This window comes from Lactuca virosa, chromosome 8 (assembly GCF_052849685.1).
Source record: "Lactuca virosa cultivar CGN04683 chromosome 8, Lactuca_virosa_CGN04683_v6, whole genome shotgun sequence".
NCBI lineage: Eukaryota > Viridiplantae > Streptophyta > Magnoliopsida > Asterales > Asteraceae > Lactuca > Lactuca virosa.
Genome location: NC_136433.1, coordinates 49,946,024 through 50,018,112, shown reverse-complemented (window position 1 = coordinate 50,018,112; position 72,089 = coordinate 49,946,024). Strand labels below are relative to the sequence as shown.

At 35.9% G+C, this 72,089-nt stretch overlaps 4 protein-coding genes and 1 long non-coding RNA gene across 6 annotated transcripts; 4 read left to right on the top strand and 1 right to left on the bottom strand.

Moving 5' to 3' along the window:
* Positions 1 to 2,700: 2,700 nt before the first annotated feature.
* On the bottom strand, positions 2,701 to 4,282 carry LOC145133645 (uncharacterized). The gene is made up of 3 exons (XR_013718669.1): positions 3,975 to 4,282; positions 3,687 to 3,898; positions 2,701 to 3,554 (listed from the first exon to the last, which is right to left on the bottom strand). It is a non-coding gene; the product is annotated as an uncharacterized LOC145133645 (long non-coding RNA).
* Positions 4,283 to 6,764: 2,482 nt separating this feature from the next.
* HVA22F (HVA22-like protein F) lies at positions 6,765 to 7,992 on the top strand. The gene is made up of 5 exons (XM_079068249.1): positions 6,765 to 6,895; positions 6,982 to 7,008; positions 7,113 to 7,235; positions 7,319 to 7,565; positions 7,806 to 7,992. The coding sequence occupies exons 1-5, from the start codon at positions 6,849 to 6,851 to the stop codon at positions 7,830 to 7,832; spliced, it is 471 nt and encodes a 156-aa protein (XP_078924375.1). The 5' UTR covers positions 6,765 to 6,848; the 3' UTR covers positions 7,833 to 7,992.
* Positions 7,993 to 30,882: 22,890 nt separating this feature from the next.
* LOC145129596 (cytochrome P450 CYP72A219-like) lies at positions 30,883 to 45,515 on the top strand. Of its 2 annotated transcripts, XM_079064363.1 has the most exons (6): positions 30,883 to 31,213; positions 43,672 to 43,892; positions 43,988 to 44,232; positions 44,430 to 44,602; positions 44,669 to 44,814; positions 44,957 to 45,515. In XM_079064363.1, exons 1-6 carry the CDS (start codon positions 30,940 to 30,942, stop codon positions 45,380 to 45,382), a joined length of 1,485 nt encoding a protein of 494 aa, XP_078920489.1. In that variant the 5' UTR covers positions 30,883 to 30,939; the 3' UTR covers positions 45,383 to 45,515. The 2 variants fall into 2 exon arrangements, with proteins under 2 accessions (XP_078920489.1, XP_078920488.1); XM_079064362.1 differs by having other exon boundaries at positions 44,430 to 44,814.
* Positions 45,516 to 48,789: 3,274 nt separating this feature from the next.
* Positions 48,790 to 56,122, top strand: LOC145132117 (cytochrome P450 CYP72A219-like). The gene is made up of 5 exons (XM_079066777.1): positions 48,790 to 49,114; positions 54,489 to 54,706; positions 54,792 to 55,036; positions 55,126 to 55,510; positions 55,594 to 56,122. Exons 1-5 carry the CDS (start codon positions 48,829 to 48,831, stop codon positions 56,017 to 56,019), a joined length of 1,560 nt encoding a protein of 519 aa, XP_078922903.1. The 5' UTR covers positions 48,790 to 48,828; the 3' UTR covers positions 56,020 to 56,122.
* A 1,215-nt stretch (positions 56,123 to 57,337) lies between these two features.
* On the top strand, positions 57,338 to 58,793 carry LOC145134820 (secretion-regulating guanine nucleotide exchange factor). Its single transcript, XM_079069644.1, has 2 exons — positions 57,338 to 57,574; positions 57,644 to 58,793. Exon 2 carries the CDS (start codon positions 57,646 to 57,648, stop codon positions 58,690 to 58,692), a length of 1,047 nt encoding a protein of 348 aa, XP_078925770.1. The 5' UTR covers positions 57,338 to 57,574; positions 57,644 to 57,645; the 3' UTR covers positions 58,693 to 58,793.
* Positions 58,794 to 72,089: the final 13,296 nt, after the last annotated feature.

Below are 72,089 nucleotides of genomic sequence, written 5' to 3'. Positions count from 1 at the left end.
TTTGTCTCCTTTCATATTTCACCTCAATACATATACCTCTTTGATTCCTCCGTAATAATCAACACTTGTTTGATCTTTCCAAAGCAAAATACTAACAATGGGCAAACCTATCATCCGACCCTCCCTCAAAATCTCCAAAAAAGAACCAAACCATCAATTCAACAGCCGTGTAAAAGTTCTAAAACCAAAGGTTTACATAACTCACTCATCAAACTTCAAGACCCTCGTTCAAAAGGTCACAGGCAACGGTTCTTCATCTTCATCCATCTCTTCTTTCTCTCCTCCTACCACTGTGGCTATGGTGTCAACACAACCACCTCATGTGATCCATATTGATGACTATGGTAGCCCTGATCATAGTCTAGATCTTAGCACCGATCAAAGTTTGGATAACACGTTGATGTCGTTTGATTACAGTTATTGTTCATCTGAAGATTTAGGGTTGTCATCAAACGTCTCTTCTTTCTCTCCTCCTTCCGCTATGCATGTGGTTTCATCAGAACCAACTCAAGTGATCCATATTGATGACTATGATAGCCTAGACCCCAATTCAAATAGCACATATATAGCGTCTGATTATAGTTATTGTTCGACTGAAGAGTTAGGAGTACAGTGGCCGCAAGATCATGGCCTGGATTATGTGGATGAGATTCAACTCAAGAACCTTGAGTCTTGGCTCCTAGACATTGATCAATCTTCATATATCCACGATGAACCATTTGTGCCCATGAACACGTACGAGTATGGCTACAACTTATCGTCCATCATCTGATTCACGATCGCGTATATATATGTGTATATATATCATGTTGTAAATCTTGTTAATATTACTCGCTTGTATATGACCGTGTATTCTCTCTCATGTTAATTATTCAATATTCATTGTATTTATTTAATTGAAAGGTACAAACTCGATACATTATAAATTCAAAAGCTCCTGCTACTATTTCCGATCAATAATCTTGTTTTAATTTTTTGGTAGATGCATGTAGTATTATTCAATTAGTTTGGCTATGCATGTAAATTGATATTCAAAATCTACATATGTATTAGAGTTCATGATTGATTTAGATTATAATTATCTTTCTTCATATACAAATACCTAATATTAAATAATGTTTGATTTAGATTATAAATTACTATTATCAGTACGTTATATCCTTATTTTTTTATTCAGTATAAGAAAATGTGCAGATTTGTGCATTATTCTTGAATATGGTTTCTAATGAAATAGACATTTTACATTCATATCTTATACAGGCAAATATGGACACAAAAACGTCGTAATCAATCTATATACAGTTAGGTCTCAACTTGTTTAAATAGTTAGAATTTAAGAGATTGACTTATGTCGTAAGCTCAACATTTTTTGCTTAACTTAAATATATTAACCACACACTAAATTGTTTTAATGTAGATCTTATATTATTATCCATCAGTAAGTAATTAAATTACTCAGTTTTATTACATTAATATATAAAAGTAACATTTGATTTTGAAGGGAAAATGTCACCTTGAAGGTCACATTCGTGACAATATCTAGCTTGATGTATATTTAAATATTATCTTTCAATTCTAATCACCTGAAGGCGATATCGCATTGTATTAAAAGTTAACGTCTCGCAATAAATTATACAATAACAATCTAATAGCCTTATTAAATTATATTCTAAACCAGTTGTTACAATTCTTTTAGGAGAGATAAATTAGTATTTTTCATATTATAGATGTGTATATTTTTTATAATAATTTAAAAAAAGTATATAAAATTAAAGTAATTCATAGTTAGTTTGCAATCCCTCTCCTAGTAAAATTATTTAGTGAGATAGGTTTTAACTCCATATTATAATCATAGACCCAAACAATTTCCTCTTTAAAACTGTATTTGTAAATTTAATATTTAATTATATATGTTACAAATTTATTATCAAGTAAAACACCTAAAGAACTTTTTAGCTATGGTTGCCCAAAAAGCAACACGGCAGTAGGATGGTTCATCCAATCGGTTAGGCTCCAAGCATGCCACACTCCCAATGTTTTGGCTCTTAGCTGTCCCTCAGTCTTCATCATGTAGAACGACGCCGTAACGTTTTACATTGCGGCTATAAAACCCCTTTCATACGAACTTAAAATACTCTAAAGATTCCCTAATTTGGCTCATAGCTGTATATTTAAATCTAAAGTTTTTGTCTACAATTATTTATGCAAAATACATATTCTAAAAACATTTTAATATGGCAACAAGAACGGATAAAGTCGAATTGCATGTTCATATTCATACAATAGTAATATATATGTTTAGGAGTTTTTCAAATTTGAGAAATTAAATTACCTCCTACCTTTTATGCCTACAATTATTCATACCCATTAATATTATGACAAATCACCATTCAATTTAATTGTATTTAATATATTCCTAATATAGTCTTAATGAGTTAGTTAAAAAAAATATAGAATGATGACACTTGTCATAATTTTATTGGGTATGAACATTTGTAGGCATAAAAAGTAGGAGACAATTTAGTTTCTCTATTTCCATTGTGTGCATTTTTTTTAACATGAAGCTTTTTATACTACTTATTTAACCTGGAAAAAATAAAATATTAATCAAGTTGAGTCAAAATTACGATATCTTTTATATTTGCTCACATTTACCGATTACCAATCACATATTTATATAGAATAATAACTTCAATAATATGTAGCTAAATTTACATTTATCCATAGAAAGTAATCAAAACGAATTGAATTTTACATTATTCAGATAAATAATGATGGAAAGAGAAAGACATCAGTATCTTTAATCTTGTACTCAGAAACCACAAAATCAGGTTTCTCATATGCACCAAGTTTCTCCAAAAAAAAAAATAATAATAATAAATAAATAAATAAAATAAAAAACACAAATATTGTGTCCCACAAGGATTAAATACCAATAACTTCCACCAATGTTCTAAGTTGTTCACTTTTAATTCGATGCACATGTTATTGGGTTAGTATAAAAAAATGGCATCAAGCAATGTTATATGGATAAAAGATGTTAAGAATGAGGGCAAATTTGTAAAACGAAAAGCAGTCTACAGAGAAGGTTTCTTTCTCTACTAACCAGTTTTTTCTATATTAAGTCAAAATTAAACACCCATAGCTTATAGCTTATTCATTACACATTAAGCCATGTAAACATGATTCCAGTTTTGCCTAGGCTTTGGTCTCTTTCAAAAAAAAAAAAAAACATGATTCCAAGATTTTCATATCAAGTATTGTTCGAAAGTGCCCATGACTTCCATTAAACTCGAATAAACACATCTATTTTGGACCACTGAATAAAGTATATTGGCTTTGGAAATCAAAACATGTAACCATTTTTGGAATTTGCAACATTAAATTTTAAATCAAGCCATGTTTTTTAGGCTAAGTTATGCAATATTGTAGAAATTGCTCAACAAAAACAACCGGACCATAAGAATTACTTACATTTTCTATTAAATTTCCACCACCACAGCCATTGCCGCCTCTCTTATGCTCTTCAACGTCAACTGTTAACTTTCCAGACCCTGAAATCGCCATTGTAAGTGCACCAAAAACACAATTTTTTCTCAAAAGGAAAGGAATAAAGAGCGAAAAGCTAAAACTGCTTATATTTGTGGATTTATGCATATAACTTGATAAAAAAAGGGGATCAGAACCTAGGCATATGACATGAGTTGGCTGAACGAACCGGTGGTGGGGGTAATCTATTCTTGCCGACTCCATGCGCTTCTTTGTAATTTTTTTTTTCTCTTCTTTTCTTTCCTTTCCCTCCCATCTTTCTGCTATTTTCTAGGGTTTAGGCCGCATGGGTTTTTGCAGGTTTGAGGGTTGGGTTTGATTTCGTGAGCCCTATGGTAAAAGATGATTCCTAATGTGACATCAGAAAAGAAGTCCAGATAAATGTACTGAAGAAAACAATTAATAAAAAGAATGGTCAATTAAACCTGTATTTATTAGGGATGTTCTTGATCATAACTGCGTTTCATGAATCTGAAATTCGGGGACGCTCGAACGACACCAATAAACGAACTCTCGGATGGCAGATGAGGAGTGGAAGACGGAAGGATCGAGAGACAGATGCGGTGGAATTGAAATCAGAGAGAAGGATTGAGAAAAGGACGAAAGAGAGGAAGAGTCGATGGCAGTGGACGAAGAAAAAAAGGAGTCGGTGAAGAAGTAGAAGAGAAGCGGGGAAGCAAAACCGAGACGGCTTGAAACCACCTGGTATTGAGCTCGGCGGCTTGAAACCTTTTACTGTTCATAATTTATTTGAAATTTATTGTATGAGTAATGCTCGAAGGTTAATGCGATGTATTCCACCAGTTGCGCCTAAAGACTTGATTATTGGTATATTGATTACTCTTGAAATAATGTAATAACTAGTAAAGAGCCCGCGACTACGCCGATTTTGGGGTAATATGGGAAAAATCGGCAAACTTTAAAAGATATGTGCTGAAATTGTTAATCACCACAAATAGGAGAGAAAGTCGACAGCCCGTAAAATTGGATGTCAAAAGTGTACAACCAAAAGAATGGACACTGTTGAAGAAAATTAAAAAATGTTGTGGCAATAATGTTAAAGTTGCCAAAATTGGGAAAATATGGTGACAAAATTCAAAAAGAGTTTTTTTTTCTTTTTTTATGTCAAAATGAAAAAAATTTAGTACAAGGACGAAAAGTGACAAATTCATTAAACATTTGTGGCAAAAACATCAAAAATGTAAAACTTTTGACTGGAAGGACTAAAAGTGTCAAACTCACTAAAGATTTGTGGCAAAAACCAATTTAGTCAAAACGCAAAAATGTAAAAGTTTTGAATTTAAGGGCGAAAAGTGTTAAATGCACCAAAGATTTGTGATAAAAACCTAAAGCCCAAAAAGTTACTATTGCTAAGGCCCTTGTGATTTAATGTATACTAGTAAAGAACTCGCGGCTATGCCACTTTTTGGGTAATATGGGAAAAATCGGCAAACTTTAAAAGATATGTGCTGAAATTGTAAATCACCACAAATAAGAAGAAAGTCAACAACCCTAAAATTAGATGTCAAAATTGTACAACAAAAAGAAGGGACACTAGTGGAGAAAATTGAAAATTGTTGTGGTAATAATGTTAAAGTTGCAAAAGTTTGAAAAATATGGTGGCAAAATTCAAAAGGCGGGTTTTTGTGTTTTTATATCAAAATGTAAAAGTTTTGAGTAGAAGGACGAAAAATGTCAAGTTCATTAAAGATTTGTGGAAAAAACTCCAAAATGTAAAAGTTTCTACTGCAAGGACTAAAAGTGTCAAAGTCACTAAAGATTTGTGGCAAAAACTTAAAGGCACAAAACTTTATCAAAACGCAAAAATGTAAAAGTTTTGACTTTAGGGACTAAAAGTGTCAAATTAACCAAATATTTGTGGCAAAAACCTTAAATCCAAAAAGATACTGTTGCTAAGGTCCTTGTGATATATATATATATATATATATATATATATATATATATATATATATATATATATATATATATATATATATATATATATATATATATGGGGATAGGGAATATATATTACAGCCCCACCTAAGCTTAGGTACTAAACCTTTAAAATATATTGTTTTAACTTAGTAGTTATACTCGATTTGGTTTTCACTTGGTAATATATCATCCCTAATAACATTTCTTCCCTCCATTATCGTTTACCATCATTGTTTTTTTTCCTTCATTATCGTTTTTACTTCACCCTAGTGAACAATATTGTTTTCCATCGTCACGAAGGAGGAAGATAATCAACGTTCTTGCTTCCTTATCAAAACTATTGTGTACATTATGAAACTGCAACTTCAAGTGGTAACCTAATCGTAATCTTTATATAGTAAAACAACGTATTTTTATACGGTTTAGTACTTAAGCTTAGGTAGGGCTGTAATGTATATTCACTTTTCCATATATATATATATATATATATATATATATATATATATATATATATATATATATATAATTACCCTTCTTTTTTTACTTAATTTTACTTTCTCTTAAAACTATATAGTGGTGATGGAAGGATGGTAGTAGTGGGTGATGGTAACGGTAGTGGGGTGGAGGTGAAGGTGGTGGGTGATGGCGGCAAATGTGGTGGTTGGTGGCGGCGGCGTCCTTAACATGGCGTGAAGATCAAGTGACATCTTCAATACTTAAAGTGTTTGATGGGCTCGTCCATAAACAAAAACTTAAGCCCAAAAATTCAACCAACCCATAATTATGGACAATCCGGTAGAAAGTAGTACATTATTTAAAATAAACTTGTGTCCAGGTGTCCTCTCCCTTGAAGAAAATGATATGATTATTTAATAAAAACTGTTCATAACTGTGATGAAATTTAAATAAGTATATAAATATATTATTGTTTTAATATAGTTTTCTCTTTAGAAAACCAAAAAAAAAAAAAAAAAAAAATTGGATTAAACCGGCCATTGCTTTTTACCCAAACCCATATTTCGATCCCTAGGATTGACACCTCTACTACGTATTTTGAATAACTAAATAGCAAGAAGTAATATTCCTCATTTTTGGTATCAACGAGCATACTCTCATGTTCATTCTTTTTAAACTTTCTTTTAGAATAATATGGAGGGATTCCAAGGCTACGATTCACCACCCACCTTCTTGCTTCTCACTAAAGAAAAGAAGATTATACCAAAAAGATATCCTTTGCTTTGCTTCATCTTAGACATTCGAACTACTTACTTATATAACCATCAAGATACACAATTCATCATGCATATGATTTATTCTTTCAATTCAAAAACCAGTTAACGTCATTGAAAACACGAAAAACAATGGGGCTTCTTGCAACAATCGCTAGACATCTGGACACGCTAGTCGGGTATGTATTTGGAGTTGTATTCCAACAATATGAAAAATCTAACCATCATTTAACTAACTTGTTTTGATTTTGATAATTTGATTCAGGCCTGGAGTAATGCTTCTTTACCCCTTGTAAGTTAGCATTTTACATATGTTACACGAAATCATCTGGTCTTTAAAAAAATGGTTATCTTGATGTGGAACTAATGATTATGATTGTACAAATTTATGAAAAGGTATGCATCCATGCTAGCGCTCGAAAGCTCTACACCAGAAGATGATCAACAATGGCTCACTTATTGGGTTTTATATTCGTTCATAACCCTCTTCGAGCTTTCATTTTGGAAAGTCCTCCAATGGTAATTTATTCAATTTCAATGCTTCTTGAAGTTACGTATGGCTTCATATTCACTTGAAATTTGATAACTTTGGAAATAAACAGGCTTCCATTTTGGCCCTACTTGAAGCTGTTGTTTTGTATGTGGTTGGTGCTACCTGGAATCAACGGGGCAGCATACATATATGCGAATATAGCTAGAAAATACGTCAAGGTTGGGAGCCATGTGAGCTCAAAATACCCCGAGGGACAGCGGAAAGTCCTGCAAATGATGAGTCTCGATGCAAGGAAGTCTGTCGAGCGTTATATTGAGAAGTATGGCCCTGAAGCATTTGATCGTGTAGTCAAAGCGGTAAAATCATAACCACACATTCCTTCTTGATCTTCATCTATCATTATAACATAATCATAGACATTCAACAAAAGTTTCATCATCAAAAATTAAAATCCGGATACGGATGGGAAAATGAAACGTTTGTTACTTGCCAATGCATAAGAGTCCGATTAGAATTTGCCATCTGTAAAATATCGTAGATAAGTTTTTGAATAAATTTACTTTTTTATTTATTATAACTTGTTGTTTGGTTTGCAGGCTGAAAAGGAAGCAAACAAAAAATAAGAAATATGGCCTACTATTTATATTTGAGCTTGAGCTTTCGAAAAGATGTCAATGTTCTAATTCTTTGGTGTTATTTATGTACGAGATTCAACTATTTTTTTTAATGTTTATTTGTTTGTTTTTGTTTTTTTTATTATAAATTAATTTAAGTGGTTTCACATTATGGTTTCGCATAAACAAAATGTTGGTACACAATGTTTATGTATGCAATGCTTATTTACATGGCGGATCTCTATTGATTTTAGGCTCACGGTGAGATAAAAAATAAAAATAAAATAATGTTCATTTGTTTGTATTGCACAATGCACCATACACATATATAACAAATTTATAAAAGAAAAGAGCAATAGATTTTTAATTAAATGAAATCCACAATAATAAAAATAAAACTTCTAAAATCAGCTAAAACGACGTCTTTTTGTATTCTTTGAAACATAAATATCAATTACTTTTTATAGTCAAGACAAGCTAGGAACAATTTTTCAACACTTCAAATTACAAACAAATTCAATTTTTCTTCACTCATGATTCGGAGATGTAATTTCAACAATATTAATTTCGAAAAACTTTTTTCCAGAGATGCTACTATACATAATCAATACATTCAACAATATCTTTTATGCAAGCAACATATTTAGAAACATATCTTCTTTACAATCTAAACTCCATATTTTGAATAGATTTTCAAGTAGTTTCTATTTCATATGTTTAATTTAACAACATTTCCTGCAAAATATATGACTCCATAAATAATTATCTAAACAATATTTTTTTATTCATCATCAAATAAAAAACTAACTTTGATCTATTAAATAAAAAAGAAATTAAATATCTTCCTATTTTTATTTTTATTTATCCTTCTGAAATAATGACAAATGTCTTAAAATGTTATTAATTTTATCAAAATGCGACACTTGTCACCAATTCACCATTCACCTGGGTAGAAGGATACATAGGAAGAAAATGTAAGAGAATATTTAATTTATCTAAATAAAAATCCAAAAAAATGATTCAAGATATTTTATTTGCTCAAATCTACTTTTTAATTTTTCATATCCCCAAGAACAATAAAAATTAGTCATAAATGTTTTTTTTAGAAGATCGATGTTTATTTTCAACAAATTTAGTCAAAGATGGATCACACAAAGAATCAGGAAGTTTATCAAATGCATAATTCTGATTTTGAAGTAAGGATTTTACAAAGTAATATACAGGGGAGAAGTGAAACGGCTTTGAAAGATTTTGGCAATCAAGGTAACAGAGGAAAACTAATTTTGCACTATTTCAGAAAGAGTGAAAAAATGACCCAAACTATGTGTGTATGAGAGAGAGAGAGATAGAGAAAGAGATTTACCTTATGAATCAGAAATCGAACCCTAATTGATAAAAGTGGAGACAATTCCTGCACATCTTCTGAATCACAAGCGAGTATTGTTGCCGACTGGGAGCATGATAATTTGCACAAACAAAATCAGAAGGATTGAAGACAGAGAAATAGATTGCATTTGATAAACCTTATGAATCAAAATATACAAAATTAACATATGAAGAAGACAATTTTTGGTGATATTTTTGAACAAATTCAGAAAGATTGGGAAAAGTCAATGGTCAGAAGATGAAAGAGAAAGAGATTGAATTGAAATACCTTATGAATCGGAAGACTTAGGTGCGAAACTGTAACTTCTTGGAGGAGAAATCACCAATATTTACATATGAAGAAACCTTTTTCTGTTGATGTTTTGAATAAATTCAGAAAGATTGGAGAAAGTCCATGATCATAATCGTGAACTTATTTCACAATTTCATAACTGTGTGCGTATGTGAGAGAGAAAAATATTGCAATTGACATACTTTTGAGTCGGAGGAGTTGCAGAGACTTGGAAACGAAGAAAGAGTTGCAGAGATTGGAAACAAAGAAGGAGAAGTTTAGAGAATTTTCACAATTTCCTAACTGTGTTCGAATGTGAAAGAGAAAGATATTGTAATTGACATACCTTTTGAGTCGGAAGACTTGTAGAGATTGGAAAAGAAGAAGGAGAAGTTCAAGGATTTGGAGAACATACAGAAAACGATTGCAATGGGAATACTGGATTTGGAAAGAAGGCAGTTGGAATTTTAGAAGGACGGAAGAGTCAATTTGTACGTATTAATGGGGTTAAAATCTGAAACGGTAGAAGTATACTGTTCATAGAGATGTTGGGTTTTAATATATATGTAAATAATATTTGCAATTTCATCAAATTGTTTTTTTTCTATGAGACGTTTTATAGGAAAGTTTGGTTCATCTCTAACATTCTCTACAATTTCGTTAGCTTCACTAACAACACAGCCAAACATGTTCCCTAAATTGTTCAGTTCTAATATTCTATGCAATCAATTAATTTTATTTTAGCTTCTCGTATTTCATAAAATTAAGGTTGATGCATCAAGACTTTCCTAATGAATATCATACAAATATTTAAGTGTTAGTTATTCATATAAAGTTTAAGTAAAACATCACATCTCTTTGTTGGAGCAAAAATGCATCATATATATGAGTCGTAATGTCGTATTAATTAAACATCTACATTTATGATTTTATATAGTTTGTATATCTATGTTTTATATTTAATAAGTTATACATAATGTCACACCCCGGAACCGAAGGCGGAAACGCTCTGGGGCGGAGGACGTCATGTGTAGTATCACAACAATCGTATCATAGTAATCAAAGTAAACACAACCATTACATTGATTTAAGAATATTTACATCTGTTTGGAAACATAATTTGTACATATCGTTATGTTTAGAAGAAACAAAAGATAAAGACTGAACTTCAAGAAGCTCCATCTCCTCCAGAAATGAGCGGAGGTACCTGTCTATCGATGTCCTGAGAATACAAGCGGTTTTGAAAACGGGTCAGCATAAAGCTGGTGAGTTCATAAGCATGTTATTGTATTGGAAACTAGTCACTGAATTTGTACACATTATTTCTTTGTACTATAAGTAAATATCGTTTGGTATCGAAAACATTCGTTATTGACTTTAGAAATAGATATGCATGCTTTCCAAGAAAATCCCATATTTTCTAACATGTTCGTTGAATAAGAGTAAGTTTCATTCGAAAAACGCTGGTTGCCACCAGTAGATAAGTAGTTTTATTATTCAAATAAAACCAAGGATTTAATCGCTGGACTCCCTTCCAGTAAGTAGATAGATAGTTTTAACAATTAATTAAAACTATTGAAGAAAATATCGTGTAAACAACGGTTAGTTATATATATTGTGAGTCGGATAACCATGCTAATTTGACCTGAGACCTTCTTGACGTTTCTTTGGACGTCGTACGATTACAAAATTTGTCACACCGGGCGTGCCCGCCCCACTGTAGCTAACAGTGCAGGTGTGGGATTGTCAGTCCCGAATAGATCTATTCACAAATTTCACGCTCTCCCTCCAGGAGACTCTGGTTATACTTCCGGAAAGGATTTATTGGTGCCCCGAAGGGCAAAAACGAAGATTAATCTCACAATCCTGTATTAACTAGTTTACGAGTAATTCAGTTGTTCTCGAGTTCGAAATCATTGATAAACGATGTGGAGTATAATAATTATACAAAATAATTATCTAGTAAGATACTCTCGTTATTCGTATGGAAAAACAAAATCGATCATAGTTTATATGTTTGACTTGCTTGGAGTTTTGATTCTGAAAACTGATAATGAAATCCCCAAACTATACCTATTATAGTTTGATTGATAAGTTACGTTTATGAACATTTCGGAAAAACTATGCAATTATGTTTAGGAAACGTCCTTTCTGCTCCACATACTACAAAAGGGATAAAGTAACTAAATGTTTAACGTAAAACCATCATAATTCCATTAGTTTTTATGTTGTGAAAAAAACTTTTATGTTTGGCTTGTATTCCCCCCCTGAAAACGTTGTAAAACTTATAAAAGCGTAGAGGTATGAACTCACAGTTTATCGTAGGATCCGAAAGCACAATTGGTTACGAGTGTTGAGTGTCAACCGATGTTTCGTATGTGAGTGGATCCTATTAACATATAAAAATGATTATACGTATTAGATTAAGGCATTTCATGATAAAACACGATGGGAAACCACCCTAGGGACTTGGAAATGCTTGGAACTAAGTGTCGGAGCCATAATTGATCGAATAAAGGAAGTGTACGACCATCAGTATGTGTGTGCGGCCAGGGTGTGCGGCCAGACTGTGTGTGCGGTTGCACACAGGAGTGTGCGGCCGTACAGAGGATGTGTGCGGCCGTACACTCCTCGTTTGTGTCCGAAATGTCGATTTTGAGGTGTTTTCGAGGTGTTCTTGTGCTAATACCAAGTCCTATTAGTAAATGAAGGCCAAAACTCTTCACTTTGGAGAGTTTAGTGTGTGTGCGGCCACCTTATGAAGGTGTGCGGCCGTACACCTTCAAAGGATGAAGAACACGAAGAACACTATGAGTTTTAGGCTTTGATTCAAGTGTCTTACCGATATAATGAGCTGATTGATGAGATAGTTCACCTTTTTGAGCCCTTTAGAATGTTCTTGAATGAAGTTTTTAGAGAGAGAAAGTAGTGAGAGAAAGTAGAGTGCAGCCAAAGGAAAGGAATGAGTGAAGGGGTCCCCTTATATATATATAAAGGTATGTGCGACTGGCGAGTGGGTGTGCGGCCGCACACCCGTGTGTGCGGCCGTACACACCTCTCATGAGGGTGTATGGCCCGATTTTGTTTCTAAACGACATGTGAACTCATTCCTAATCTCATTCCTAACTGTACTCAAGCTTAGAACACTTAAACGGACCCTTATATAGCGTAAAATGGTGATAAAAATTGAGTTTAATATTGCTATAAAGGTCGATTGCACAGGACAAAAGTTTCGGGTTGTCACATCATCCCCCCGTTAGAGGGAATTTCGTCCCGAAATTCGAATATAGAAATACGATCATGGATTAGAAAAGAGATGCATATACTTCTGTTTCATCTGATCTTCGCGCTCCCAAGTGTAATCAGGTCCCCGCTTGGCATTCCATCGAACCTTCACTATCGGGATTTTGTTTCGTTCGTTTGATCTCTCGATCCATGATTTCGATTGGTTCTTCCACAAAGTTTAGATTCTTGTTGATTTCAATCTCATCGAGAGGAATAGTAAGAGTCTCGTCGGATAAGCACTTTTTAAGGTTCGAGACGTGGAAGACGGGATGAATGTTACTTAGCTCTTGAGGTAATCGGAGTTTGTAGGCTACGGGGCCGATCCTAGGGAGGATCTCGAATGGTCCTATGTACCTCGGGTTTAGTTTTCCACGCTTTCCAAAGCGTATCGTGCCTTTCCAGGGTGAGACTTTCAACAAGACACGGTCTCCAACCTGAAACTCCAAGGGTTTTCGTCGTATGTCGGCGTAGCTCTTTTGTCTATCTCGTGAGGCTTTCAATCGTTCTCGGATTTGGACAATCTTTTCTGTGGTTTCGTGAATGATTTCAGGACTAGTGAGAGTGCTATCTGGGACTTGTCCCTTGGCTAACTGCGTGTCGCCCACCTTAGCCCAGCACAGAGGGGATCTGCACTTGCGGCCATAGAGGGCTTCGAAAGGCGCAACCCTGATGCTAGTATGGTAGCTGTTGTTGTAGGAGAACTCGACTAAGGGTAAATGGGTGTCCCACGACTTTCCGAAAATCGATAACACACGCTCTCAGCATGTCCTCTAGGGTCTGGATAGTTCTCTCACTCTGATCGTCTGTCTGGGGATGATAAGCTGTACTCATGTCCAGCTTAGTTCCAAGAGCCTTCTGTAGTGACTGCCAGAATCTCGATGTGAACCTGCTATCTCGATCGGAGATAATGGACACAAGCACGCCGTGCAGTCGGACTATCTCTTGGATGTAGATTCGTGTAAGTCTCTCCATCTTGAAGGTTTCTTTGATAGGCAGGAAGTGAGCGGATTTAGTCAGACGGTCGACTATCACCCAGATGGCATCGTGCCCACTCGGAGATTTGGGTAATTTGGTGATGAAATCCATAGTAATCTTCTCCCACTTCCATTCGGGAATTTCTAGCTGTTGAAGCAGACCTGAGGGTTTCTGATATTCGATCTTCACTTTGGCGCAAGTCAGACACTTGCCCACGAATGTAGCGATCTCCGCTTTCATGTTTGGCCACCAATATAACTTCTTGAGATCGAGGTACATCTTGTTCGAACCTGGGTGAACGGAGTATCTGGTCTTGTGAGCTTCATTCATGACGAGCTCTCTGTAACCCCCGAATTTCGGGTTCCAGATCCGGTCCATGAAATAATAGACTTCGTTTTCCTTGATTTCTAGGTTCTTTTCCATTCCTCTTAAGGCTTCATCCGTGACGTTCTCTGGTTTTAAGGCTTCTAGCTGAGCCTCCTTGATTTGCGTTGATAAATGGGAATTGATAGTCATAGTTAGTGCCTTCACTCTGTGACCTGAGTGCTCTTTTTGGCTAAGGGCATCTGCCACCACATTGGCCTTGCCGGGATGGTAGCGGATTTCGCACTCGTAATCGCTGAGTAGCTCAACCCATCGCCGTTGTCTCATGTTCAGCTCCTTTTGATCGAAGATATTTTGCAAACTTTTATGGTCGGTGAAGATAGTGCACTTGGTTCCGTAGAGATAATGTCTCCATATCTTCAGTGCGAAGACCACCGCTCCCAACTCCAGGTCATGCGTTGTGTAGTTGACTTCGTGTGCTTTCAGCTGTCTCGAGGCATAAGCGATAACTTTTCCTCGCTGCATGAGCACGCAACCTAGGCCCTGATTGGATGCATCGCAGTAAACAACGAAATCCTCCGTCCCTTCGGGCAGAGACAGGACAGGTGCGCTGCATAGGGCCTGTTTCAAAGTCTGGACACAGAGTCTTGCTTTTCATTCCAACAGAAAGGTACACCTTTCTGAGTCAGAGAGGTTAAGGGTTTGGCAATTCTGGAGAAGTTCTGAATAAATCTGCGATAATAGCTAGCGAGATCCAAGAATTGGCGTATTTCTGTGGGTGTTTTCGGTGCTGACCAGTTCTCTATCGCCTTGATTTTGGAAGGGTCCACGTGTATGCCTTCTTCGCTTACCACGTGACCTAGGAAGGTTACTTTTCGAATCCAGAATTCGCACTTGGAGAACTTCGCGTAAAGCTTCTCCACCCTTAGAGTTTCCAACACCAATCTCAAGTGCTGTTTGTGATCTTCCTCACTTCTGGAATAGACAAGTATATCGTCGATGAATACGATGACAAACTTGTCCAGGAAAGGACGACACACCTGGTTCATCAGGTCCATGAACACAGCCGGTGCGTTGGTTAGACCGAAGGGCATTACTACGAACTCGTAATGACCATATCAAGTCCGAAATGCTGTTTTATGAACATCACCTTCATGGACTCGCAGCTGATGGTACCCTGATCTTAAATCTATTTTCGAGAAGTAGCTGGCTCCGTGAAGTTGATCGAAGAGATCATCGATTCGAGGAAGAGGGTAACGGTTTTTGACTGTGAGCTTGTTCAACTCTCGATAGTCAATACACATTCGAAAGGATCCATCCTTCTTTTTCACGAATAAGATAGGGGCTCCCCAGGGTGAGGAACTCGGTCTGATGAATCCTTTGTTGAGCAGCTCATTAAGCTGGCTAGATAGCTCCTGCATTTCTGCGGGTGCTAGGCGATATGGAAATTTAGCTACGGGAGTAGCTCCGGGGACTAAGTCGATACGAAACTCAACTTGACGTTCGGGAGGGATTCCCGGAAGCTCCTCGGTAAAGACGTCCGGAAAGTTGCAGATTTCGGGAATGCTCTCAAGGTCTTTAACTTCCTGTTTTTCGTTAATGACGTGGGCTAGAAATACATAACACTCCTTTCGCAAGAGTTTCTGGCCTTGGATGCATGAAATGATTCGGAGGTTTGAACTAAGTTTATCGCCGTAGATTATGAGAGCTTCACCAGAGGGAAGGTTGAGATGGATGGCTTTTTCGAAACAAAGGATATCAGCACGATTGGGGCTCAACCAATCCATGCCGATGATTGTTGGGTTTTGAGCATTCTAACACTCCTATGGTGTACATGCAACCTTATGAACCTTGGATCTATGTTTTCTCTATTATACATGCAAATATTAACTATTCCAAGGTTTCATCCTAACTAGCATATTATAAAGCACCTATACTACAAAGTTCTAGTTAGATGACATACCTTTTGATGTAGCTTGATGTCTTCAAGCTTTAAGAGCTTAGCCCCAATAGTGTGGAAGCCTCAAATGGAATCACAAATCACCAAAACACCTTGGAAGAACTTGAGAGAATATGTATGCACACTAAAATCGGCCCACTCTTATTTTCACACACTTGTCCAATTTTGTGAGCCAAGGACCTCTTTATATATTATGGAGGATTAGGGTTACATCCATGTAAACCCTAATACCCATGACCTTTCATTTACATAGGATCCATGGGTTAAAAGCTCCATGGACCATCCATGAAAGCTTAGCCCAACCTAAATGAACTTGGCCCATTCCATATATATAAGAGTCCATATTTAATTAGTTCTTTTTGATCACTTAATTAATTCTAAATTAATTCTTGATCAATACTAATTAAATAATATGATTCCATATTAATATATTAGAACTTATAATATATTAATATAAATCATAAATATACTATTCTCAAAAGACTATCCATATAAATTGTGCCGGTGAAGTGCAACCCAAATGGACCATGCCGGGTCGGGTCAAGTACATACCAAATATTGTTATGGACTTAGACATTAATCCAACAGTCTCCCACTTGGATAAGTCTAAAACTATTATTGAGTATGACTTCAAAACCTAACTGGCAATCGTAGCTCTTAAAGCCGCTGTCAAACTCTGACCTTGTCAATGACTTGTCCATTAGATAAGGGATCATATATTCCTCCATTCTAGATATCATATGGACTGAGACATGGATTATAATCATTCTCTCTGTCCATTTGTTGTTTCCCGATTTTCGATTTATGATGACTGACTGATTGAACAAATCAAATCAGTCCTGGCTTGGCCAAGCACTCACATGTGTCATCGCTAAATCATCGAGGGGCCCACAGATATCGCTTTTATCCCGAAGGTAAAAGGAATGGATAAACTTCGACTCATATGGCTTGTTCTACTACTTGTTGAATCATACACAAAGGCACGTTTTATAACATCGAGTTACCAAATGCGTTTTCGTGCAATCAATGTATAACCAACTCATAGTAACAACTCATACCTCTAGGTTTGAAGAATATAAGATATTATCGTCTCATGATCACTCGTGATAAAATCCATGAAGTGATTCAAATGAGCGCGGGTTGAATCTAATACTCAGAACTTATGAGCACTCATGAGTGTTGTAGCACCACTTTGTCCACCAACTTGGACCTCTACAAACCAACCCATGACAGTCTTGATTCATATCTACTTCCAACATATGACCGACTGTGGATGGTTTGAATAACTTAATCATTCAGGAAGAGCGACTTAGTTATTCTGGAAGTCAAAATATGCAAAGTGAAACACAAGAATAAATGAATCAAATATGGTATCAAACCCTATGAATATAAATAAACACTTTTATTTATCACCATACTGATTACTCATTATTCATTGTTTCGGTTTTATCAACTTTATACTTGAATTAAAAACACTAGTTGTCCCATGCTCCAAGCATGTACACTATGTTTTTCTTAAACAATAGCTTTGCCATACACCAAGTATGCACTCTATGTTTGTCTATGATCCTTACTTTGTGAAATAAACCAATTGAACATAATTTCAATGATTCTAATTTCACACTCCCAAATCCTTATCGAAAAATGTGAGAATTTCAAATTCCTATCATTTATCGAAATCTGTTTAGATTTTAAACTTATATGCACTGACCCTCCTGTAATGAATATGTACAAAGTCACAAAGAATTGTCAACAGTCATTATAAGGTATTCCAATGGAGATCAACTCCATGGAAACTAAGTCTCATATTCAAAGTACATTGCTTTGGACATGCTTCTTGCATTAAGTTTTCTAATCTTACACAGATAACTTCCACCTATGGAGACAACTCCATATTCTCATTTTGACTATCACTTCTGAATAAGAGATGCCTCTTTTCAGAATATGTCAATATGGTCCTTCCAAAATTAGCACTATACTTCCAACTGTCCATGAGCAACCAATCTTTGGTAAACCTCAAATTGTCCTCGACAATTGCTTAATCATTTTAGTCATATCCAATTCTAGACCTTTTCCCTTCTTAATGCCTCTGGGCATTTGGAAAAATTTAGAAATGACAAATATTATAGCACATGCAATCGATCCTGTACCCAAAGCAAATGGTACACGATTCATGATGTCTCACATAAAGACATGATTCTAGACCAGTCTTTTGCTATAATATTTTTATTTGCCATGTTTTCAAAAATTTGACTATGAAGAGGGATGCCGTAATCATAATCGAATTTTGAGAACGCAATATATAGAATTTCCTTAAGTTGAACCAATCCAACATGAAATTCATATATATATATATATATATATATATATATATATATATATATATATATATATATATATATATATATATTCTTGACTAAAGATGATTAAGGTCTCAATCTAAGCCTTTAGAACTGAAATGAAGTATATCCTCTCCCTTAATTATAGCAAAACAACTTTTTCAATCCCTGCAGCCTCACGAATTGAAACTTTTGTTTTCTATAATTAACATTGCTAACTTGCAACACTAACAATAATTTTCATGCTCCCACTAACATGATGATTATTAGCATAACAGTTATGCTCCCACTAGCTTTGACATGTACTCAGAAATCAGCTGGACTTCTAGAAATCAATACTTTATTGACTTTCTTACCAAAGTTCAGATTTCTGATACGAGATGCTTTGATAAAACTTTATCAAAATCATACACCTTTCCTTAGATAGCATGCATGTGTGTCTAAACAATTTCAGAACTATGAAAAGGGATGCCGTAATCATAGTCTCAATTGTTTAGACCTTTTGCCATCTGCTTCAAATCTACTTGGTGGAAGTGTTTCCTCACCATCATTTTTATGAATCGGAGAGAAACCTTATGACCCTTAGATTTTATGGTGTATGTGTTCTTATCCATGTGAATCGCCAAAACCATAGTCACAAGACAAGGATAATGACAAATCCAAACTCATATGGGCTGAACTTATGCAATCTTAACTTCTTGCCACCTGGCAGTACATGGCCTGCCATTGCTTCCAAGTTGTTATGCAACCAATTGAGAACTTTCAGAACTCCTATGCAAATCTAACTTTAACTGGAATGGGCACATAATATGTCAACACGATAGGTTATAAACCTCAAGTCGTGTGCTAGTGAAGAACCTCAGGTTTTATTCTTGATTAGTTCTTGAAATTCTTTTTAGGATCTTTAAGACTCCCACTATCCTCTTGACATATAAGACTATCTTGCCAAATATTCAAGAGATAGTGCGGATTCTTTATCAAGACAAACACTTCACACAATTAGCCTTAGTTGGTCTTTGTTTTATCCAAAACATCACAACTTACCAATTTCAAATGTACAAGAGTAGGACACTTTTACTCTTACATTTGACAAGTGTTTTAAACCTTTCTTTAAGATATGTCACTCAAGTTACAATCTTGGAGTATGACTCTAAGAATTGTTTTGGAACGAAGTATGACTCATCTTCCTGATCTAACCATTTCAACAATTCATAACTCCTCTTCTTAGTCATAAGAATGCACTAAGATGACCTTTAGAGGACTAATTGTGATATGATTTCTAAATCATTAAGATGATCACAAACATGATACTAAAGTACTCTCCCATCTTTTCAGATTTGAGAAACTTTTATCTTTCTGCCTAATTTGATTCTTCCCATTCGTTCTGCCATACATTGAGACTTTTCCAATGTTTCAGAATTATACTTAAACTTGTAAGTATAACCATATTTACTAAACTTTAGTAAATCAAATAGTCTTAACGAGCTTTGTGGTGGACATGACCAGTGCACAAGAATGTGTACTCGATCCTTTAGTCCTTCACTTGACTCACACATCCATGTGAACAAGTAATTAGTCTTGATTTTCCAATGCTTGAAAGTTCTCATTCATCATACTATTCAACTTGCATGATTCCAAGTTTCGGTCCAATTGAAACTTGGGCGATGAGGAACTTTCCTGATTTGGTAAATTTAGACACTACCACAGATGAAAGAATCAAATCCATTTTCCAATATTGCTGTCAGTGGAATCATATAAGCAACAATTTTCCACAAATGCCATTGTAAGGATACTTCAAATAAATAAAATTAAACAATTTCTTTTATTTTAAAACTTTGCGAAAAAACTTATCCTTACAATCCACATGGAAAATTGTTGTTATCTATTCCTTAGCAATATATCATAACTTCTTAAGCAACTGCTCAAAATAAACGCCCCTTCCTTTGGCAAAATAAACATATGGACCCTTTGGTAATGGGACTATCTCAGACTTAGCCTTTCTCTTTACCATTTGGTCAACCGGGTTGACTATGGCCAATCCCTTTCCATTGGGAAGAGAATGCTTTTTCTGGATTTCCAGTGTCACCATTGTCACTGTCCATAAAGTTTTTGGGAAGTTGATCTTCTAATCAAATTAGCTTTACTATCGTTCAAAATCATTGCTGATTCAGCAGCACCAAGCAAATAGATATGGTCATTAAGGTTCATGTCATAGTCTGTTTCATAGTAGTCCCAAAGGAACTCACTATGTGACTTAGAAAGTGATTGAACATCCAACTTTCTCAAGACTTTGACACCCAACTCTCCCAGCTTGTCAATATGTGACTTCATCTCTAAGATGTGATCACACATAGACCTTGCTTGCCATTAGGGCTTGAGTGACCTTGAACTTGTGGGTTAGGGAGAATAATTGGAGGAGGTGGAGGAAGAGAAGTATGACTTCCATGAGCCAAACTCGGGAAGTCATATTCATTAGGAAAGCTTGGTTTGGGAAGATCATTGTTGTCTAAACCAGACATCAACAATGGGAGAAATTCACGTAAAGTTGATTTAAGTCCTTAATATAACACCCAATATGATATATTAAGGCTAGGACCCAACAAACTATTTTATAACTTGGAAGAGGGATTCCGTAATCCAAGCTATAAAATATTTGAAGGTAGGTGAATGACGATTCACCAATTTCCACCAAGATAAACGAAATGTATTATTAGGTTTTAATTGGTTTTGAAACTCCTAGATTCTTTTGAGATTCATTGAACTTTTCAATGGTATGTTTCAATCTCGAGTGTGCCCTTCAAGTTTTGTGACTGGGATGCCGAGGATCACAAAACAAGGTGTGAAGTAACCATGCAAATATACTTGGTACCCTTAATATTTACCCCTCAATCGATATGCCGGTTAACCACACACGCTCCAACGATACTATGATAAACATTAAGTTACCCTTTGCCTACCTTGTTAAGTCCAGGTTAGTGTGCCGGTTAACCACACACGCTCCACTAACAGCTTAAACAAAGTGCAAAGTGTAATTTCATGGATTAGCACCTTATTCATATTTTCCTAAGTAACTAAGATTGGGAATTTATAAGTGTTTAGTTACTTAGTATTTATCATTATACTTATAATGAAGGGAGAATTATAGTCCTTGTCCTACCTGTTCGGCTAACGACCCTCCACCGGTCAAGGAAGCGGTGAGTGAGAGTGGACACCCATTAAACTGCCATTTTATAGGCAGTAACCTTATACCCCCCTTATAGACCGGCTTCGTGAATGAGGCCTACTAATGGTAAGACGACTTGCTCTTATACATATAATATATTAAACTTTTAATATTATAATAGTATAAGGATGAATTTTAGACATTTAAAATACTTGGTGGTTTAATCTATTAATTAAACTAGACTTTTAATTTAATTAAACTCAAACCATATATTTATGGATTTAATAATACTCTTTTAATTAAACGCTTTAATTAACTATTAATAAAGTCCATAAGAGTTAATTTGAACTATTCAACAAAACATCATAATTCCAATTATTAAACTCAAAATTAAAACCATTTAATTAATTGTTTAAATTATGAACCCAAGAGTTTTAGATTCAATTCTTTTTTTTCATAAAAAACTTTTCTCAAATTCCAAAAGTTGAGGGCAAGTTTTGTAATTCTTGAAAACCTTTGGATTCCATAACTTATGGAATTAATGGTGTTTTATGATGAAACTTTCCATGTTCCATAACTTAAGAACAAGTCATGGAATTCTTTAAAACATTAACACCAAATTTTGTCACTCCATAAAAACTTTGAATCAAATTTTTTTTTTTAAAAAAAAAACTTTCATATCCATAACTTATGGAAGTTTCAAAAACCCTTAAGATCACAACTTTAAAAAAAACTTTTGAGCTCCAAAATTTTATGACAAAATATGTAACTCCTTAAAACATTTAGATCAAACTTTTAAAACTAATAAAATAATCATATCATTTTATCTTTTACTAAATTTGACCTAATTCACCTCATATAACAAATGATTCAAATTTTACAAATAATTCGTTTTTCACAAAACAAGTAATTATCTTAAAATTTGACAAACGTCATGTTTTTTTCCTTTTTTTTTCCAACTTGAGAATAGAACATTTGCATCAATATAACAGAAAACAACCCATGGCTCTGATACCACTGTTGGGTTTTGAGCATTCTAACACTCCTATGGTGTACATGCAACCCTATAAACCTTGGATCTATGTTTTCTCTATTATACATGCAAATATTAACTATTCCAAGGTTTCATCCTAACTAGCATATTATGAAGCACATATACTACAAAGTTCTAGTTAGATGACATACCTTTTGATGTAGCTTGATGTCTTCAAGCTTTAAGAGCTTAACCCCAATAGTGTGGAAGCCTCAAATGGAATCACAAATCACCAAAACACCTTGGAAGAACTTGAGAGAATATGTATGCACACTAAAATCGGCCCATTCTTATTTTCACACACTTGTCCAATTTTGTGAGCCAATGACCCCTTTATATATTATGGAGGATTAGGGTTACATCCATGTAAACCCTAATACCTATGACCTTTCATTTACATAGGATCCATGGGTTAAAAGCTCCATGGACCATCCATGAAAGCTTAGCCTAACCTAAATGAACTTGGCCCATTCCATATATATAAGAGTCCATATTTAATTAGTTCTTTTTGATCACTTAATTAATTCTAGCAGCCAGGACATTTCCTTTGGTCGGTTGGGTCAGCCCCCAAATGTATCTTTCAACCTTCTTGTTTTCCGGGGTGACCATTCCCGGACAGAGAAGTGCTAGGTCTTCGAACCTAGAAGTGTAAGCAGAAATGTCGGAACCCTTCAGCTAGCATGAGCTCCTTCAAGCTCCCCCAACCCATAGCATTTGCTATCGGCAGGGTTAGGGACTTGACCCGACCGTTCCACCAGGTCAATGCTTTGTTGGTGAAAGTGCAAACGGCGAATTTCACCTTGTCGGCTTCGGAACAAGAGAAGATTTCGAAGATGGACTCGATCTTTTCAATCTATCGAGTCAGGGCAATAACACCTCCAGTGCCATCGAAGGGAGTAGGTTTTGCGTTCATGAAATCTTTATAGGAGCACTCCTTCTGGTATCCCTGACCACCTTCCTGATTCTGGGGATGAGTACCACTTCCTTGCCCACTAGATCCCCCAGAATTAACTTGGGCCATCGCAGCAGTCACAACGACAGTAACAGCTGCTTGGAACATAATGGGATCGAACTGAGGTGGCGGTGGTGGTGGTGGAGCATTGTCATTTCTTCTGATGGGTCTTCTTCGAGGAGGCATCTTGTTCTAAAATGAACAGGAAGATGAGGATGGTAAGTCCTCTGAATTGAATCAAGAGATATGAAGCTAATATATCTCACTATGATAGCTAGAGTGTTCTACTAAGCGATAAGCAAGGAAAGACTACCAATGCAAATAGATTATCGCTAAAAGGAATGAGTAGCAACACTTGGAAGTGAATTTCTGCGATGAATTTGACTTTAGTAAAATACTCCTATAGTATTTTAAGTTTGATTGTTTCGTTCTTTCGATGACTTGGTGTATGGATATTTGGTAAGTTTTAGGTCTGTTGTAACACCACCATTACTCCCAAGCACATGTTGGTCATGTCTCGAATGAATATAGTTGATCAAGCTATATTGACCCTAGACATGATTACATAACTGCCCAGGTTTAACTGCAGTGTTCAACATCCAAATACTTTCGTTTTGTTATGTTCATGAGACTGTTTCTAGTACGTAGGTATACTTATATACTTTTTGTGAAAATACTTGTATTTTGAAAAGTATACTTTTAGTTCAGAGCACTTTAGCCCCTTAGTGTTTATAGTTGTATACCATGTAAGGTTCGATATACTTAGTTCACTAAAACCAGGCTCTGATACCAATCTGTCACACCCCGGAACCGAAGGCGGAAACGCTCCAGGGCGGAGGACGTCATGTGTAGTATCACAACAATCGTATCATAGTAATCAAAGTAAACACAACCATTACATTGATTTAAGAATATTTACATCTGTTTGGAAACATAATTTGTACATATCGTTATGTTTAGAAGAAACAACAGATAAAGACTGAACTTCAAGAAGCTCCATCTCCTCCAGAAATGAGCGGAGGTACCTGTCTATCGATGTCCAGAGAATACAAGCGGTTTTGAAAACGGGTCAGCATAAAGCTGGTGAGTTCATAAGCATGTTATTGTAGTGGAAACTAGTCACTGAATTTGTACACATTATTTCTTTGTACTATAAGTAAATATCGTTTGGTATCGAAAACATTCGTTATTGACTTTAGAAATAGATATGCATGCTTTCTAAGAAAATCCCATATTTTCTAACATGTTCGTTGAATAAGAGTAAGTTTCATTCGAAAAACGCTGGTTGCCACCAGTAGATAAGTAGTTTTATTATTCAAATAAAACCAAGGATTTAATCGCTGGACTCCCTTCCAGTAAGTAGATAGATAGTTTTAACAATTAATTAAAACTATTGAAGAAAATATCGTGTAAACAACGGTTAGTTATACATATTGTGAGTCGGATAACCATGCTAATTTGACCCGAGACCTTCTTGACGTTTCTTCGGACGTCGTACGATTACAAAATTTGTCACCCCGGGCGTGCCCGCCCTACAGTAGCTAACAGTGCAGGTGTGGGATTGTCAGTCCCGAATAGATCTATTCACAAATTTCACGCTCTCCCTCCAGGAGACTCTGGTTATACTTCCGGAAAGGATTTATTGGTGCCCCGAAGGGCAAAAACGAAGATTAATCTCACAATCCTGTATTAACTAGTTTACGAGTAATTCAGTTGTTCTCGAGTTCGAAATCATTGATAAACGATGTGGAGTATAATAATTATACAAAATAATTATCTAGTAAGATACTCTCGTTATTCGTATGGAAAAACAAAATCGATCATAGTTTATATGTTTGACTTGCTTGGAGTTTTGATTCTGAAAGCTGATAATGAAATCCCCAAACTATACCTATTATAGTTTGATTGATAAGTTACGTTTATGAACATTTCGGAAAAACTATGCAATTATGTTTAGGAAACGTCCTTTCTGCTCCACATACTACAAAAGGGATAAAGTAACTAAATGTTTAACGTAAAACCATCATAATTCCATTAGTTTTTATGTTGTGAAAAAAACTTTTATGTTTGGCTTGTATTCCCCCCCTGAAAACGTTGTAAAACTTATAAAAGCGTAGGGGTATGAACTCACAGTTTATCGTAGGATCCGAAAGCACAATTGGTTACTAGTGTTGAATGTCAACCGATGTTTCGTATGCGAGTGGATCCTATTAACATATAATAATGATTATACGTATTAGATTAAGGCATTTCATGATAAAACACGATGGGAAACCACCCTAGGGACTTGGAAATGCTTGGAACTAAGTGTCGGAGCCATAATTGATCGAATAAAGGAAGTGTACGACCATCAGTATGTGTGTGCGGCCAGGGTGTGCGGCCAGACTGTGTGTGCGGTTGCACACAGGAGTGTGCGGCCGTACAGAGGGTGTGTGCGGCCGTACACAGGAGTGTGCGGCCGTACACTCCTCGTTTGTGCCCGAAATGTCGATTTTAAGGTGTTTTTGAGGTGTTCTTGTGCTAATACCAAGTCCTATTAGTAAATGAAGGCCAAAACTCTTCACTTTGGAGAGTTTAGTGTGTGTGCGGCCACCTTATGAAGGTGTGCGGCCGTACACCTTCAAAGGATGAAGAACACGAAGAACACTATGAGTTTTAGGCTTTGATTCAAGTGTCTTACCGATATAATGAGCTGATTGATGAGATAGTTCACGTTTTTAAGCCCTTTAGAGTGTTCTTGAATGAAGTTTTTAGAGAGAGAAAGTAGTGAGAAAAAGTAGAGTGCAGCCAAAGGAAAGGAATGAGTGAAGGGGTCCCCTTATATATATATATATATATATATATATATATATATATATATATATATATATATATATATATATATATATATATATATATATATATATATATAAGGGTGTGTGCGGCTGGCGAGTGGGTGTGCGGCCGCACACCCATGTGTGCGGCCGTACACACCTCTCATGAGGGTGTATGGCCCGATTTTGTTTCTAAACGACATGTGAACTCATTCCTAATCTCATTCCTAACTGTACTCAAGCTTAGAACACTTAAACGGACCCTTATATAGCGTAAAATGGTGATAAAAATTGAGTTTAATATTGCTATAAAGATCGATTGCACAGGACAAAAGTTTCGGGTTGTCACACATAATCATATCCACCATCACATCATATCATATCATCACCATACCATATGGTTAAAAAAATAGATTCTTATAAGATATGAGTATGAGGATTACATAGCGGGGTGAGGATATAATCACCCCACCCTTCTTTATTATTTGACATGCACCAAAAAACGTTTTGGTTAATTACAAGAATTTCTTATATTACATAAAACTAAATTAAGACTATCATATTCACAATCCATATAAAAAAATTTAGGTTTTATATCAAACAATAATTTATATATACATTGGTGTTTTCTTTTTATTTTGGATTGATTGTCATACCACTATCCTCGCATATAACTAATACCAAAGTTACGAAATTTTAAAGTATTTTCCAAAGCTTTAAACAAATCTATCTGAAGTAGCTTCTATAATTAGAAACTTTAGAAAAAACTCTTCCGATTTTATTGAAACACTTACTACATTTACATATCTTATAATAAACATGATTTTTTTTTGCCTATAATCCAAAAATGTTCGTTTTATGACATATCACACTTATCATTTAATTGAAGTATACCTAAAGATTTACCATTAGAATTCTCATAATTCATTTCATTTGTTCCATGAAAAGCCAAATTAGATTCTTTTAAAAATTTCACAACAATTATTTTAATCATAACTTCTTTCCAATGTATAATTAATATCATTCTTTTTATCATAACAGCTCTTTATCAAATGTTTCATTTTATTCAACCTGATACATGTGATACATGTCTCTCTCCAAGTTCTTAAATTAATCGTATGTTTGAAACTATTTTCTTGTGTATCTAATATTTCACTAAAATGACTCCGATCTTTTATTCCTTTAGGCACCAAATCACTTATAGGACTACCACTTTTAATTTACTTACAACAAAAACAAAATACTTTATCTTGTTGTTTTGGATAAACCAACCATTTTCTATAACAAGATATATTTTGTTGTTGAATCTAAATACCATCCCAAACTTTTAGATCAAAAATATTAAAATCAATAGGTTTATCAATAAACTTGTAATGTCTCAAAAATTATAAAGTGATTTTTTATTTTTAAAATATATTAACCAATTAAACATTTGTTTCAAAAACCATTGAAAAAAATTTGATTGATTGAAAAACATACATTATCATATTTAAATTACAAAACTGCGAAAACGAATATCTTTCATGCATGTGTATAGTCCCGTCGAGCTCTTCTCACGAACGACCTGCAAAATGTTTAATACACAACTGTAAGAAAAAAGCTTAATGAGTTTTCCAATATACCACATACTCCATCATATATATACAATGCATCCACACAAGCTTTTGGCTCTAACATCGACCTGTCAATTCTCGTATCAACATGCATATCAATCATATATGAAATAATGGGTCCATTCTAACCCCAAGTGAATGCTATAGGCCAAATCATAGTCTTATAGTTACATCTTTCCATGGGCCAAATCATGGTCTTACATGCGAGTGTCAGGGGCCAGATCATGGTCTTTCATATAATTGTCAGGGGACAAATCTTGGTCTTATATACAATTTCCAGGGGCCAGATCCGCGTCTTCTATACAATTGCTAGGGGCCAGGTCCTGGTCTTTCATACATACATAGAGTCATATGTATTTGGGGATCAGATAGACAGTTGAACATATGATCCACCTGGGAGCGAACAATCAGACAAGAACATCACAAACAAGCATTAAACCAAGAGTTCGCAGGCTATCCAACATAAACTACATAAAACCAAAGCTATCATTACCATATAATCATATATCATAAACACATAACATAAACTAACATATTACATTCCCTTGTCAGTTATCCTTCCCTAGTTACCATGTCATTGACCACTTCTCAATTAAGTCCTTCGTTGGTCACACATACATAATCTTGATAACTGGCCTTCCCTAGTTACCCTAACCAAACATAACTCCTAACACTGTCATGCGGACAACATGCAAGACCCTACCGGTCTAACATACCATGACACCAAGTTTCCTTCACTGCATATGCATAACAAGGAGTTATCCTAGTCAACTAGCATACTTGTACTCTATAGTACCTTTATCCTACTATGTAAAGGATATATAATGGGATATGTGTCATAGTAAGAAACTCACTTGAACTGAAGAACTTGAGAAGCATAGAAACACTATTACACCTTGTACAACTCAATCCAATGAACTAACTATCACCAGAAAGAGATGAATCCTCAATCAACAATCCAAATCCTCCAAGTTCGACCCTAAGTCAAACTAGTGAAAATTCAACGCTCAACAAAAAGTCAATGGCCACCACGATGTGGAGACCTTTTGGGCACCTCATGGGCATGACACGACAAAATAGACGACATGCAAGATATATCTACATAGTGAACCCTCTTGGACTCATTATGAGAATCCTAAAGACCATTTGAGATCCATAACAAGCTCTAGAGTTCCTCAAACTCTAAGAGCATTAATGGAAGTGACCAAAATCATCCAAAATGAACTCGATCTTGAAACAAGAAGAACAAGTGTCAAGGTATGAACTTTATACCTTCAATAACTCAGAAATCAAAAGAGAGTGATGGATCCAAGCTAGCTCCTTTCTTCCTTGCACAAATATGAATTTCCTATTTCCTTAAACTTCACCAAAATCTAAGAACAAGCTCTTCAATCAAGCAAACAAGCTTTCAATGATGCATGGAGGCTAGGGTTTCGAAATGAGGAGATGAGGGGCTGTTGGAGAATACCTAATCTACGAATTAAGATGTTTAAATATGGGAGAAACCCTAAAATCATGGGCTTGGGCTGCTACAGCCACCACGTTGTGGCACACTACTTGTTATGCCGTGGTGTCCATTAGAAATACGCAGTTCTTAAAAGCCATGCCACGTCGTGGTAAATGGTTTTCCTCAAAAACCATACCTTTGACTCCTTCAGGTCACCAACTGATACATTCTGGAAAACAGGTGTTACAAAATTCATTACTTTCAACATCATTAGAATTATCATCATGATCATTTAAATTAGCGACTAGATCATTGGAATTATCCACCAGATCATTAACAAAATTATAAGAATTTTAAGCCTTAATCTCATATCTAATAAAATATTTATTTAAGGATCCTTGTAAGAAATTAGCAATTTCTTGTTCCTATTTTTGTTTTCTAGCTTGCACCTGCTAGTTGTTGTCGAGGAAATATATTCAAAATATTTTACAATTACTAATCTTGCAAAAAATTTCATTTCAACTTTCACGTTGCTGTTTTCAAATCAAAATTATTTGACTTTTGATAACAGTGCCATCTGGAACTCTCCTCCATGTGAGTACTATCCTTTTACACCATGATCATTATATATGGGGTGATGACGTGAAAAAGTTCAATCCTGAAAGATTTTCTGAAGGTGTGTTAAAGGTGACAAATGGACAAACATGTTACCTCCCATTTGGAAGAGGTCCACGTATATGTGTTGGACAAAATTTTGCTATGTTGGAAGCGAAAATGGTGCTTGCAATGATTTTACAACGCTTCTCTTTTGAGATCTCTCCATCATACTTGCACGCACCACATGTTGTTGGTACCCTTCAGCCCCAATTTGGTGCTCACTTGATTTTACGCAAACTTTAATTAGTCTTAAATGGATGTACTTTAATTTATGTTATGTGGTGGCGGCTTTTTTATATGATGTGTACTCATTATGCTACTCATATTATCAAAAAATATCATGCGTTCAAGCTTGATATAGGTATTGTTCTAGTATTTGTTGTAAAAATTATCTCATTACTCTCGAAACACTTTTAAACAATATGAAAACTCCAAAGTTGGAACCGAAACAATCAAATAATCGCGCTAAGCAAGAACCAGAATTGGTTGTATTCAATACGATTTTATGTTCTAGATTTATTTGGAGTCGATTTTATGGTGTTGTGTTTGGCTTATGGTTTTTAGACTTAGGGTACTTTTTTCTTTTTCTTTTTTTTTTTTTTTTTTTTTTCTTTTCAGTAGTGAGATTTTAACTTTTGGTTTTTGAGAAAAAACTCAAATTAAAGAAAAAGTTTCTTTTGGTAATACAAAATTTTTAACTTTTATATTGTGGTGAAGATTGGGGCATTACTGAAAAACAAGCAAAACCTACTGGGGCACAACTACAATCACCCAAACGCTAAGGTAGTCAAGTGAATATATATCCATCTATAAGTATCCTCATTCTCCATTACCACTCAAACACCAAAACCCTTTAACAACCTTTGGTTGACCAAACGCCGCCAACTCTGTTTTCCAAATGGAGGTTACCGGAGTGTGCTATGTTGTGGGAGTAGTAGTAACGTTGGCGTTTTATGTATTGAGATTTTTAAATTGGGTATGGTTCAAACCAAAGAAGATAGAAAAGTTTTTAAGAGATCAAGGTCTTAAGGGTAGCTCATATAAGTTCTTGTTTGGAGATTTAAAGGAGATGGTGCAGTTGACAACTCAAGCAACATCTAAACCTATTGGCCTATCCGAGGATATAGTTCCTCGTGTCTTACCTTTTGTCCATAAATCTGTCGTTACTCATGGTACGTACGTATACTTTTCTTATATATTACTATGTTACTGTGTGAGTGTTTTTTCTTAAATTAGTATAATTTATAATCTGGTTATTATGAGGTTTCTTGGAAAATGTAATGCTACTGGATTTGAGTGACAAACTGACAAAGCAAGTATTATTATATATGTTTACTGGTAATCGATTAATTGAATAAATCTCGAAAGTATAATTGGTTTGGGATGTAGTTCAGTAAAGAAAAATAAATTTGTCATAATTTATCCTCATAGATTAACATGTGTAATCCACTACTTTTTTTCCTCATCCTAAGAATATTTAGTAGGAGGATGTTGAACATCTTCCACTAAATTGTTTGACTAGTTAATTACTGAACTCTCTAAAAAAGACTTTAAAATTGTCAAAAAATAAGAAAAAAGAACGATGCACCTTCACCCATATCAAATGCACCAAGGCACTAACTAGGACATCGGAGTAATTAGGACCACTGGTTACGTATTTGTTTTCATATGTTGCTAGCATCCATATAAGATGAAGGCTTTTTCATTAAACTTCTTATCTAACATAAGCGCCCACTCCAAAAATAAAAAAAAATTTAAAGTTACCTTTGCTACTAGGAAAGTTTTTCACAAATTTTATTTATGGATCACATACAAATTATTTTTTGGTTGAAAAAACTCTTAAAAAACTCATATTATAATTATTATTATACTAATTACTATCATTATTAAGACACTCTAAAATAGAGTTACTCAAATTTTAATCTCACAACTCAAACCAAATGTTTTTCAAGGTGCTTGTGAATTAGCAACCACTTCTCATTAACTTTTTCATCATTTGATGATTGTTAAAATACAATTGATACAAATAACAATAAAATTTAAAACAAAATTAATGGGTCTCATTAATAAACAAATTGAAAAAACTCTTCTATGATATAGTTAAATCATAAATGATTTTTTTTTTCATTTTAAGGTTTTCTATGAAAAACTCTAACAAAAAGTTTATTATGAATGCTATTGGCGTAGAATAACTTAAAAAAAATTAATATTATCATTAGTTGTTGGGTTATTTAATATAAAAAATTTAAAAACAAATGATTATAGAGTTTTCATTAGAAGTCAACAATGATTTTTTATCATTATCATTGCATCTGACCAACTATTCGAAAAAAACAATTAAAAATAATTAATAATTAAAAAAATCGTAAATAATATTATAATTATAAGTAAATAATAATCAAGTAAACTTACAATTTCTATTTATATTTGTTTGTGTATGATTATTCTCGTTTATTCATGACAGTTTCTTTATTTTTTTTCTTTGTTTATCTTGTACATATAGATTACCATTGTAAGTACTACTTTTTTTTTTTTTTTTTTTTTTTTTTTTTTTTTTTTTTTGCTAGTCTTCATTTCTTTGTTTTCTTTGGTGTCCATTTCAATCATTTGATTTTTTTTTTCATCTCAGATTTTTTTTTTGTACATCCCCATTTCTTTAAACGTTTTTATGGTGGCAATGATGTAACCGGAGAGGAGGGTTACCGGTGGGTTGGGACTTTTCATGGGAACGCAAATTGAAGGGAATGGTGGTTGTTTGAGTGGACCTCATATTAAAATTAATATAATAAATAAAATATAACATATAGAACTAAGGTTAAAATTTTCATTTTACTAACGGTTAACAAACTCTTTTAAATGACATCCTACTTAAGGAAAACATCTTAACAAACGAATACCATAAGGACATGGAGTCTATTCCTTCCATCATTCTCAACCTACATGTCACATAAGAGCCACATGATGCTCGAAGTGATTGGTACCAAAAGTGTTGAAATTTATTATAATAGAAAAGGATTACATATACAATCAATGTACAACAAGGAAAGCTAAAACTAAGGCTATAACTAAGGAAAGACAATTTCAACAAAGCATGAAATATACAACCAAAAAAATACAAAGATATCCAATACTCCCCCTCAAGATGGAGTATGAAGATCATGAATGCCCAACTTGACAAGAAGCATGCCAAGCTGATTTGAGCCTAGCGGTTTGGTGGGTAAGTCAATGATTTGTTGTTTTGAATCAATGTACATTGGCACAATTTCTTTTCGCTCAACACGTTTCCGAATAAAATTGCAATCCACTTCGACGTGTTTGGTTCGTTCATGGAAAACAGGGTTATTGGTGATATGACGCGCAACCTGATTGTCATTCAATAATGGTGTAGGACTATTTTTGAGAACATCTAATTCCTCAAGAAGCCATCTAACCCATAAAATTTCACTAACTGTGGTAGTCATGGCACGATATTCAGCCTCAGCGGAGCAGAAGAACGGGATACCACAGATTGTAGCTCCACCTAACAGAAGTAAATATCCATATATGGATTGTCTACTAAATGGGCAACCAAGCCAATCAGAATCACAATAATAGAAAGCTTTATGTCTCCTTGTTTTGGTAACAAAATTCTCTGGCCGCGTCCATATGGTTTTGTCTTGGATCTCCCACAAATTAGCTTAGCACACTAACGGAGTATGAAATATCAAGGGCAGGTTGCTTGTAAATAAAGTATACGACCAATAAGTCTCCTATATTGATTGTTATCTATCTTTTCTTCTTCTCCTCCTTTATCAAGTTTCAAGTTGGGTTTCATGGGAAAGGCACTAGAACGACACCCTTGAAGACCGCTATCTGAGAATATCTGTATTTACGTTCGCTAAGAACCAAGCCATTTGGTGTTTTTGCGACTTCAATACCCAATAAATATTTTAGGGAACCAAGATCCTTCATGCTGAACTCTTTGTCAAGATGTAATTTTGTGCTTCGTATGCGATCCACGCTATTTCCCACAACTATGACGTCATCCACGTAAATTAACGGCACGACATACTTATCTCCATGCTTGTAGAGGAACACAAAATGGTTCACCTTTTGATTGTTTATATCCGAGTTCAAAGAGAAACGAGGAAAAATTTTTATACCAGTTTCGAGAAGCCTGTTTCAAACTGTGTATCGATTTCTTTTATTTGAAAACTTTTATTTTATCTCTGTCAGCAAATCCTCCTGGTATCTTCATGTAAACTTCTTCTTCTAAGGATCCATGGAGGAAAGCGTTTTTTACATCAAGTTGTTGGATCTCCCATCTTCATTTGACGGTAATGACAAGGAGTGTTCTTATGATTACAAGTTTGGCGACCGGTGAAAAAGTATCATAGTGATCAACACTTTCAACTTGCGTAAAACCCTTCGCCACAAGACTTGCTTTATTCATTTCCACCTCGTCGTTTGGTTTAAATTTGACATTGTGCAACGACTTAGAATCAATGGCTTTCTTTCCCTTTGGCAAGTTTTCTATTGTCCATGTGTCGTTCTGTTTAAGTGCCTTGATTTCGGCTTTCATGGAGTCTCTCCAATGTTCATGTGTTTTGCAATTTGGTAAAAAGACTTAGGCTCATAATGAGAATTGGTGGCGAATAAAGATGCTTATTGATGTTAGAAAATTTTTCATAAGAAATGTAATGGGCAATAGGATGTACCGTGGACCTTTCTTGGTCGAAGTCGGGTGACGTATGGTTGATCGAAGGGGGAAGTTTGACCCGATAGTCTTTCAAATATTATGGAATGGTTCTGTGTCGTTTGGGTCGTTCTCCATCACTAGGTTGGTGCATGAAAATTTCTTCATTAGAACAGTTTTCATGTATGTCTTCATTTGGGCTTATTTCTATATTGTTCTCACCACTTCCTCATTTGGGTTTTCTTGTACATTAATATTCTCATGAGACTCCACTATGTCGTTAATGGTGGTGAGGTCAATTTCAATATTTTCATTTTTATCAAATTCTGCATGCACTCTACTTGTTTCCTCATTATTGATAATGAGATCATTTTGTTCAACAACAAAATTACTATATTCAAAAAGTTGATCATCATGGCCTTGGTTTTTCCACATTAAAGTCTCAAAAGGAAATACATTTTCAACGAATTTAACATCCCTCGACACAATTAGTTTTCTTTGTTCAAGATCATATATTTTGTAACCTTTTCATCCACAAGGATAGCCAAGAAAAACCCAAGGTTTTCCTCGAGGTTCAAATTTGTCACCTCTCATTTTTGTGTTTCTTTAGTAGACGAGACATCCAAAAACACACATGTGATTGTATGTGGTGACATGTTCCATTAACATTTCATAAGTAATTCTATTCCCTATAACTTTCGATGGCAATCGTTTAGCAATATTAGCAGCATTAAGGACACACTCCCCCTCGAAATGTAGTGGGAAGACTAGCCTCGAATCGTAATGCTCGTGCTATCTCCAATAAGTGCCTATGTTTCCTTTCAACTATCCCATTTTGTTGTAGGGTATGGGGAAAAGAAGTTTCTAAAACAATTCCTTGTTTGGTATAAAGTTGATTCATTTGGTTTGAGACAAATTCTCCGCCATTGTCACATCATATCATTTTTACTCCCTTACCAAATTGTGTTTTAACCATATTGCAAAAATCAATCAAACAAGAACTTTCTTCATATTTGTGTTATAACAAATAAACCCAAACTCCTCTACTATGGTCGTCGACAATAGTGAGAAAATGATTTGCCACGGTAAGCGATGGTCTTCTATATTTTCCTAAATATCACAATGAATTAATTCAACACATGTATTTGTTTTAGTTGAGCTAACCGGAAAAGGTAAACGTGTAAATTTGGCTTTATTGCAAGCATTACAAACTTTTCCTTTTAATTTTCAAGAAACAACCTTAAGAAAACTAATGCAAGATAGTTTAACCTCGGAAGCATGCCCAATACGTTTGTGCCACGAATCCATGTTGACATCCAATGCCTTCATTTCTCCCTTCATTTCTTCATTCGATAAAGATCACCATGACATTTAGTCGCTCCAATCAAGTTCCCGATCCTCAAGCCTTGCAAAACTAAGAAATCAGGAAAGAATGTCACTGCACAATTGAGATCTTTAGCAAGTTGATGAACTAATAAAAGATTGCATGTAAAGTTGGGAACAAGGACTCCTCCTACTGTTAATCCTTCTTTGGCCACATGTATCCCTTTACCTTTAACATGAATGGTTTTCCATTGGGAATGGTAACACCCTCTTAAAATGTAATTGTGATTACATTATCAAGTAAGTTTTCTTGATGCATAATGTGCACGGTAGCACCCAAGTCAACAACCTACTTACCTTCGGATTTTATTCTACGTGCCATGGTTGCTACTGTAGGTGTGTGATTGCTAGTTGCTTCTCGATTTCCACTAAAAAGCTTGGAAAAAGCTTTGTATTGTTCCTCACTTAGACCTGGTACTGGACAAGGTCCGATCTACACCATAGCTGCCTTCGGTTTTGATTTTTCTTCTTTTTTCCCTTTCCGAGCCACTACTCCAGATACCCGATTCGTTTGAAACACCCGTCTCTGTTGTGACCATCTCTCCCGCAAAAGGAAGACTGTTCACTCTTATCATTTTGAATGTTTCTTTCGGTTTTCTGCCACGTCTTTTCAGCTTGAAAGTTCCAGGTCACATAATGTCGTCCTTAATATAAGGCTTGGAAGGCAATAACTTCTTGACTTGGTTGTTTGGCAGAGGCTATCAATCGTTGCTCATCCTCAGATACTAGATGATAAGTAGTCCCAATGTTAGGAGTGGGCTTCATGGCTAACACTTGACTTTTGATAACAACAAAGTGATCATCAAGACCCATAAGAAATTCATAAACTATTTCGTTCTCTTTTAATTCTTCTAACCTTTTTCTAAGGTCACAAGAACACCCATGACATGAACACTTGGGTGTAGGGAGAACGGATTCCATTGCGTCCTATATGCTCCGAAACTTGGTGTGTAGTAGTTATAAAAACACTCGAACCACCTTTTTTAGTTGTCGACAACTATTGTTTCAATTCATAAGCCTTTGGTGCAATCTCCTTGCTGAAGCGTTCCTCCAAATCATTCTAGATCTTGGCGGCTATTTTGGCGTATTTGACACTATTAAGGATGTCTCTCTCTATTGTTGTTGACAACCAACCCTTTATCATAGCGTCACAACGCATCCAAGGCATGTATTGGACTGATTCCTTTTCTGGCTTGCTGATAGAACCATCAAAAAAACCAATTTTGTTCTTGGCGAACAAGAAACTCATCATCTCTTGTGCCCAATCACTGTAATTTTTGTCGCTAAGTAGGCCATTTACGTGCATCTGCTTGGGGTAGTCAAAAGCGTGTAGATAGTAGGGAGACGCATGATCAATGACTGCTCCTACATTCTTGCTTTTGTTTGACTAATCTTCTCCTCTAACCATAGTCACGATTTTCTTCTAGGGTTTTTTTTGTTTTGATTATGTGATCCGTTCTAATACCATGAAGAGATTGGTACCAAAAGGGTTGAAATTCATTATAATAGAAACGTATTATATATGCAACCAATGTACAACAAGGAAAGCTAAAACTAAGGCTATAACTAAGGAAAGACAATCAATCAACAAAAGAAGGATACAAAACCAAAAAATACAAAGATATCTAATACATGTGTAACATCCCAAAAATCAAGGTAATTTTTTTTATTTTTGAAACCAATCCAAAACCATAAATGTTTACAAAACAAAGTTTCCAAAAGTCATAAACATGAATCAGAGTATCCCAAAACCATAATCTCATAAAAAATCCAGGATGATGTGCACGATCAGGCCTTCACCTTGCCCATATCCTCTGAAATATCCAAAACCAAAAGTTCAAACTGTAAACAAAAGCTTAGTAAGTTCCCCCAAAGTACACACACAACCAAATAGATAATAGCATGCATGTATGAGCCTTCAGTATGACTGGATTGTCTCGCATGGCCTACAACCTATCTGGACCGCTCTTCGGGCCTTCGGCCTGATTGGACCGCCTCGTAGGGCCTACTGCCTATCTGTCCCGCCTCGAGTATTTTGGTCTTCAACACAAAGCAAGACCACCTCAACCCAACAAACCATAACATGTCAACATATACAATAACAATCAATAACTGGAAAGTACAAGTAATCATACAAATCTACTAGTCTAACACATAAGCAGTGAACACAGGCAATCATACAGATCTACCAGTGTAACACATAATCGATGAACATAGGTAATCATACAGATCTACTAGTCTATGATATAACTAGCATACCATCATCCAATATACCAAGATACATAATCCAGTAGGTCGACATTGGTGCATTCGACCTACAAGTACAATGAAGAAAACTCACCTCAATGTCAGAAAGATAGTAAAAATGAATGTTGCTCCAACTACCGGCTCTACAGGTCACCTGTAAAATGCCCAAGGACCAAGCCTTAATCTACTATTCAAAATATCCCAAATAGACCAAGCCTTAATCTACTATTCAAAATATCCCAAATAACTTAAAGTCAAACTTGGTCAAAGTTAACGGTCAACGGTCAAAGTCAAAAGTCACTCCAGCTGGTCGCCACACCATGGCCATCCTTGGCCACGCCGTGGTTGCTAAACGCCAAGGTAAACGGGTCTCTACCAAGTCGCCACGTTGTAGCAACCTAAGGCCACACCGTGGGGACTAGCTTGGAGAACTTAACCATTAAGTCATTTTTCCAACATCAAGAGCTCCAAAGCTAAGCTCTGGTCCTTCTCATGGTCTTGATGGATAAAGTTTCCTACTTTATCCATTAAGACTCCTTAATAGGTTAAGATCCCAAACCCTAATTCCTTAAGAGTGACAAAAAGCATAAATACACCTATTAAGCACCAAATCTCTAGAGTTGCACATCCAAAGTTTCTAAAATGATTCCATGCTCTAAATAAGCTCTAAAATCGTAGCTTTATGGATATGCATGTCCAATGCACGCCCCTTCCATTTTAGGTCAAAAACATGACAATAAAGGCATAAACTTGAGCATGGAGCCAAAAACTACATAGATCCTCCGATATGGAACATATAACACTAGAATGATCACATGGATCCATAAAGTTGCCAACTTTATGAGATTCAACCATCCAGATTCTCACACCAAGAAGATTTAGGGACAAAAGGGCTGGATCTAAAGGTAAATAACATAAAGGTTGGATCTTGTGGACTTAAAATGGTCCAAAAACGTGCTTAAGGTTGGTGAGAAGATTTGCTTGCTGGAACCAAGCTCAAAGATGCTTTCTTCTTCTTTAAAATACCACCAAATAACATAAGAACTCAAATATTAGCAATGGAGGCTATTTTTTTTCCTTCTGGAGGCTGAGGGAGAGTGAATGAGGCTGAGGGTGGGCAACCCTAGCCATCACATTCCTTAAATAGGGGCTCAAACCCCGGATTAGGGTTTGTCATTAGATTTCGGCCACGTCGTGGCGCCAACTTAAGGACCACGAAAACTCTTTCCTTGGCCACGCTGTGGGATTCCATCACCAAACCGTGGCCACCAGAGAAATCTAACTTCAATTTATTAAATTTACTTAAATAGGAACACACTCGAAACTTGGCGTTACAATTCTCCCCCACTTGAATTAGACTTCATCCTTGAAGTCCTCAGTTGCGAATAGCTTTGGGTAATGTTCCTGTATTTCTGCCTCGGGTTCCCAAGTCCATTTGGAACCCTTTCGATGCTACCACTTGACCAATGGTACCACCTTGTTGCGCAAGGCCTTCGTCTTCCTATCTAAAATCGCCAATGGCCTCTCAACATAGTTCAGACAATCATCAACCTGTAAATCATCCAAAGGAACCATTTGTGAATCATCAGTTATACACTTCCGAAGCTAAGAAACATGGAAGGTGTTATGAATCTGGCTAAGCTCCTCAGGAAGATCCAGTCAATAGGCTACCCTTCCTACCATGGCAACTACTCGAAGCGACCTAATGAATCGGGGTCCCTACTTGCCTATCTTCCTGAAGCATATTAAACCCTTCCTGGGTAATAACTTCAGTAAAACCATATCGCCAACCTGGAATTCCAAATCGGATCGACGCCTGTTAACATAACTCTTCTGTCGACTCTGAGTTGTCTGTAACCTCTGCCTGATCTGTTATTGTATGAAAACTTAGCCATGGGAAGGTAGGAGTCCCAAATCCCACTGAAATAAATAACACAAGCTCTCAACATATCCTCAAGCATCTGGATGACCCACTCTCTCTGACCATCAGTATGTGGATGATAACCGGTGCTAAAGTGTAATATCCTACCTAGTTCCTCGTGGAACCTCTGCTAAAAACACGAAATGAATCGAACATCCCGATCCGATACAATAGAGACTAGAACACCATGTTGAGCGACGATCTCGCGCACATACACATCGGCTAATTTCTCGGCCAAGGAACTCTCCCGAATAGCCAAGAAGTGGGCACTCTTGGTCTGACCATCCACAATAATCCATATCACATCAAATCCCTTAGCCGTCCTGGTTAATTTGGTGATAAAATCCATGGTGATATGTTCCCATTTCCACATGGGAACCTCCAAAGGCTGAAGATTTTCATGCGGTCTCTAGTGCTCGGCCTTGACAATCCGACATGTGAAGCACTACTCAACATACCATGTTATCTTCGTCTTCATGCACGACCACCAGTAACTAAGTCTTAAATCCCTATACATCTATGTGGCTCCAGGGTGTATCGAAAATCTAGACTTATGTGCCTCTTTCATCACGGTCCGCCTGACCCCACCCAAATTTGGAACCCAAACCCGACTGCACCAAGTCAATAGTCCGCGACTATCGGTAGAAAACATGTTAATCTCACCCCTGATTCTCTCCTGCTTCCAATTTTACTTCTTGACTCCCTCGGTCCAAGCCTCCCTGATAAAATCCAGAAATGGGGAAACGATAGAAATCCTCATACATACGCCCCTAACAGAAGTGCTAGCCAACTTGCGGCTCAAAGCATTAGCGGCCACATTCACTTTCCCCAGGTGATAAAGAATCTCGTAGTCATAATCCTTGACCACGTCAAGCCATCTATGTTGTCTCATATTTAAATTCGACTGATCCATGAGATATCTCAAACTCTTTTGATCCGTGTAAATTGTATATTGGACCCCATATAAATAGTACTGCCAAATTTTGAGGGCAAACACCACCGCCCGCAACTAACAAACTTAGAAGGCTAACACCCCCTTAAGCCGGAGGGTATGGAAATAACCCTAGATTGCTAACTGCTTGTTGAGGATGAATGCCTTGTAATGATTTGATAAACACATATGCAAGTTGTCTTTTAGATTAAACATGAGTTAAAGTAATCAAGCCACTTTGAAGATTTTCCCGAAAAAAATGACAATCTAATTCAATATGCTTAGTGCGTTTGTGAAACACTAGATTCTTTGCAATATAAATGGCTCCATATTATCACTTTTGAGTGGAATTGGAGTTACATCAGGAACTTCTAGTTCTGTTAAGAGTCAACTTAACCATGAAAGCTCGACACATACTCTTCTCATAGATTTGTACTTAGCTTCTCCTGAGGATAAAGAAATTGTGGTTTGTTTCTTGGACTTTCCAAGAAATGGGATTGTCACCAAACATAACAAAGAAACCACTCATGGATCATCTTGTGATTGGGCATGCAGCCCAATCTGAATCACAATAAGCCACAACTTTAAATGAGTTATTTTTGATAAAAAAAAAAAAACAAACCTTTTGTGGATGTACCCTTTAGGTATTGTAGAACATGAAGTGCAACATCATAATGAGCTTGACAAGGACTTTGATTGAATTGACTTAGATGTTGAACTGAAAAGGATAGATCTCGCCTTGTGTGAAGTAAAAAATTTAGCTTTCCAATCAATTATCTATAAGGTGTTGGATCTGGTAAAAGATCAGTAATTTTAGGAAGCAATTGAGGCTTGATTGGTAATGACATATAGACTGGTTTGCAATCAGACATAGAATATAGTTTAAGCAATTTCTTAATGAACTTATGTTGATGTATGGCCATACTATTTTCTGTTTTGTGAAACCCCAATCCCAAAAGATAATTGAGGAAGCCTAGATCTTTAATCTTGAATTCTGCATCAAGATATGTTTTGAGAGATGTAATTTTTTTAAGATTGTTGCATGTAACCAATATGTCATCTACATACACAGGTACAATGACAAATGAATTTGTAGCTTTCTTTAAAAATAAAAAATGATCATTATGTGAATGAGTAAAGCCTTTTGATTGTAAATCAGTAGAAAACTTTGTATACCACTGTTTAGAAGCCTGCTTTAAGCTTGCATACCATACAAGAAGAGGTGATAGGAAATCCTGGTAGGAGTTTCATGTACACATCTTTATGTAAGTCTCCATGTATAAATGCATTGTTCACATACAAATTGATGTACATCCCATCCTCTTTTAAGAGCTAAAGCAACAAGACATCTGATGTTGTTGAATTTTACAACTGGTGAGAAGGTTTCATGAAAATCTACACCTTCTTTCTGTATGAATCCTTTAACAGCTAAACGTGCTTTGTATCTTTCAATACTTCCATCTGCTTTGTATTTGACCTTATAGACCCATCTACAAGAAATTGGTTTCTTGCCTTTTAGTAGTTTTACTATGTCCTAAGTGTGATTTTCTTGTGAAGCATTGATTTCATTAGTCATATTTGTTTCCTATTCTGGTTGACCTTTGGCTTGATTGTAGAAAGCAGGTTCTATGACTTGAGTAATAATACTGAACACATAATGCATGGCGTTTGAAATATCAGTGACAGAGTAAGAATCACTAATATAAAAATTAGTGATTGTATGATGAAACATATGATGGGAACTAATGGAATCTAACTGGTTACATACATAATCATGTAGATAAGTTGGTAAATTGTGTTGTCAACTGAGTTTTAAATCCATCTTATAACCATTGAATTTGCACGAAACCAGTTGGAATAGTTAGGATCAGATTCAAGAATAATATTGATCCATCAACAAAGTCAATATTATTCTCGCTTCTAACAAGATAATCATGGATCGTTTCCATGAATTTATAGCCAACACCGGTGAACAGTGTAGAAACGATAATAGAATTGCGGCTATCGAAATAAGGACTGGAAGAATTGGGGAAAGATGAACCTGATTCGGATTGAGACACGATCGAGATGAATTGAAATAGAAAAGAATGAATAGATTGAAGAAAATCTAAACAACAAGAAAAGAATTGAAGAAATGGAGAACAGAGGATGAAGATCGATGACCTGCTCTGATACAATCTTGTAATAGAGAGAATCAAAGAATGAATTTCAAATATTCTCCATTAATTAAGTTCCAATAGAAACACTGTAAGAATATATACACGAACAAATCATCCAGCTAATCTATAACTACCATAACTACCTGTACAAAGAAAATGACTAAAATGCCCTTGATGCTAACTAACCGCTAACAATCAACCAACAGACTTAGAAGGCTAACAGATTTTGTATTAACTAAAATTATTTGATTTTCCTTGTTCACATGTACTATTATTCATATATTTAAAAAACAATTTTGGTGTTACTTGTATAGGTAAAATTTGTTTTACATGGATGGGAAACAAACCTTTGGTTCATGTAAGTGAACCTTCTATGATACCTGAGATATTAGCTAATTATAATAAATTTCAAAAGCAAAAGGGAGGACATCCGCTAATAAGGTTGCTAGGGAAAGGATTATTCAGCACTGAGACCCATCAATGGGTTAAACATAGAAAAATCATCAATCCTGCATTCCATGTTGAGAAGCTCAAGGTTTCTGTTCTTCCCTTTTCTTTCTCCATATATAAAAGTCAACTCATGATTTTAAGACATACGTTATATAGATTTATATATTTCTTAATTTGTAGCAAATGGTGCCAGCATTTTATATTAGCTGTAGTGAGATGATCAACAAATGGGAAGAAATGCTGATCAAGGAAAGCTCATGTGAAGTGGATGTGTGGCCTCATCTTAAAACATTTGCTAGTGATGTAATTTCACGTACAGCATTTGGTAGTAGCTTTGAGGAAGGAAGAAAGATATTTGAACTTCAACGAGAACAGATTGAGTTGGTTTTAAAGGCTATTCAGTCGATTTATATTCCAGGATCAAGGTGATGATATTTCCATATATATTGAGGAACTACATGTATGTATATATAATTGCCACTAAGTGAAATTTTGTAAATTAATAAGTAATTATATCAAAAGTTTATATGATCATGTCATGGCAGTCATAGTACCATCATTGGTTTTGTCATGCATGCATAAATTCACTATACTTATTGAAAAAACATTATTAATTCTGTAGATTTTTGCCAACAAAATCGAACAAGAGGATAAAGGAGACTTGTCAAGAAGTGGAGGCCTTAATAAGAAGTATTATTGACAAGAGAGTAGCCACCATGGAATCCCGGAAATTTGGAAATAATGACCTGTTAGGAATTCTTCTGGATTCCAATCACGAAGAAATTAAAAGACATGGTAACCACAACTTTGGAATAAGCATACCAGATATCATCGAAGAGTGCAAACTTTTTTACTTTGCAGGACAAGAGACCACGGCAGATCTGCTAGTGTGGACTATGATTCTCCTGAGTCAGCACACAAAATGGCAGGAACTTGCGAGAAATGAAGTTTTAGGCGTTTTTGGGGAGAAGAAACCACATATTGATGGATTTAGTCACTTAAAAACTGTAAGTTTTACTAAACCATATTCGCTTGAAGCATATTTCTCAATGTTGGTGTTTAACGAATTCTTTTTGTTTGCACAAAAGAACGACTAGTCATAGCTTTCCATATAATATATTTATTAAGTGTTATGTTATGCGTTTGCAGATCAGCATGATATTCAATGAGGTCCTTAGACTATACCCACCAGCAATGGTATTAGGACGGATGATACATGAAGAAATGAAATTAGGGAATATGACCTTACCTGCAGGAACCTACATTCAAGTGAACACATTGCTTTTACATACTGACCATGATATATGGGGTGAGGATGCAAAAGAGTTTAAGCCCGAGAGGTTTTCTGAAGGCGTGTCAAAGGCAACCAAGGGACAAACCTCATATATTCCGTTTGGAGGGGGGCCACGTATATGTATTGCACAAAATTTTGCTTTGATGGAAGCAAAAACTGCACTGGTTATGATTCTACAACGCTTCTCTTTTGAGTTGTCTCCATTGTACTCACATGCTCCACATTCTGTCATAACGTTACAACCTCAATTTGGTGCACATTTGATTCTACGTAAACTTTAGGCTCGCATGTTTTGGTTTGTTTAAAAGTATGTTGCTCTAAATCCAATGTTTAATAAATTCAGTGTTTAAAAAACCGGTTTGAACGGGTCGGTTGAAACAGTTGGACCAGGAATCGAAAAAGTCAACGGTTTAACTAACATTGGTTTTATGCCTGTTTATAGACCGGAACAAAACGGTAGGTTTTTTGTAAACACCGGTTGAACCGACTAAATTGGTTGAACCGACTAAATTGGACCGGTCGAACTAGTTAAATTGAATAAAAACACATAGAAATAAAACATTTTGTATAACAAACTTTGGTGATGATTTCACGTCTATTTAACTTTATCTTAAATTGAATGAACAGACATGGTAAATTTTATGAAATTTTTTAATGTGTGTTTATTCATCTAAAATTATATTTTTTTTCAATATTATATATATATATATATATATATATATATATATATATATATATATATATATATATACCATTGATGTAAAACGTATGGTTATTTATTTTTTAATGTATTTTGAGTGATCTACAACTTGTTTTTATATGTTTTTTTTTTAATGTTTGTACTTGTTTGTGTACATGAAAATAAAAAAACATATAAAAATTCTAGAAACCGGGTTGACTCACTAGTCGAAACGGTTAAACTGGAAACTGATCGGCAACTAAAAAACCGATTTTTAAAATATTGTATAAATCTCTTTATGGTTGTGGAAAATTAACCGGATATTCTTAAATTAAAGGGAAAATATAACTACACCAGATTCAACTTTTGATTTTGGTCCAATAGATCCTTAAAAGTCACCTTTTACCTATTATACAGGGGATCGACCCAATATTATACGGGTTATAAGGTTGAAGCTGCTTACCAATTTCCATATCCCTCATCTTTTTACTCTTCATCTTCCTCATCTTGTTACTCTGGTCGAAGAGTTGCAACGACCTCCCCAAACACTAAGAGGTGCTACTGTGAGAATCTAGCCATGGAAAGAACGTCATGGAGTTAGGATAACCTCGGTTGTCGATTTTGGAACTGTCGAAACTCATTGGTGAGCGTCTGATCCCTCTTCCATTTGTTGTGATTGTATAGATTATGCAAGAAATTTTGGTAATTTTTGCTTGTTAAAACCCAAATTTCTTGATGTCTACTTGGTTATCAAACAAAGTACAAGAAATGTGACTACTTTGAGTGGAAGGACTCTTCCTCTCAAGAATAATCTTTTCAAAATATTTGAAAGATTTGCACAAATATTTTATAGATTAGGAAATTTCCAATTCCGGTATGGTTCTGGTATTTTAATCGGGTTTTGTGAGGAATCGCAAACCGAACCGATAGAGTAAATCTGGTTCCGTTCTGGTTATCTCGATACTTCCGCTCATCCCTAGTAAAAGTTTTAAAAATAGTTTTTTTTTTAATAGACAAATATTATTAAAAGGACCACCGCCTAGCAAGTTACTAGACGGGGCCAGGAGAACAACAAAGATAGAAAGGGCATTACATCAAGATCTATGATCTCACAAACAACTTAGTGGACATATACACCATTCAACCCACTTGTAATTACAATTTGTTCTCCTATGCTTTAGCCAAGCATACACCAATGATTTAACGTCGTCAATAATCTTGAAGGGGGAGGTGCGCATGTTCTTAAACATCCAGTCGCATCTCGATTTCCATAGCAGCCATATCACGCCATAACATACATTGATGAGATTGTTTCTTCTCTTCACACATCTACCCCAACCTTTTATGAAAATGATGAGGTCTCCAATAACGTGAAACTGCGGTTGAGGAATCACACACCATTTGAACACCCACTACCATATAGCCGCCACAGGGCAGCGAATCAGAATATGTGCAATGTCTTCATCCTCCTGTAAGCATTGAGAACTTCTAGCTTCTACCCGTGGCACTCCTCTTCTTATTAGCGCACTGTTGGACGGAATTCGACCGAGATTAGCTCTCCAAACGAAAGTTGAGACCTTCATTGGAACATCATGTATCCACGGAATAATCACTTCGTTAATCGCCGATTCCATATTATCCAACTTTGATCTAAGAACGTCTACGTGATAATCCCCATCCTTGTTATGGCACACTTCCAAATATACATCTTATCCTTTGTTATGGCACACTTCCAATTATCCATCCCTGTTGTCGGGCGGAAATCACCTATGACAGTTAAGAACAGATGAAAACTGTGTATCAGTTCATCGGTTGTAGGGGACGATCTCCAATCCCACGTTTGGCCTGCCACCTGTATCCTCTCCTATTGAACATGACTTTCGTCTCTCCAATTGAAACAGTTATGGGAATCTATTTTTTAGGGGTTCCTTATCACACCATGCATCTATCCAAAAGAGAGTGTCATCACCTTCTTTAACCCGTTTCTTTAAAATATCCTGAAAGTTGATTCCCGCCTTTTGTAATTCCTACATTACCCCTGCTATATTATTCCATACGCCTGGGATAGTTTTCTTTGATAGTCTCTCAGTAGGTTTAGTATTTAGATTGTGAATACCCACAATTACTCTTCTCCATGTTGATTTGTTAGTCTTCAAGCCCCACCACCATTTAACTATCAACGCAAGGTTAAAGGCACGAAGAGAACCTAATCCCAAGCCCCCTTTCTTCTTTGGTGCAACGACTTTCTCCCATGATACCCATGATATTTTATGCTTGTTATCATCTCCACCCAAAGAAATTGTCTTCGAATTTTTTCGAGAATTTCTATGACTCCCACTGGAGCCACAAAGATTGACATGAAATATGATGGAAGGCTACCGAGAGTAGCCTTAGCAAGGGTTAATCTGCCCCCAAATGAAAGTGTTTAATCTTTCCATGGAGAAAGTTTGGCATAAAATCGGTCAATTATGGGTTTCCAATGCTTCTTTAACTTAATGTTTGCACCTACAGGTACCCCAAGATATGTGAAGGGTAATGAAGCTGGTTCACATCCTAATGAAACAACCCATCGAGTGACTTCTTGCATATCAACTCCAATACCAAACACCCTTGACTTGTTAAAGTTGACTTTCAATCCCGATGCCACTTGAAAACATCTCAACACTCTTGCAAGGTTCTTTATATTGTCTTGAATCCACTCACCCACAAATAGGGCGTCATCGACATAGAACAAATGTGAGATGGTTGTTTCCGAGTGTGGTACTTTGATTCCTTGAAAAATCTCCTTCTGACAAGCCGCCTTCATAGCAATGTTAAGACCTTCTATTGCTATTATATTATCGTCATTTTCCTCTTTTCGAAAACCATATGGAAAATTATGAAAATTTGTCATTAAATAACAATTTGATACTACAATAAAAAGTCTAAGAACCATTATTGTGATTACTCTAACAAGAAGGGGGTAAATTGAAAATTTTCTCATCAATAAACGTTCCCTTTCTCATCACAATCGCCACAAGATTCTCGGAGCAACTCCCAACCCAAAAGATGGAGTTAAGTGCAGCGTCTTATACTTATATTGTCAGCGTGCTAATGACAGTGATAGTGATCTTACTCACATGGAGAATTTTGGATTCGTTGTGGTTCAAACCAAAGAAGATCGAGAAATTTCTAAGAGCCCAAGGCCTGAAAGGCAACTCCTACAGATTTATGTTCGGAGACTCGAAAGAGATAGCACAAATGACACGCGAAGCCAAATCTAAACCCATCCATCTCAAAGATGATATCGCGCCTCGGGTTTTGCCCTTTGTTCATAAATCAGTTGCTGATTATGGTAAGCACCCATGCCTCTCTCTCTCTCTCATACACACACAGAGACATACATATTATTAAATCTTTCGATTTTGATTTCTGATTCTACTGGATCATGTTTTCAAGTAGTGTTATACTGTTAGTGGGATTGTCGATCCATTTTCGAAGATATCAGTTGTAGTCATTGTTAGTGGGAAAGACAATCTAGCAGTCATATTAGACTACTTTTTGGCAAACGGTGGTTTATTTTATCAAAATCACCGATCCTATATTATTTTTAGTTATTTTACGTTATTATTACGTATCGAAGAATGGGACATTGATTTGATTATTTATGGGTGGGTAGGTAGTTTAAAGGGAAATTAATAAATGGTGGAGCCTATTAAAACCCATGATCTATCGAGGATTAAGAAAACATATATTTTATCTTGTTTCTAATTTTTATGAGAAATAAAAAATGTGTCACAATTAATAATATTTTAGTTTAATTGTCATCGGTTAGTAATACGGACAGGAAGATAGGTAGAAAGAATATATATAAGATGATATTTAATTTTGTGTTTTTATTAGATCAATGGGTGTGATATATATTTTTGGCCTGCCATGTCAGTATCATATCATTTTCCCTTCATCTCACAAAACTGATAGAAAATAGACTTATCATAACTTACCACCAGGGCCGGCTCTACCTTTTGAAAAACTAAGCAAGGGCTTAGGGCCCCCAATTTTAAAGCTTATTCTATTATATATGTGTATATACGTATTTATTGAGTTACAAAGACAAGTTGAAGCTTGGCCTGATGGTAAAAGCATTGGTGTATAAAACTTAAGGTCTCAAGTTCGAAACTATTTGCTTACTTGAAGGGCCCTAATTTTTTTGTTTGCTTAGAGCCTCCAAATTGGTTAAGCCGCTCCTGCTTACCACACACCGGATGTTGTACTATATAAGATCATGAAGCATATAAAAGGAAAGAGGAAAGAGAAGAAGCTTGGTGGAAACATACCATGCGGTGGCCTTACCGCTAGACCTAGCAAGAACAGGTTTTAACCATGATCCCTGTAAGAATAATATTGGTTTGGAGCGTAGTTTTTTATTCGTTTACCCATGAACGATCCATACCCACTAACCCTTTTATTAAAAGGATCGGGTATGGATCATCACCGATTCGCTCCATTTATAACCCGCCTCGTATAAATTTCTAGACTTCTAGATACCAAGAATCATGATGTCATTCAATTTATATTCATCAAGAAATCGCCAATTTCATATATAAATCAGTAAAACATTTATTAACAAGAAGAAAGTTTGCAATTACTATTCGATATCACTACAATCGACAGTCATAAAACAATCGAAAGTTGTTGCAATAGTGATTTTTAATTCCAATCGAAATTCCTCGAGTATGTAATGTCTTTTTCTAAATCAACTTTTGTTTTATTTAAAAAAATGTTATTTTAAGTATTAAGCCATAATATATATTTTTATTTAAGAAATGTCACTTTAAGAATTAAGGAAAACGTGTTTGATTAAAGCAGATGAGTTATGGGTCGGGTTTGGATATCCGTTGATTCAATGAATATAAGGTATGCGTTTGATTATTCAAAACCCTATAGATTACGGAGCGGGTTTGGATCGGATTTTGAAATTTGTTAAAAGGGTTTGGATTAAGGTCGATTCGCTCCAAACCCGCTCCATTGTCAGGTCTACTTACCACACAATTGGGCGGTGTCGTGTTCACCGCACCACTGCAAATGACATGTCACCCACCGTAGTGTGAGATTTGAGGCCACTTGGCCATAAGATTGGCTAAAAAGACACCTTATTTTGCTAATTAGACAACACAATCATTACTTCTTATTTGAAAAACATAGCAATAATAATTACTAGTTATTTTTAAATAATGATTATATAATAATTATTTATTATTTTTGGTTTTTTTAAATGATTATTTATTTTTGTTTAATTTATAAATGTTAACTAATACATATATTTTTCTATAAATAATTACTTTTAATTTATAAATATTAAGTACTACTTATATTTTTTATATTGTCTAATAATTAAATATAAATAAATACATAAATGCAAACATATGAGACAAAAATAATGTTCTTCAATAATCTTCTATAGTTGTAAAAGGTGTTTCACAATACATGGCTTCATTTGTTTGTAAATGGTTATAAAAACTAAAATTATATATATAAAAAACACATAAAAATAGATATATTTTATAAAAAAAATTAATGTAAATTTATAATTACTATAAATAATTATAAATTTTTATAATTACTTCAATAATCTTCTATAGTTGTAAAAATAGATATATTTTATAAAAAAACTAAAAGTAATACATATATTTTTCTATAAATAATTACTTTTAATTTATAAATATTAAGTAACACATATTTTTATATTGTCTAATAATTAAATATAAATAAATACATAAACGCAAAAATATGAGACAAAAATAATATTCTTCATTAATCTTCTATAGTTGTAAAAGGTGTTTCACGATTACAAGGCTTCAGTTGTCTATAAATGGTTATAAAAACTAAAATTATATATAAAAAACATATAAAAATAGATATATTTTATAAAAAAAATTAACTTAAACAAATATATTTGTATATAGTTAACCAATTTTTATAAAACAAATATGTTAGCCATTTTAAAAAGGGGTTAATGAATATGTGGCTGTCATGTACGTAATATTACATATAGAACATATTAAAACTAGGTAGTTTTGATTAAAAATATCATTCAAATGATTTTTTTACCATTTTATCTTACCATTCCTATATTATTTCCTGAATACACACTCTCGAATAAAAATAATCAAAGACAATTCATTGCAAAATATACCGATATAATATAACAAAATGGAAATAAATGTATGAAGAATTTGCAGACGTGTTTCTTATAGTTTTATTTTCAAATATTACATGTATTAGGTGTAGGATATTTAAAAATTCTCATAATGAACATAATTATTTAAAATAAAAAAAAGTGCTCATTTTGAACATGATGAACATTACGACTGAATTCAAAAAAACGTTTAGGTGATAAAACTAAAGTCAAAATGGAGGAAATTAGTTTTTTTTAGAACTGAGATCGAGGGAAAACGGTTAAAATAGGAAAGAAAATATATTAAATTTTAGGATAGGTATCAAAACTACGTAGTTTTGAATCGAAATGACATAGTTTTGTTAGTTTTATACATAATATTACATGCATGACAGCCACATATTCCCTTTTCTCTTTTAAAAAATAAATATGTTAGCCCATTTTAAAAAACAAATATGTTAGACCATTTTTAAGCCCAACCCACCCTTCTATTAAATACTTTAAAACCCTAATCCTCAATTAAACCCTCTTCTGGAGTTAATTTAGGAAGTGGAATGGAAGGAAATGGGAGTAAATCACACAAGGAAAATGTGTTTTTGAGCTTTTTTTTAAGAGATGGAAAGAAAGAGGAAGCAAAATAGTCATTTTTTGACAGACCCAATTTTGGGAGGGTTCGGAGGGGAGGCAAAAAATAAAGGTTCAAATCCCTCCATTCCATTTTCCTCTAACTCAAGAATATACTTGATTATTTATATTGCTCTTCCATTTTCTCTCCTACCATCTCTTCCCTCTCCTTCCATTTCCTTCCTTTAATTACAAAACTCGAGAACAAGATGTTAGCCTCCCCAGAACACACAACAAAACTCTTTCCAGCACTCAATCTTCACCGGCCGTACTGATCGAAATGTCACAGGTCCGATCACCGTCGTTGGACCACTCATCGAAATGTCGCTCATATGACAAAAACTATTCTTTTAGAGCCTATCACTCTCGATCTGTCATCGTCATCTGTTCATAGGAGTGGCCTCACCAGACCACCGCCGTCGGAATACCGTCGTTGAACCACTGTTGTCGGACCATTTAAAAGACATACTTGAGGCATCTCTCTCTCTCTCTCTCTCTCTCTCTCTCTCTCTCTCTCTCTCTCTCTCTCTCTCTCTCTCTCTCTCTCTCTCTCTCTCTCTCTCTCTCTCTCTCGTAGCGATTTTTAATGGGCGGTAGTAGGTTTTTCTCTCTTGATCTGTCATCGTCATTGGAGACACCGTGCATGCGGAGGTGGTTTCCAAAGGACGTACAGATGGTGGAGTGGTGGTGGCAGTTACTTGCCGGCGTTGGTCGCTGGCGGCGATGATGGCAGGAGTGTTACGATGTTTGCTGTAAAATGTTGATATAAGACTTAGATTAATATTTTACCTGAATGTATGGTTTGATAACTATTAGTCTTTATTAGGATCTCCCTATTCTAATAAAAGAATAGGTTTATTCTCCTTTTGCCATGTGTCATTCAATTAGGTCTCCTAATTAATGTCATGCCACTTGTCAACCTATTGATTCTCCATTTCAAATTTCAAATTTCAAAAATTTCATTCTAATTACATTAAAATAAACATTAAAATAACATTAATACAAATTATAAGGTCACGTATTTATTTAAATCAACGATTATAATTTTATATAACTAAAAAATATCTCTTAATTAACAATTTAATTAATTGATTAATAATTTTGATTTTTTACTATGAAATTTTAATTAGTTTTAAAACCATGGTTCCCACGGGTTATTAACTAGTTTTATATAAAAGAATAGCAGTATTTAATTTAGATGGTTAGTGATTGTATTAATATGTGGATTAAGAAGATCAAGTTTCAATATAATTAAATTATTTTTAGATTCTATAAAAGAATGTTTTCAATGTTATTGATGTTAAAAGCTACTAAAAATTGTATTAATACAAGAGGAGTGTTTTGAAATAGTTCCCAATAAATATGTTTTATGAAGCACAGTTCCTTATGCTAAAAGCTACAAAAACTATGTAGTGTACAAATTTTAATGTTGGAAAATGTTTGACTTTTGAATTTGGGTGTCCAAAGGTGTCTATATAGCAGGACCCTTTTATTATTGTTATGTAAGAATATTCTATTTTTTATTTTTCTTATTAAATCTATGATATTAAAATAGTGTATCATTTTTTCCGTCTAACCATTAGGAATCAAAATAATAAATGAAAACCACCCAAAGCATCGAAACGTTGTGCTGTTTACGCTATAAATGAAAGCCACCACAAATGTTTCTATATCTAACCCTTTGAACAAGTTAAAGTGGTCACAATTAAAAAGATTTTTAAAGTTTACTGGATTTAGTGGAATATTAAATGTCAAATTTTAGTCCAAATAATTTCATTAAAACAACTCGATCAATTTTGACATTTTTATTCTATTGTGACTATTATAACATGCTATAGTAGGTCAAATTGGTCAACATAGAATAGAAATATAAGTAGATATACAATAAACAATTAGCGAAGTACATTATTATTTGCATTTTTTGTAGGTAAGATTTGTTTTACATGGATGGGACCCAGACCTATGGTGCAAGTGACCGAACCCGCCATGATAAAAGAGATATTAGCTGATTATTATAAATTTCAGAAGTCGAGAGGAAATCCATTATTTAGGAAGCTAATGAAAGGGCTAGTAGATGTTGAAGGTGATCAATGGGTCAAACACAGAAAAATTATCAATCCTGCATTCAACATGGAGAAGCTCAAGGTTCATGCCTTTTGTCTTGTCTCCTCTAATTACCATACTAAAACTATCTTACACTTTAAAAAAAATTATCTCTTTTCTTTTGTAGCAAATGATACCTGCCTTCTATACGAGTTGCGATGAAATGATAAACAAATGGAAAAACTTGCTTATAAAAGAAAGCTCATGCGAAGTTGATGTCTGCCCTTATATCGAAACAATGTCCAATGATGTAATTTCACGTACAGCTTTTGGTAGTAGTTTTGAAGAAGGAAGAAAAATATTTGAACTTCTACACGAAATGCTAGTGTTGATTGTAAAGTCTATACAGTCTGATATCTTTCCAGGATCAAGGTGAGCTTGAATGTTCTCAAACAATGAGTCTAATCATGTTCTAGAAATAAATTTATTATTTTTTTCTATTATTGGATACCATCTTATAGGTTTTTGCCAACAAAACGCAACAAAAGGATAAAAGAGATTGACCAAAAAGTCAAAGATTCGATAAAGGGTATTGTTAATAAACGACTTGTTGCAATGAAAGCAGGAGAAAATAGTAACGATGACCTTTTGGGAATTCTTTTGAGATCCAATTATGAAGAAATTAAACAAGATGGAAATAAAAACTCCGGGCTAAGTATCGAAGAAATTATCGAGGAATGCAAGCTCTTTTATGTTGCTGGACAAGAAACCACAAGAAATTTGCTGATTTGGACTATGGTTTTATTGGGTCAACACATGAATTGGCAAACTCGTGCTAGAGATGAAGTTTTACATCTTTTTAGGGACAAAAAACCGGATTTTGAGCGGTTAAGTCATCTAAAAGTGGTATGCATTTCACTATTTCACTATTTCCTTTCTTAATTATATCTAACATTGTTAGTTTATATACTAATTGTTGAGTGCAACAGGTTAACATGATTTTCAATGAAGTTTTAAGGCTATATCCATCCGTGGCCTTTTTAGGACGCATAATACATAAAGAAACCAAATTAAGAGACTTAATGTTGCCAGCTGGAACTCTTCTTCAAATAAATGTATTGCTTTTACACTATGATCATGAAATATGGGGTGATGATGTGAAGGAATTCAATCCTGAGAGATTTTCTGAAGGGGTGTCAAAGGTGACAAAGGGACAAACATGTTATCTCCCATTTGGAGGAGGTCCACGTATATGTATTGGACAAAATTTTGCTATTTTGGAAGCAAAAATGGCACTTGCTATGATTCTACAACACTTTCGCTTTGAGATCTCTCCATCATACTCGCATGCCCCACATCTTTTGGGCACGCTTCAACCGCAATTTGGTGTTCATTTGATTTTGCACAAACTTTAGGTGGTTTTGTATGAATGTTTTGATTTATGTTATATGGTTGTATCTTTTTATATGATGTATGCTCCTAATGTTTGTGTTATATAAAAGAATCATGCTTGAATTATTCTCTTTTCAAAATGGTTAAATGAAAGCAATAAAAATGTATTTTTATTTATTTGTTTAATATATCATTTTGTTTTAATCGAGTAATGTGAAACAATTGTTCAATTATAATTGGGCAAATTTTTGAAACTAAAATTTCACAAGTACATTTGTTTACAATAATATTAAATAATAAATATAGAAATAAAAATGAAAGTACAATGTTATAATAGGTAGAATTGTCAAAGTACGCTGTTTGAATCTGAAATAATTATAACAATACTTTATTTGAAAAAAAGACACTAAAACAGACAAATAAATGAAAATAGGTTGTCCCATTGAAGATTATGGTACCTCAAAAGTTGGAAACGACAAAATCAAATAATTGAATTGGACATGAATTGGAACTGTATCAAATAATTTGACTAGATTGGAACCACAGTCCACAAATAATTTGACTAGATTGGAACCACGATTGTGCCATTCGGTTCATTGTTTTAGATTATTTTAAATCGGAAACGGATCAAATAATTTGACTAGATTGGAACTATAATGTTCTCCATGGTCCAATCTGCAATCTTATTATTGTTATTATTATTATTACGACTAATTTCAAATTTGGTTATTGTGTCTTACCAAAAAATAAAAGTTCAATCCAAAATTTGAAATCATCCCAATATCGTCTCTTAACTATGCATTTCGCTGTGGATATCTTCACTAAGGCCCCGTTTGATATGCGTCTGACCGAGTCAAGTCAGACGTTTTTGGCTGACTCGGTCAGCAAAATGTGTTTGTATACATTATTATTATTATTATTATTATTATTGTTATTAATTTTATTATTATTATTATTATTATTATTATTGTTATTAATTTTATTATTATTATTATTATTATTATAAAGAGTACCAGGGTAAAATTGTCATTTTGCATCAGTCAGCACATTCAGTCAGATGTATAATCAAACAGCATGATTTCTTAGTCAGTCAGAATTTATTACTCAGACAGACCTTTCTCAATCAGCACTTTCTCAGTCAGCAACTATCAAACGACTCCTAAGTCGGTAAGTTCAACTTCCTGAGTAAAATACAACATTTGGATAATTTCAAATTTGAACAAAAATATGATTTTGATTAAAAAGCAGGGACTAAATATGTCATTTACTGTTTCTTCTTTTCGATCGAGTATAGATTGAAAAACAGGAATTTTCAGTTGTACCATTTATACTTTTTTTTTTCCTTCTAATGATGATGGCGTCGACTCTAAATCCCGACTTGAAACTCCTCGATTTGTTTTGTTTTGCCATTTTCGGGGAGTTTACGTCCCTCCATGCTTCGCAAATCGGAGCGGAATTGAAACCACTGTCGCACTGACGCCCAACAACGCTGATTCACGGCCTTTGGCAGTTCCTCCGACACTCCCATCCATTCCATCCATCGCTTCACTGAAAATCACATTTCTTGAATACATACAGGTACGTATATGCTTCGATATATATACACACATATAACAGTATTAAACCGATATCACCATTTAAGTACAGGTATGTATAATAAGGGTGGAAACAAATGGCAAAAGCGATTGACTAAATTCCGGAGCATTCAGTTGCCCTTATTGATTGCTGTTATGGCTCTAATGTTCGTAATAGCTATTCTCGGAATCGATAAAAAGAAACCCACTTCTCAATCGACGGTAACAAATCAAAAAATGAGTAATTTAGATGGATCCAGGGTTCAATTTGATCCAACTGTAGAATTCTTGAATAATACCGAAGTGATTTGGCAAATACCCGATTCCCCAAAATCGGTTCTGTTTTTGGCTCATGGGTGTAACGGTAGGGCTTCTAATTTTTGGGATAAATCTCCAAACTGTAATCATTGTGTTGGTTTGCCAGAGGAAAGGCTTATTGTTCTTGAAGCTCTTGCTCGAAAGTTTGCTGTTCTTACAGTTTCAAGTAAAGGCAAATGCTGGTCATTAATGAAGGAACCATTAGTTGTTATAAGAATCATCAAATGGTGGGTTGAAAAACAAAATCTTGAAAACTTGCCTCTTGTAGCTTTAGGGGCATCATCAGGTGGCTATTTTGTTTCAATGCTAGCAAACAAGATGAAGTTTAGTAGTATTGCACTTATGATTGCAGAAGGGGTATATGATCGAATTGATATTACAAACCACTACCCACCTACCATTTTTGTCCACATGCCTAAAGATAATGCTAGGAAGAAGATGATTGATGTAAATCTTGAAGTTTTAAGGAGGGAAGGGGTAGATGTTGCTGAAATTGAGTGTATGGAGTTGCCATTAACGTCATCTTTTCTTGCTGATAGAGTCCCTGGGCTAGACTTAAAGATTTCTGTAGAGCTGTTTGATCTGTTTAAGGAGAAGGGATTTGTTAATAAAGATGGTTACTTGATAAATGATGGGCGAGTGATACCTTGGAAAGAAGCCATGAGTAAGAGGAAGATTCGTTTGCCTAATGAGCTTTTGATGAATTACATTCAGGAGGAATTGAATCTTGCATTTGCATATCATGAAATGACTAGCTTGCAGTCTGAGCAAATCTTTGATTGGTTTGAAGCTCATTTGAGATGATCATTATCTAACCTTTGAGGGAAGATTGTTGTATGTGAAACCTTGACAAGTTGTGAAATTCTAATCACATTTCATGTTATGCCACTTTTCACGTTTTCTCATCTGTGTGTACTTTATTTAACATTTAGGTCCATTTGGTAGTAGTATATCTACATAAACCGACTCACTAACGACTATTGGTTGAACCAATTAAAATGGACATGTGTAAGGTTCCATTGTACGCCATTTGTTCATCTACTGTAATCTGTGTCATTAAGTGTGTAGATATGGTGATTATCGTGGTTTATTCATCTTTTATATATATGATTAAGGTCGTGTTGGTTTGATATCTATCCATATGATTATTCTAAAAGAATTAAACTGAAAATGAATACCACCACTCCTAAAGAATATGTAAATATAATTTCACGTTTATAATAACCGGTTAGGAGATTGTTAGTAGTAATCTCTAATTTATGATACGGTATATTAGTATTTAATATTCTAATTAAGTGGGCATTGTATACACGATAACTTACAAATGACTATTTAATGGGATTGAAATAATATCATCATTAGAGTTTAATGGAGACTTCAAACCTTTGGGTATAAACAGTCGATGACCCAACATGAAAATGCACATAATTAAACATATTATGTACAATCATGGTTTTAAAAATCGTTTGAGGCCACCATCACCACCATTAACCACCGCCACCACCCACCACCACCCACCATATATTATTTTTATAATTTATATAATCTATCTTTCCAGTAATTTATAAAACAAAGTAAAATTAAGTAATGACAATTATGTCAATTTACATTATTAAATTCAAATTCATTTGACATGTCCGTAAATATGGAATTGGATTCCAATTTCATTTCTTGCCAACCAAACATTGGACTTCAATTCATAACAAATTTCAATTCCTTGAAAAATTTCAATTCATTTATAAATATTTTGTGAACCAACACCTCATGGTCCGATATGGGTTTATCATAGATAGTAATGGCAACCACAATCGGAACAACCGTTGTCTTTGCATAAGACTTGGTTTTTTCATGGACTTTCTGTTATGAATTCATGAGTAACGGATCATTAGACCAGTGGATCTACCATGGAGGCCGAAAGCATGTACTCAAATGGGAATGCAGAAAGAAGATTGTTCTTCACATTGCTAAAGGTTTAGCGTATGTCCATGAAGATTGTAGGAAAAAAATCGTTCACCTTGATATTAAACCTCAAAACATACTCCTAGACGAAGATTTCAATGCGAAAGTATCTGATTTTAGGTTATCAAAGCTCATTGATAGAAATCAAAGCCAAGTGATAACTACAATGAGAGGAACCTTCGGTTATATGGCTCCAGAATGGTTGAGCTCCATTATCACTGAAAAGGTGGATGTATATAGCTTTGGGACTGTTCTTTTGGAGATCTTATGTGGAAGGAAGAATTTTGATAGAACTCAGACGAAAGAAAGTTGGCACTTATAGCGTGTCTTTCAAAGCTGTTGGGAACAAGGGACTTTGTTAAGTATAGTTGACAGGCATAGTGAAGATATGCAGGTACATGATACAGAAGTTGCGGAGATGATGAAATTGGCTTCATGGTGTCTACAGACAGATTTTACTAAAAGGCCTTCAATTTCATTCGTGGTTAAGGTGTTAGAGGGAGTAATGAATGTTGAATCGAACTTGGATTACAACTTCTTAGATCCAAGAGTACAGAAAACCACAATTGAATAGCAGAAAAGCTCAAAACCCATGTTGCTTTCCATTTTATCCTGGCCAAGGTGAGGTGCAATCAGGTTCATATGGATCATTTCTATGCATCGTTCTAATGTTACTATGTTTTATTTCTTAATGAACAGTTAAAGTGCTAGTTATGAACGAATTTTGTTCCCCAATTAACAAAATGGATGTGCATATTTTATGTGTTGTCTAGTGTTAACTTCTTATAATTGTGTTCAAGCTTGGGCTTTGCTTGTTTAACTTTTTTTTTTGAAACGGAAAACTATCATACTCCTAATCTAATCCTAAATACCACCTATGTCTCCTAGTGAGACTTGAACCCATGACCTCTCATTTGAGAGAGTCACTCCTTACAAATGACTATTTAGTACTAAATTGAAACGGATTCTCAAGGTGAGGACTATCACCAAGTGCCAAGTTTGAGTTAGTGGCCATTAGAGAGTCGATCAATTTGGAATGAGAGAGGCTGCTTTATGAATAATTTTAGAAATGTATTTATTCTGGGAGATAAGAAAATCAGTACCTTTGGGAATTACCTCGGTGCCCAAAAAATATGAAAGTTGACCCATGCCTTGTATCGCAAATGAAGTGCTTAGCCGCTGAATAATGTGGTCAATGAGTCGGGGATTGTTGTCGGTTAAGTGATGTCATCCATATAAACGAGCATATGTAAAAGATTACCATTATGGGAGTAAATAAACAATGAGGGATCTGTTTTAGACCCTTGAAATCCAAGCTGTAACACGACTCCCGAAAGGTGATTAAACCAGGCCCTTGGAGTTTGTTTGAGTTCTTATAACGACTTGTGAAGCAGACACAAATGATTTGTCTTATGTGGATCAATAAAACCTCGTGGTTGTCGCAGATAAACGGTTTCCTGGAGACCACCATGCAAAAATAGGTTTTGTACATCCAGTTGACGAAGAGGCCAATGCCTTGTAACAACAACCGATAAAACCACATCAATAGTTGTGGATTTTACCACCGGACTAACTTCTCATGATAATTAATTCTCGGTTGTTGTTTGAGACCTTTTGCCACTAAATGAGTCTTGGGTATGTTCTAATTGTTGGCTTGTCGATTTTCAGTTGGGAGATGAGATCTTAGGGAGGTGGTTCAGGTTTTGGATCTGGTTCTGGTTCGAGTCCCGACTCAGGAGCAGATGCCGAGGCGATTAGCGAGCAGATGCGGGAGTTCATCTCATCGGAAGTTACCCGCGGTATTTTGGAGCAGACCCCTGTGATCTTTGGTTCGGTCAAGGAGGGGATTTTGGAGCTATTGGATAGTCGCCTCGGGGCCTTTTGGGCCAAGATCGTTACTGGGCAATTAGGGGCTCATCCGGAGCCTAATGCCTATGGATCCCTGGGATCATTCGGGAAGGAGGATCCTATTGTTAGCTCTTTTCATTCGGGATTGGAGGTGGGTTATGAACCTTGCCTTCAGGAGAGTCTACCACATGATTGGATCACTGTGGAGGTTTCGCGAGCCCTACGCGAGCAGTTATCCGACATCATCGGGCGTGTCACTGATAGGTTGATCGCTAAGTTCCAGGGTCGGACCGCAACTGTTCAGGCGGTTGATGGGGTAGTCGGGGTAACTCGGGATCATGGTCTGTGTCGGCGACCTGAGCAGTTGGATACGACTGCAACTAATTTCAGAGACCCGAGGGGTCGTGGGGGTTGCACGAATGATGAAGGGGCACGTAAGGATGTTCGTAGCAGATCTAAGTGCGACAGGTGCGGATGGAAGGGTCACCTCCGCCGAGAATGAACATTGGAGGTAGAGTTGTGCCATCGTTGCCATCGTTGCCATCAGTCATGTCAGGGCGAATTTCCCCCGCTTAGTGGTTGAGGCAACTCAGGTTTCATCACAAGTACTTCAGCAGGAAGAGAGATTTAGGGTTTCTTCAGGCGATATTGCGGGTATGTTATATCTTGCTTCTTCATAACTTTTATCAGTATTTTGTTGGTGGAATCTTGCATCGGTTTGGGTAAGTGTATCTCTGGGTTTATCTCTCTGCTTGTGTTTGGATTATATTTTCAAGAAATGTTATATGCCAATTGCATACCGTGAATTATTAAGTGGTTAGTAAGAGGTTGTTTCCTTTTTTTGCGGGTTGGGAGTGTTTAGTGTTATCTTGGTTGATGGTCGAGATCGGTTCAGGGGCATTATGTGGAAGGTCTGCGGTCTGGGTTCAGCAGGGTGGTTATAAACTCTCGACAGGTTTCGGTGGGTTCAGTCATTATGCTCAGATCGACTCATGGGGTCGCCAAGGGAAGTGGTCTAGTACTGAAGTTTTGCTATGAGCATCGGTTAACTGGACTTCAAGATTTGAGTACGATATCATTTCAAGGCATTTGGAGTTATCCGTATTCCTGGGATTCAGAAAGTCTTCATCTAGTCTTCAGGGGTTGTGTGGTATTTTAGGTTTGGCTAGTAATGGATCGCTAGCATTGGTAAGCGTCGGTTGTCAGCAAATCAATCATTGGAAGGTAAGAAGGATCGGAAATCCTTCTATTTCTTGTATGTCGTGGAGACTTAATCGAATCAAAGTGGGGGAGAACTGTTCGGGTATCCATGTCAAAAGCAAGTGTGAAATTGGGATGAGCTCGTATCCCTATCGGGGAAAGGAAAGCGACCCAAGTGGCTGTTCGAATGGGGAATAGTGTGGATGGGAAGTTTAGAAAGACTTCCCGAATTTGGGACCACATCTGATTGGTGTGTGATAGCAGACTATGGGGAACCAGGTTGGTGTTCCAGTCAGGACATGAGTTTAGTTTGGGATGTTAGACCGTGTGTGTGCTCGACTTTGGATGTGTTAGGATTGGTAATCAGCGGTAAGACCATGGTCAGCGGTTGAGACAGCGTGGAGAGTGTTGTAAGACTATGGGATAGTCGTAGCATTCACCAGCGGCCAGAAAGCTTGGAAAGTGTTGTAAGATTGCGGGATAGCCATAACATTCACCCTGTGGTAAGACTGTGGGGTGACCCGTAGCATTCATTAGTCAACATATAGTGTAGAAGTGTTGTAAGACTGCGGGGTGGCCCGTAGCATTCACTAGTTAGCAGGAAGTGTATAAGTGTTGTAAGACTGCGGGGTGGCCCGTAGCATTCACCGGTCCCTATTCGGCAGTGAGAATGTGACAGATCTATGATTCACTCACGGATTCCTTCAAATGGTTTAGACCAGGGCGGGTAAGCCCGCACGGATATGAGTAGGCCACAATATGGTTGGATTCGGGAAGCGGTAGGTCATTGGAGACCAGACGCGATGTAAGACTACAGTGGTTCTGGTAGCATTCACTTTTCGTATTAGATTCAGTGGCGACAGGTTATCGGACTGTTATGATCGAGAGGATCAAAAGGAATAATGGAGCCATGAGTGGCAATATGGTTAGGACAGATTTCAATAGCTGAAGTTCTCTTCAGAAGTCGCGGGGAGGGGCGACTGTGTGGGAGTCTTTTGGCTCAGCAATCGTGTTGGAACCCGGTGTTCCAAACGACTAGCTGACGAATTGAGACCATGGAGGCCTCGGTGGATTTTGAAAACCAGCAAAGAGGCAGCATGCTGTTTCGGGCAGTTCAGTGTTTCGGACAGTTCAATGTTTCGGGCAGTATTATTGTTTTGGGATTTCATGAATGGATGGAGTAACTGATTGCTTGGGTAATACTAAGTCAATCAAAACGGTATTAACTAATCTAAGAGTAATTGATTTGACCCTATTGCGCAGCTCTCGTCTGAGTCTAACCGTTGCAAGGATGGATCCTCTACTTGAAGGATTATCTAAGCCTTCTGTCGAGTATAAGTGTTCTGTAGCGGTATATGGTCAGTGATTTTGCTCCGTTCGAGAGAGCAATGTGATTAGGGATTGGAAGCAAATTGGGTGATGCGAGACTAGTTTGGTGGCAAATCTGACAAGGAGTCAGGCCATTGAGACTTAGGCTTTGAACTTCAGGTGAAGTAGGATTGGTTTTATTTGAGAGATTGATGATTCATTCTTCACAAGGCTTGAAGAATTATTCTAAGGATCCATTGTATGATCAGAGTGGGAAGTCTTATGACTGGTTTGCCATCAGTGAGAGTTTGATAGAGAGTTGTTTCAGCACAGGCAAGTTGTCGGGAAATCAGGTCATTGTAGATTTCAGATCTCAGAAGGTAGAAGTGGCTTGCAAGGGTGGAAGGTTCGGGTGTTATTTCCAGGATAGAAGTTTCGGTTGCCTTGGGAAGGCTAGTATATGCGCAAAATTTCCAATCGTGATCATCAAGATGATTACTTTGATAGGAGTGGTAATAAGGAGCGATTTCGAGGACGAAATCTAATTTAAGTGGGGGAAAGTTGTAACATCCGGAATCTAGAAGGTCAAGTATGGAAATAAAACTTCATTTCTTAAGGCCAACTCGTCGAGTTTGGGGAAGAAACTCGACATGTTGGAAGTATTGGGCGCGTGTTTTTGAGAATCAACTCGACGAGTTGGGGAGGACCAACTTGACGAGTTAGGCGTGGTTTGGGAAACCCTAAAATCGGGACTTTGCACCCTATTTAAACAACTTAAGTCCTAGGGTTCAGCCTCATTTCCAGCCTCCAAGTCCCTAACCCTAAATCTCGAAACCCTAAAGCTATTTTGAGAGATTGTGAGTCATTTTGAGTGTTTTTGGTGAGTGTTGACGCTATTGGAAGGAGGAAGAACCTGGAGACACAAGAAGGAACACATAGATCCAGAATCCTTGCCTCATCCACAACACTTTTCTGGTATAAAGCTTAAACCTTGTCTTGTAGTCATATAGATCTCCATTGAGGGTTCTTTGGCTTGTTTTGTCCAAATGAGATGGTTATTGATGGGTTGGACGTCCCTTATGGAAAACACTTTAGATCTAGGGTCTTGAGGGGCTCTCATGGCATAAAGGTGCCAACTTTGTCGCTCTAGAAGCCCCATGCAACCTCTAAGCTCTTGTTTTGACCTTTCAAGCTCCAAATGGTCATGCATGTGGATAAAGTTTAAGACTTTAGGTGTCCTTCTAGTATCTAAGGTCCAGATCTATGTTCTTATGCCCTATCTTGAAGTTTTGAGGACTTTTGGATTTAGATTTAAGCCTTTTGGAGTTAGGGTTTGGGCTTAATCACTTTAGGAAAGGTATTAATGGGTAAAGTTGGAAACTCTACCCTTCTAGAGGCATTTCCAGTCTAGATATGGAGTATAGGGTTTAGATCTGAAGAATAATGGCTTAATGCATTAAGAAGGGGTTAACAGACACTCGATGAGTTCATGGTGGAACTCGATGAGTTGAATTGAAATGTCCCGATTCTGTTGAAAAGGAAGAACTTGACGAGTTGGATCGCGATATCATGATTTTGCGATTCATGGAAACTCGACGAGTTGAAGGGCAACTCGATGAGTTGAGTCAACTCGGAGCGTTGACTTTGACTTCGACTTGGATGATGACTTTGACTTTGACTTGACTTGACCAAGGTTGACCCCTGAAGGGTTATGAAGTATGAAATGGGTTCTAAAGGGTAGTTCCATGTAAGGGTTTGGGCCCAATTTGGAAAATTGGGCCATTGATGGACTTTCATGGATTTTATAGTTTGGCCTTGGTTGGGATTCTTGATGGTTCAAGGGTGAAACGATCATTTCACCCCAAGTAAGGATTATGGATCATGGTTTGGAACCTAATTGCTAATTGGGTGAGATTTTGGTATGGATAGCTCGGGGAATTGTCAAGGCAGCAACTAAGGATTTCGTGTAGTGAGCTTCAACATTCGAGGTGAGTTACCTTCCCTGTATGAGTGGGTCGAAGGCACCAATGCCGGCCCACTAGTAGTTGTTTGTAGTAGAGATGATTGTCTGTGTGATAATTATATGGTATGCCACTATCTGTTGAGATTTATGTGCTAATATGCTATGTTATTATGTGGTAGGGGTAGGGGGTGAAATAGACCCCGTAACCGGTTGGAATAAACTGGAGGGTAGGTTGGGCACCCAGATATGCCTGACAGTATGTTTATGCTATGTTATTATATGGTAGTGGTAGGGGTGAAATAGACCCGTAACCGGTTGAAATAAACTGGAGGGTAGGTCGAGCACCCAAATATGCTTGAAAGGGTAGGTCGGGCACCCAGATTTGCCTGACAGGGTAGGTTGGGCACCCATATATGTCTGACAGTATGTTTATGCTATGTTATTATGTGGTAGTGGTAGGGGTGAAATAGACCCCGTAACCGGTTGAAATAAACCGGAGGGTAGGTCGAGCACCCAGATATGCTTGATATGGTAGGTCGGACACCCAGATATGCCTGGCAGGGTAGGTCGGGCACCCAGATATGCCTGACAGGGTAGGTCGGGCATCCAGATATGCCTGGCAGTATGTTGTTATGTGGTATGATGGGGGAACTCACTAAGCTTTGCGCTTACAGTTAACAATTTTGGTTTCAAGTACTTCTTATTCAAAAGGAAAGGACCCGACATGAGCGCAACGCATCACACTATGATTTTCCGCATTATGAGATTCTTGGGGATTGTACTCTGATATTATTTTTCCTATGACATGCTATGATTTTCGACACTTGAGTTCAGTTATGATTTGGATGACACTGTTGATGTTTTCAGACTACCGTTTTTATAAATTACTTAATTAAAAATGAAATTTTTTGTCATGAATTTTGGGATGTGACATAAAGTAAACATATAATTATGGTTTTTATATATAAAATATGTACTTAGATGTATAAATACATTTTTAATGTATACAATATGCTTTTTGATGTATACATACTTTTTTAAATTGTATAAATACATATAAATATGAAAATATCTATTAATATGGTTTGTATTGTATACATATAAATATATAAATACATTTTTAAATTTTATAAATTCATATAAATACGTATTTTATACGTATAACATTTTTATTTTAAATATTCATATACACATGATCAAATACACATATAATAGGTATTTATGCATAACATTTTTCATACATATTTATACATAACGTCAACTAACTATGAGATACGTTTTAAAACATATTTAAGCATATAAAAAGTGAATTTTTATATATTTAAAAGTGTTTAAACATATTTAGCGTATTATATGTGTATTTAACCATTTGACTATGCATTTTTTCAAATAAAAACGGTATATGTATAAAAAACAGTACTTATGTTTATAAAAAACAAATAAAGACGTATTTATATATGCGGTTTATACATATTAAAAATATGTTTATACGTATTCATATATTTATATGTTTTAAATACATATTTTTACATATAAAGTATTTATATGTGCTTATACAATTAAAAAGCATATTTATATGTATTTATATGTTTTTAAAATGTATGAATACATATAAAAACGGATTTTATACATTTGAAAATGTATACTTTCAACAACAACAACAACAACAATAATAATAATAATACTAATAATAATAATAATAAGTGTAGTTATTGTAACGTCCTAAAAATAAGACCCAAAAATTTTATTTTTAAATTAGTAAAGCAGTATCCCAAAACATCATCATAAATCCTAAGTGGAACAAATGTATCAATATATCATAAAATATTAGAGTAATCATGAAAATGCGAACAATATCGTGTGTATACTGCAATCACCCCGAGCTTCCCCTTAGCACCAGAAGTACCTGAATCATGAACTGAAAACCGTAAGCACAAAGCTTAGTGAGTTTCCCAAAATACCACATACCATACATATCAAACATACATTGGGCCCCCACCCGTCATTGGGCCCCGCCCGACATCGAGCCCCGCTCAGTATACAGATCTGTCAGTTATCGGCCCCCCGCCCAGTACACATATAACATATAAACATAACAACATAACCACAAGCAATAATCACTAAGGTAATAACATGCAGGATAGTCATCGGGCCCCGCCCGACATCAGGTCTTGCCCGGTAAATACATATACACATAACACATGCAATAATCTCAAAGATAGATATCATACAAGTCGGTCATCGGGTCCCTGCTCGACATCAGGCCCCGCCCGGTAAACATATAATCCACAAAACCTATGCAAGAGTCACACATAGATCTTGCATCCTAAACATAACAATCATGGACCGACATTGGTGCCTTGGACCCGCTAAACACAGTGAGAAAACTCACCTCAAGCTGTTGAATCACTGGAATAAATCTCTGGCTGCTGGTCCGGTAAATCCACTCGCTATCAATATCAACAATATCCAATTTATAACTGGATCTCAACCCATAATCATAGGTCTAATCTATTGGCCCAAATCAAGGTCCAATCCATTTACTAAGAAAGCCCAAACTCTAACTGACAACCCAAAGCCCGGTTATGGCACAATCTTCCAAATTGTGCCCAAGACCCATCATGGGCCTAAAATCCAAAGAATAGAAGTATGATGGTCCAACAAGGCCCAAGCAATGGAAGCCCAAAAAATGGCCCAATACCGAGAACGTCTAAGCCAAGTCCATCTGCTGAGTACGTGGGGCGTACTCAGCTCGTATGCTAAGCATACTCCTCCTGGGGCTAATAGGCGCAACGTACCAGCTAGGTACGCCCAACGTACTACCCAATGTGTCACCCCCACCCCATTAAGCACTTAAACGGTTTAACCCCTACTCCATACTCTAAGTCCTTCTACCACTTCAACATACACAAAAACACACCCAAATGCTTCACAATAGCTCAAAAGCACCAAAACAAAGGCTAAGGGAGAGGTTAGGGTTTTCAAGATATGGAGGATGGTCTATAATGGTCAGGAGATGGGTTAAAGATGATTAAATAGGGCACAAACCCAAAATATTATAGTCCAGCTCCAAAACACTACTAGAGCACCCTGACCATGGAGATTCATAAAGTTGCAAACTTTATGAGGTCTAACCATTCCAACATTCAAGAACAAGAAACTAAAGAGATAAAACTCAAGATCTAACAACTTGTAATGATAAAAATCGAGTCTTGGACACTTACAAAGGTCCAGAAGAGTGCCAAGGTGACGAATGTGGACTTGCTTGCTTGATATTTTATCCTTCCTCACCCTTCTTCCTTCTTTAGCTTCAAATAACACCAAACTAGCTCAAAAATGGAGAAAGAAGATTAGGGTTTGCAAGAGACGATTTGGGGGAATGGAGGCTGATGTGAGGGAGGTTATCAAGGGGTTAAGGATCCTTAAATAGGGCTCAACCCTTAAACTTTAGGGTTTTCTCCATCAGCCACCACCACGCCATGGTACAACACCACCACGTCATTGTGGCCAATTAAACTTCACGGTCCAAAGGCTTATCGCCATGTCATGACCAAAAAGGAATCATGCATAATTTGCAAATAATTTCATACCTTTTCATCGGGATGTTACACTCAATGTGAACTTCGATGAAGAATTGGCTATTGATATAGTCTTGTACTCATTGCCTAGTTGTTATGATCAGTTCATCTTAACTTATCATTTGAACAACAAGGAGACAACGTTGTCTCAATTGCAAAACCTCCTGGGAACAGCTGAATCAGGAATGAAGGAAAAAGTATTGTCTATACTCCTACTACTACTCCAAGTTCCCATTAGGCATGGGAAGAGCAAAAAGAGGAAAGGTCCTCCAAAGCAAAATCGGAAGGGAATATCCCAAGCTGGGTCATCAAGTAATGGACCCAAAGGAAAATCCAATTCTGATGCTCCTCCTGTGTCTGGCCTCAAAGAGGACACTTGCTTCTACTATAACGATAAAGGACATTGGAAACGTAGCTGCCCAAAGTATCTGCAAGATATCAAGGATGGCAAAGTGAAGCCAACTTCGGCAGGTATATACACTATCTTATCTAATAACTCATCATGTTGTCGTTCTTGGCTCCTTGATATAGGATGTGGTTTTCTTATTTGTTCTTATTTGTAGGGACGAATAAGAAGTGAGGATGTGGAGCACGGAAGGATAAACTTGATCATGAGGAATAGGTGATCTTCACCTGTCACCAAGATTGGAGTTTATGGCTTAGTGCTTAGTAATGGGTTAGGAATAGATTTAATAAATTGTTTCTCCTCGTCAGAAATGACACGAAACATTATCTCTTTTCATGCATTGTTTAAACAAGGTTTTAGATATTCTTTTAATGATGATAATGGTTCTATTTCTGCTTATAAAAATGGTATTTTTTATTTTGAGGCTTTACATTGTGATGGTGTGTATGAAACTGTGATGATTGTAGACAATTTAGGTAATAGTGTTTTTCAAATTGATTTGTCTAATGGTTTATACAAATCATGCTTGTGGCATTGTCGTCTTGAACAGATTAACAAGAAATGCATTGCTCAACTCCAAAAGGATGGAGTGTTGGAATCATTTGACTTAGGGTTAGATGATACATGTAAATCTTGTCTATTGGGCAAGATGACAAAATCACCCTTCACTAGATCTTGTGAAAGAGGTGAAGGTTTGTTGGACCTCATACATACAGATGTGTGCGGGTCCTTCAGATCATCCATAAGGGATGCTAATCGATTGTATGTGACTTTTACTGATGATTATAGCAGATATGACTATATCTACTTAATCAAGCATAAGTCAGAAACCTTTGAAAAGTTCAAAGAGCTTAAGCAAGAAGTCGAGAATCAATTGGGCAGGAAGATAAAGATGTTCTGATCAGATAGAGGCGGAGAGTATCTTAGTATCGAGTTCCACGACTACCTCAAGGAATGTGGAATGGTTTCGCAATTGACACCTCCTAGGACACCACAACTTAATGGTGTGGCTGAGAGGCGCAATCGAACCTTGTTGGACATGGTTCGTTCCATGATGAGTCGAGCTTCTCTTCCAATCTCATTCTGGGGGTATGCCTTAGAGACTTCCACCCACATTCTTAATCTTTTCCCAACTAAGAAGGTTGCCAAAACACCTCACAGAATGTAGACGGGGAAGGTTCCATCGTTAGCAAATATCAAGGTTTGGGGTTGTAAAGCTTTCGTTAGACGAGAGACTCACGGCAAGCTTGAACCTCGAAGTAAGAGATGTATTTTCGTCGGGTATCCACATAAGTCCTTTGGATATTTGTTCTATAGACCTAGTGAGAACGTGATTTTTGTAGCACAAAAAGGAGTCTTCCGTGCGCGAGAGATCATATGCAAAGAGGACAGCGAGAGTACCATTGATGTTTAAGAGATTCAAGAGTCAAACGATGAAGGAACCTCTAAAGACGCTAGGGTTCAACCAGAGGAAGAGATTCCAGTTGAACTGATTCACGAATCATTACCTCTTAGGCGTTCCAGTAGAGTTAGAATGTCACCTGAGTTCTATGGATTCCATATTACTACAAATGGTGATACGTTTATCAGTTATAGTACACTAGTAAATTTGGATGAACCCGCTAACTACAAGGAAGCAATGGCAGGCCCTGAGTCAGGAAAATGGAAAGAGGCAATGGACAGCAAGATCAAGTCCATGTATGACAACCAGGTTTGGAATTTGGTTGATAATGTACTAGGTTGAAAGACAGTTGGGTGCAAATGGATCTTCAAGAAGAAGACCAACATGGATGGAAATGTACACACTTTCAAGGCACGACTGGTTGCGAAGGGCTTTACTCAAACCCCAGGGGTTGACTATAATGAAACCTTCTCACCAGTGGCCAAGATATCTATTAGGTTGAGGATGTTTACATGAGTCGGCCAGAGGGTTTTGTAG

What these genes read in the sequence shown, in the direction of transcription:
- HVA22F (XM_079068249.1), top strand. Translation starts at nt 6,849, where the DNA reads ATGGGGCTTCTTGCAACAATCGCTAGACATCTGGACACGCTAGTCGG. An exon ending in CATCTGGACACGCTAGTCGG is followed by an intron (nt 6,896 to 6,981) that starts GTATGTATTTGG and finishes AATTTGATTCAG; the next exon opens with GCCTGGAGTAATGCTTCTTT. An exon ending in GTAATGCTTCTTTACCCCTT is followed by an intron (nt 7,009 to 7,112) that starts GTAAGTTAGCAT and finishes ATTTATGAAAAG; the next exon opens with GTATGCATCCATGCTAGCGC.
- LOC145132117 (XM_079066777.1), top strand. Translation starts at nt 48,829, where the DNA reads ATGGAGTTAAGTGCAGCGTCTTATACTTATATTGTCAGCGTGCTAATG. An exon ending in TCAACATGGAGAAGCTCAAG is followed by an intron (nt 54,707 to 54,791) that starts GTTCATGCCTTT and finishes TTTCTTTTGTAG; the next exon opens with CAAATGATACCTGCCTTCTA. An exon ending in GATATCTTTCCAGGATCAAG is followed by an intron (nt 55,037 to 55,125) that starts GTGAGCTTGAAT and finishes ACCATCTTATAG; the next exon opens with GTTTTTGCCAACAAAACGCA.
- LOC145134820 (XM_079069644.1), top strand. Translation starts at nt 57,646, where the DNA reads ATGTATAATAAGGGTGGAAACAAATGGCAAAAGCGATTGACTAAATTC.
- LOC145129596 (XM_079064362.1), top strand. Translation starts at nt 30,940, where the DNA reads ATGGAGGTTACCGGAGTGTGCTATGTTGTGGGAGTAGTAGTAACGTTG. An exon ending in TCCATGTTGAGAAGCTCAAG is followed by an intron (nt 43,893 to 43,987) that starts GTTTCTGTTCTT and finishes CTTAATTTGTAG; the next exon opens with CAAATGGTGCCAGCATTTTA. An exon ending in GATTTAGTCACTTAAAAACT is followed by an intron (nt 44,815 to 44,956) that starts GTAAGTTTTACT and finishes ATGCGTTTGCAG; the next exon opens with ATCAGCATGATATTCAATGA.